General features: G+C 41.2%; 1 protein-coding gene across 4 annotated transcripts; it reads right to left on the bottom strand.

The window, feature by feature from the left end:
- Positions 1 to 5,106: 5,106 nt before the first annotated feature.
- On the bottom strand, positions 5,107 to 58,322 carry lmo3 (LIM domain only 3). 4 transcript variants are annotated; one of them, XM_038739122.1, is made up of 5 exons: positions 57,793 to 58,318; positions 55,605 to 55,853; positions 51,626 to 51,839; positions 17,615 to 17,740; positions 5,107 to 7,481 (listed from the first exon to the last, which is right to left on the bottom strand). In XM_038739122.1, the coding sequence occupies exons 3-5, from the start codon at positions 51,829 to 51,831 to the stop codon at positions 7,376 to 7,378; spliced, it is 438 nt and encodes a 145-aa protein (XP_038595050.1). In that variant the 5' UTR covers positions 51,832 to 51,839; positions 55,605 to 55,853; positions 57,793 to 58,318; the 3' UTR covers positions 5,107 to 7,375. The 4 variants fall into 4 exon arrangements, with proteins under 4 accessions (XP_038595050.1, XP_038595051.1, XP_038595049.1 ...); XM_038739123.1 differs by lacking the exon at positions 55,605 to 55,853 and having other exon boundaries at positions 57,793 to 58,322; XM_038739121.1 differs by lacking the exon at positions 57,793 to 58,318 and having other exon boundaries at positions 55,605 to 55,959.
- Positions 58,323 to 72,089: the final 13,767 nt, after the last annotated feature.

Raw genomic sequence — 72,089 nt, forward strand, 5'->3', positions numbered from 1 at the left:
ACACCCACTGAAAATGTGTTTGACTTTGTGCCAAGAATATGGACGCAGCTCTCACTTTAGTACCAAAGGTTTTAGTACAAAACCGGATGTCTCGTAGCAGTGGCCCCCATCAGGTTTCTCCATCATTGCCCACATGAGCGTTGAAGTCTCCCAGGAGAGCTATAGTGTCACCAGATGGAATCCCTTCCAGGACACCACCCAGAGACTTCAAGAATGGCGGGTACTTTGAGTTGCTGTTTGGTGCATATACACAATCAGAACCTTCCCCCAGCAGCTCGGAGTCGCATGGAGGCAACCCTCTCATTTTCCAGGGAGAACCCCAACACAGCAGTGCTCAACTGGGAGCTTGTGAGTTTAACTTTGACAGTTGAGATAAAGCAGCTGCATTCCTAATTCCACAGCGGTTATCTTTGCAGAACACTGTATGGTATTAGTTTACTGCTCCTTGATTTGGGAGGGGTCAAAATCGGATCAAGGCCCCTTTGACTGACCTGAATAGTTCCAAAGTGGGTCCTAGTGTTAATGGACACAAATATTAACACAAAGTACCAGAACAGATGGAACATCTACATAATTAGTGGTGAGATAGTTCTTTAACAACTTCAGAGAGCCATGACTTTGGTGCAAACAATTGGTACAATCATTATCCAGACATTTATATACTCATTTGATGTTTGTCTTTTTAAAGAGCAAATGTCATAAATTTGTATGTTGTCCTCTGATTGGTGAATCAGTAATGGTGACCTGAGTGTTGCGTATTGTTATTGAGGGCTGACTAATCTTTCAGAGAGTTGTACTCATTTGGGTAGTAGGCTATACTCAAATCAGACCAAAAATACAGAAGTCCATTATCTCTGCAATAAAGAGCTAATGACCCAACAACAGGAATATATTTGCCTGGGCGCCCATCTCCTTGAAAGGGCCAAAGGATAAGGAGTCATTAAAGCAGTGTTATCTGGTCCAGATAGCATTGGCATGTCTGTAAAGATCATTATTTTTGCCCCTGGAGCTGTTTAGCAAAGGAGAGCAGGGCTAACTGCACACCCGGCGCTAACTCCAGGGTCAGCTGTAACACAGGGATGAAGACGCTAACGATACGCAGCCTGGCAGCTAATGCTTTTTCTAAATGCCTATAATGACTGTGGACCCTAATGTGGGAGAGCTCCGGATCTCTGTTTTTCTTTGTGCTTCGTCAGCTCACTGTAGCTGAAAGGGACACGGCCAGGTTGTTGCTTTTTTCATTTTCTTTGCTTGATGAGTTGTGAGTGGCTGATATTGTAATAAAGACTCTTAAATAAAGTCTTACAGCATTGTGCCTCCCAGTTCAGCCTTCCCTTTGGTAAAGCTGAGTGTTTATGTGAAGGACTAAATTTGCATTTCTCTAAATTTCAGACAGATGCAAGGGAGCAAGAGGATGCTGAATTTAGTCATTTCCTCAAGTCAGCTACTATACTAATAATGTGATAATGTGGTAATGTGGTGATTTAAAAGTAAAAAAAAAACAAAAACCTATTAGTCAACTATTGTTTCTGTATGAGGAAAAACGGGGGATAGATAGAGTGCTAGAGTGAGAAAGATAAGGCAATTAGCTTTACATTTCAGTATAAGCTATAGTAGTATGAATAATGAAAACTCCTTAAGGAAAGCAAAGAATACTGCAGAGTGTCATAGTTGTTTACAGGAGCTACACGTTCTGCAACATGAAACCATAACGAGCTTTAAGACCATGTGATCTTGTCTTTTCAGAAACAATGTATGTAGTCATTTTAATTTGGGCTGTAGAAATTTAATTTTTTGTTTCCAAGCCATTGTTTTCCATTCATTTCAGTAAGGTAGATAAATCAACTTGACTAATCCATCAGAGAGAACTGTTAGCTTCAACCAACAGGGGACATTCAAATGTCTACTTGCAGGGGGCTAGATTACTCAGGACAAGGAATATAATGTTTATCTTCCTTTACTGTGGAGGATGGCAACATTTGTACAGTCTATAAAATTATCTAATGCAGACCAGTGTCTACCAGTCTAGTGCAGACCAGCATCAGAGCCAATGAGCAATCACAACAAAAATAACATGTACTTATCTGAACCAGAAAATGAACTTCTCCCTATGTAGTTCTGGTTGCAAGGTAACATAATCATAAGAAATGATAATTTACAGTAAAATGTAATTATCTCAACATGACTGACGTACTAAATAATATGGGGCAAAGGTACATAATAGTACCAGAGCTGTACTAAAGTTGTGTGGAAATGAGGTGTCATTAAATGTAAATAGGCTAAACCGTTTGACCCAACTGCATACTGTTGTTCATTCAGAGGTACCTTGATAATTATAATACTATGGATTTTGGTTTAGTTTTTTGGACTTAAGACATTTCATTCTTTGTAATTCTTGCATGGGCTCTGTTTATCTCAAGTCTCAGTGAAATTACTGGACATTCTGGTAAAAGATGCTCTCACCTCTGTTCACGTAGTGAAATGCCAGAGGAGAAGGAAATATGTGGACTTTGCACACAATCATTGGGAATATAATAATATTATAATACAGAGCCTGTGACATCCTACATAAGCTTCTTTGAGGACTGCTGTACACCAACACACACAAGGGTGAGTTATAGCAATGACAAACCCTGGATCACAACTAAACTCAAACAGCTACAGTTGCAAATGGAAGAAGTATTTAGGAGTGGGCACATGACCAAGAGAGTTCATTTACATATTTAGTTAGGCAGTGAGAAAAGCTGACTGTACTCTGATCGGTTGAGGCCGATGACAGCCCACCCTGAATCTAGGTTCTGCTCAAGGTTTCTACCTGCTGAAATGAAGTTTCCTCCAGATGGATCACCAACTACAAACCTAAAGCCCCCCACTCCATTTATGACCAGCCCAACTGATCTTGGACAGTCCTGACGCCATCTCCCATGACCCCATCTGCCTGCTCCAAGAGGCAGAACCCCTGGAAAGCAGCTGTGCCAGACTATAGCCCCTTTCATACAACCTGTTCAAACCGGGAATGTTGTCACGGTCCGGCAGAGACTTGGGGTTAGATTAATGTTTTCTTTGTGTTTTGGAGTTTTCTCTCCCTCTGTGTTGTGTGTGTTTTGTCTGTGTTTGTGGGTGTAGTTACTCTCGTGCAACTGGATCTTCTCCACACCTGCTGGCAATCACCTTATCAGCTGCCTGCTTTTAAACTCCAGCTTTCCAGACAGGCAATGCCTTATTGTTTTACCTTTACTGTGGTATAGTCATTGAGCCTTTAACTTCTGGAGCTTTCTGTGTATTTTTTGTGCCTTTTTGGATTGATTCTAACCTGTGTTTTTCCTTAGTCTTTAGAGCCTCTGGTGGCTTATCCTTCCTGCCACACCATGCCTTATTACAGCCATGCTCACCAGGATGCCAGGCACCTCAGCCATTATGCCTCCTGGATACTCAAGACAACTACAGCCACACTACTTCCCCCCCAATCTCAGTTTATTAATAAACTCGTTTGTTACAACTTTAAGATTGAGTCTGTGTCCTTACTTGGGTCAGTCCACACAAAAACATACCAGTTTGCCTCACCATTCAGAATAAAACGTACAAACACGGAAGCGGGGGGGGCATTGTTGTTCCACTGTTAAGTTGAGGTATTAACAGAGTGACACTGATCTTAAAGTTTAGATGGTTGTGGATTAAAGGAAGTACCCAGCCCCACCTGCCCCTATAGTGACTCCCCAGTCGACACTGTGGAGTCATTCCGTTTCCTGGGCGTGATCACCCAGGACCTCAAGTGGGAGCTGAACATTTGCTTTGTCTCCAAGAAGGTCCAGCAGAGAATGTACTTCCTGCAGCAGCTATGGAAGCTGCTAAAGATAATGGTGCACTTCTACACCGCCATCAATGAGTCCATCCTCAGCTCCTCCATCACCATCTGGTATGCTGCTGGTACTGACAAGGACAAGGGCAGGCTGCAGCACATCTGCAGTTTGCAGAGAAGGCAATATAGCATCTATTTTGCACATCCCTGCACAAAATAGTACAGCTTCTTAATTAAAACATTGTACATATCTCAGCCATCGCATTGTGTTGTATAATCCCTGTGACACCAGACAACATGGCAGTAATCATTACATTATCAGCATCAGCGTTTAACATCTGACTCCAGACAGGCTGATCCATAGTTACACATGACATATGTCTGCCACTGGTAAAAAATCTCCCTATGGTTGCCACACTTTCTCTTAATTTGACTAGGCTCTAATCTCCATCTACTCTGAGTGTTTTCATCTACTAAAGGTCTTTCAACAGCTTGAGCCTAATCAAAGAGTTTCTCTCTCTCCTTTGTGTCTCTGGATAAGGAAATTCAATTAGCTTAATTGGCCTGGATATTATGCTCTGTAATATTATGTAAGCATCAGTGTCGACAAACTTCACAGGGCAGTTTAGAGGCACCTCGCTAATTAGAGCAATAACTTTAATCCAAATGTTTTACCTCGACATTCCAGATTATTCTAAATTGAAATCCAGGTAATTAGTTGAAACAACCCACGGGGAGTTAGCTGGCCCCCTTCTTGAAAGCTGCTGACGGTAAAGTATAAATGTAACATTGGTTTTTCTCTTGTTCCATGTTTGACACAGGACAGTACCAAAATAGAAAATCCACTTTTCCCTTTGACAAGACGAATACTTGTGTTTTTAGGGTTGAACAAAAGATGGATTTGAAAATGCATGAAGATCCCATTTGAATGTTAAATTTTAACCCTGCAACCACTGTGGTGCGCTACCTTTCATCAGAAATAAACTAAAAATTGCATTTTACAAGCAGCAGAGACAACAAACTGAGGAAATGATTGCACTTTAGATCAATCATAAATCATTGGCTGCAATATGCTCCGCTGGTTAGGGTAATGGACAGGGAAAAGGCTCTTTCTGACGGCTGTTTTGCATCTAATACTTTGCCCTTGAACTAGATACTTAACCTTAGTTGCTTCACCAAACACAGTGACTTATGAATGGATATGTAAAGTATAAAAGTGTAAAACTTTCTTCAGATATAAATCATAGCCTGACAGCTATTGAACTAACAAGCAAATCTATAAGAATGAGAGAAAAAACACGCCACACTCACTGGTAACACAATAAAACTGTATTACATTTGTGCTTAAAATTATTACAATTATAGTATTTACAAGTGTTGGCCTAAAAATAAACATCTCATGCTGGATGACACATAAAAAGAAATCATTGTACAATAGCAAGCAAAAATGAATATTTATTTTATGTACACCCACAATTTACAAATTAAAGAAGGGTTTTTTATTTTCCAGCTAAGAAATTTTTCTTTGAGCTGTTGCACACGCTCAGATGCTGATATTTAATATACAAAGTTTTGTTTTTTTTCTCAGCAGAAAAGGACTTAACTCTTCTGCAGCAGGGAGCCATTGTAACCGAGATGACTGGATCTTAAGGTGACTGACCTGCTGCAGAGTGCAATTAACTGAACCCAAAGCTGTGTCGAAAATGAATCAATATAAGCCAAACAGTGATTGAGAAATCAATGATTGGATTCAAGTATCAGCATATCAAACAATGTCACATTTTGGACAACAGGTGATGCACCGAATGCTTATCAAATAAATAGTGCACAAAAAGTAACCATCCCCCACCAACCCCCACCATCCCCTACTGATCCCACTACAGCTGCTTCAACAACCTGCACACAAACATTTCCACAGATTTTAGTTGGACCAGTGTGAATGCATGGTTTTAATAAATAGAAAGACTGTCTCCAGCGAAAAATACACAGCCTTCCTTCACAAGAACAGAGCCTTGAGTCACAGTCCAAACTGGCTGCTGAAAGTAGCTCTGGAGGAATGCATTTCAGGAATAGAACTGACTTGTCACCCCATGAAAGATAGTCTCTCATACCCAGGTGTTTGTCAACAGGCATAAATCCTGGTCCATAAAGTTCAAAGCTGCTTTAATTGTTTTTGGCCACTTGGGGGCAGTAGAGCAAGCTCAAAACATAAAATCTGACATACTGTATTATCTCGGTATAAAGTTGTTGCCTAATGTGTTAGCAAACACTTGCCTTTTCACACATCTAGCAGACACAGCAACATTAGCATCTCATTAGACTCATGTTTGTGTCTACCTCTTGGATGGAAGACCACCAGAGTGTTTACTCTCCTTTTATCTCTGGTTTGGTTTCCACCAACTCACGTGAAAAATATCTGTCTCTTTAGCTGCTAGATGCTTAGTTGCTAACTTTGACTGCTGTTTGGTGCTGAACAGGCTAGAGGCTAAAAAGCTCAAAAGAGCTGAAAGTCAGGTGACAATTCTGTATTCATCCCTTCCAGAGACAACTTTCTCATTAAGTTTAGTAATTTTTTCCATTGTTTATATAAAAACAATTACTGTTTAGTGCAGCTCTAATGTATTCAAAAACGCTAACTTTGACCAACAAAGGTATTTTAGTAGACATTCAAAATAGCCAATTACACTTTTACTTGTTGATTCTGAAATGGTGCTACCAGAAAAAGGGTCATTGGTCCACAAGAGACATGGTGGTCAAATATATTTAGGTAGTGATTATGAGAAGTGATGAGAGATTTCTTCCATCCAGAGAAAAGCACTGATTCTTTCACAAACTCCTGAGTCTTTGCCTGATGGACAATGCAGGAGATTTGCAAGCATGGAGATACTGTAGTGATCAATTTTTCAATCATAAAGTTCTGAAAAGAACTATATGGATCAGACCAAGACTCAAGAGACTGAAGTCCTCAACACACACACACACACACACACACACACACACACAACAACATATCAGTCATCAGCATTATTTTTGCTGCTCTTCAGTTTACATTCGTGTTTTGAATCTGATATACAGTAAAAAGGTCTTTATCCCAAAATTGATTGACAATACCTTAGTGTATTTTAGATTCAAGTAGAAGTTGTTGGACTGTGCAGTCGGGTGGGACGCTGTCTGTCTTTGTCAGATAAGGTGAGGCAAGACTGATTTTGGGTTGGTTAATTTATTTTTTCCCAACCACCGGGATCAGCTGTTGGTTAGAAATTGCTCTGAGGCAGGTATTTGTTGTCAGGAAAGAGGCAACATCCGTAAGTCACAAACAAAGAAATGAACAAACAAATTTTTTCATACTTGAAGTTTGTTGTAGGCTTCCAGGGCCTTTCCCTGCCACACTGGCGTTTCTATGGCTATTCTGTACAGCAGTGTGTCCCCTCCCTGGGAGGCTTGCTTAGTTATGTACATGTGGGGGACCGGAGCTGGACAGGAGGCAATAGTGCTTTTTGTTGTGTGATTACAAGGTCTCCTGCAGTCTCTCTCTTTCTCTCACTCCCCCTCTTCCTCCTTGTTGGCATGCAAGGGTCAACGGACCTGGGGAGCGTAGCCCTCCTTCATCAGCCCGTCCTCGTAGTCTGTCTGGCAAAGGATCATGTTGTTCTTCAGGAAAAACTTGTCTCCCACACAAAACCTGCACCACACAAAGACACAGAGGAGGGAGGGGGGTTACATAAGCATCAAAGCAAGAATCTCATCATTAGCGCTGAGCTTTAGGCTAGCAGGCCTATCTTTCTGACTATAGTTCAAAATCTCTACTTTAGTTACCATAACCTTGGTGCCATGAACCACCCCCACCACCTAGCTGCAACACTGCCGTGTGCAGATGGGGAGTTCTCCTTTAGAAGACAGTCAACTCAATTACAAGGGGGAATATGTAGAGCTTAGGGGGAGGGGGTTGGTTTGAGTGGAGGGAAGGCTCTGGTGTATACGAATAGAATTAGATCAGTTTCAGGCCGGGGTTCCTTTCCACCTGCAGGTGTTACAGAAACTCCCACCAACCTCGGCAGCCCTGTCCTGCTCCAGCCACAGTTACGCTTGACCTTTCAGCACAGCAGCAAGTGGAGATTATGAGCAGTAACTCTCGTTGTATTGTCCTGAGGGCTGCTTATCTCTATCAGTGTGCAGGTTGGACAAGGTCGGCCAGCAGCGGTGCCAGTGTTTACCAGAGGGAGGAGGGGGAGGAGGGTGGGGGGGGGGGGGCAGTGAGCCTCATTTGACTTCCCTCAATGTTAAGTTTGCTGAGTTCAGTGCTGGGAGCTGCACATAGTGGATGGAGCTCAGATACCTGACGAGCATGGGCTGTTTGTAGCATTTGTTTCGGGCTACAGGGCAAATTGAGAGCATAATTTGTTGCATCGATTTGGGACCAATTAGCAGGATTCAAATAAACCGTAGGTACTGGCACAACATACCAAAAAGTGTGAGCATGGTGTGTTTCTGAAAATAAAGCCAAATGTTTGGCGAAAGAGCTGACACTTGTTTTGAATTAAATATCGTGTAAACCTGCACACTGTGTTTTTTAAATTCATGAACATTTCAGTGATGGACAGTAGGCACAGTAGGTGATTCCATGCAAATCTTGGGGATGCCATCCTGCCAAACTTCTCAGTACTGTCAGAAGTGCCCTTGTCGACTCTTCCTATTTTCAAGGAAACTGTAGAACCTCCTTTCAGCGAGAAATTTCCAAAGCTATGCCCATTAATGCCCGGACGTAAGAGACAGTAAAAGGCTGACTTTGCTCATAAAATCAGCTTTAACAAGCTAGTGTTTTTTAACAGCTGAATTTTCTCACATCCATCTTCATCCGCTTATCCGGGATCGGGTCGTGGGGGCAGCAGCTCCAGCAGGGGACCCCAAACATCTCTTTCCCGAGCCACATTAACCAGCTCTGACTGGAGGATCCCGAGGCGTTCCCAGGCCAGTGTGGAGATATTATCTCTCCACCTAGTCCTGGGTCTTCCCCGAGGCCTCCTCCCAGCTGGACGTACCTGGAACACCTCACCTCACACCTCACCAGATGCCCAAACCACCTCAACTGGCTCCTTTCGACGCAAAGGAGCAGCGGCTCTAGTCTGAGCTCCTTGCAGATTGCCGAACTTCTCACCCTATCTCTAAGGGAGACACCAGCCACCAGCCTGAGAAAAACCCATTTCGGCCGCTTGTACCCGTGATCTCGTTCTTTCAGTCAGGAACCAGCTTTCATGACAATAGGTGAGGGTAGGAATGAAAATTGACCGGTAGATCGAGAGCTTTGCCTTATGGCTCAGCTCTCTTTTCGTCACAACGGTGCGGTAAAGTGAGTGCAATACTGCCCCCACTGCTCTGATTCTCCGGCCAATCTCCTGCTACAATCTCCCCTCACTTGTGAACAAGACCCCGAGGTACTTGAACTACTTCACTTGGGGTAAGGACTCATTCCCTACCTGGAGTTGGCACTCCACCGGTTTCCTGCTGAGAACCATGGCCACAGATTTAGAGGTGCTAATCCTCATCCCAACCGCTTCACACTCTGCTGCGAACTGATCCAGTGAGAGCTGAAGGTCACGGACCGATGATGCCATCAGGACCACATCATCCGCAAAAAGCAGTGACGAGATCCCAAGCCGAACCGCAACCCCTTCACACCATGACTACGCCTCGATATCCTGCCCATGAATATCACAAACAGGACTGGTGACAAAGCGCAGCCATGGCGAAGGCCAACCCTCACCTGGAAAGAGTCCGACTTACTGCCAAGTACTCGGACACAGCTCTTGCTTTGGATGTACAGGGATTGGATAGCCCTGAGAAAGGCCCCCCTCACCCCATAATCCTCCCACAGTATCTCCCGGGGGACCCAGTCATGTGCGTTCTCCAGATCTACAAAGCACATGTAGACTGGATGGGCATATTCCCAAGCCCACTCCAGGATCGTTGTGAGAGTAAAGAGCTGGTCAGTTGTTTCACTGGGTCCAAGAGTCCCATCCTTACTGTACACAGCTTGGACAGTTCCCCGCCTCCCCCTCCTGAGGTGGCGGACAGTTCTCCAGAAGCACTTTGGTGCCGACTGAAAGTCCTTCTCCATGTCTTCTCCGAACTTCTCCCACACCCGCTGCTTTGCAACTGCCACAGCAGAGGCTGCAGCCCTTGGGCCTGTCGGTACCTTGCAACCGCCTCCAGACTCCTCCGAGACAATAAATCCCGGAAGGCCTCCTTCTTCAGTCGGACAGCTTCCTTGACCACCGGTGTCCACCACTGTGTTCGAGGGTTACCGCCCCCTGAGGCACCTAAGACCTTGAGACGACAGCTTCCCGCTGCGGCTTCAGCAATAGAAGCTTTGAACATTGCCCACTCATGTTCAGAACATATCTAATGTGGTTAATGGCAGGTTGCTCGCACACCTTTATTACCAAACTAACATAGACAACTCATTTCATTCATCTGGCAGAGCTGTGTTTCATGTAATGGTCTTATCCACTCTAATAAAATGTCCTGTTAAAATGACTCATTCTCTCCCAGAATCTATTAATGTCTGTCTTTACTGAACCCAAGCCCACTCCCACTTTAACTTTATCTCCCTTTATTCTTTTTACATCCTCTCTAGTAATACTGTCTCTTTCCCTCTTTGTCATCCTCTTTTTCCTCCTCACTCTCTTCTCACAGCTCCCCCTCCTCTCCATTTATTTCACATGGCCAAATTGTTTCTGCTCGGTGAAATGTCAACAGCATATGTGACATCTGTGCACCAATTATGTGGATTTTACACTGGGCCCATCACAGGCGTGTCTAATAAAGGACTTTGTGTTGCCCTAGTATTTCCACTTTCTTAAAAAAAATTACCTAGTACATCTTCTGTATCACTCTATTAGAGAATGCTGATTTATTGATTTGCTGCTACTGGACTTTAACTAAATATCTGAATAGCAGCTAATGTGTGTTGGTCATTGCTAATATAATAAATAAGGATACAATTTAGTTTTGTTAGCTTCAACAGGATAAGTCTATAAAACCTGCAATGAAGAGTGCTTTAGCCAGATTTGAGGAGCTTATCACCCACAGCCCGTTTTTCAGTGGAAAATTATATTGTTTTATGGTAGTTCAAAGGCCTTTCCACACTGACAGCAATATGTTTGAGGACCAAAACTGCCAAAATCGAAAGAAAATAAATAGATCACTCAACAAATAAAATAATACACGATTAAATGCATCAAAATAATCTAAAAAAATAAATGTAGGCATTAATTAATTTAAAAAGGACTTAAATTTATATTTGCCTAAATTTGCTTCTGTTTTTATTTACCCTTGTATTAATACCTCATTTATTTACTTTCTCCTTTCATTTTCCATTTTATTTACTCATTAACGTATTAATTTTTAAATGTATTATATTTATGGATTATTAACCTTTAGCCCATATTTATTTACCCAAACTTATTTATTTCTTTGTTTTCTTTATACATTTCATTATGCATTTCTGCTTCATTATGCAAATGAGGGGGGTCATTGAGGTCATTCAGGATGTGTCATGTAAGTGACATTTCATTCCTCACCTCTGATTTATACGAACTTTTTGGTAGATAGCTTATCTAAAGTTGTGTAAAGGTTGTTAATATCTCATTTCGTTTTTGAAATATTGACCAATGAACTTGCAAAGTGGAGTGGCTCAGAAGATTCTGTTTGGGAGAAGGTATTTTGTTTTGTTATGCCCTAATGACTCATTAGAAACTGACACTTTAATCCTGCTGACCCAATCTTAATTTTTATTACTTTTGTTACTTGTGTTTTACAATACAATAACCTACACATCTGAAAATCCGGTAATTCGGATTCAGATACATTTTTTCCAAACCTCTAGGTCTGAAAAGTGAAGCCAATGTGAAAGTGCCTTAAACCTGCATTCTTTCTAATGGCCAGCAGGGGTGACTCCAATGGTTGCAAAAATAAGTCTGATTGCACCTCTCACGTGATTTTCTTGCTCTCTAAAGACTTTCCTAATGAGTTTATGGTCTCAATTTTTAGTTTCAAGTCTTCTTCAATACAGCATGATGTTCATTTAGTAAATTGTGGTCCCATTTAGAAGAAACTAGCCCATAAAGCAGGGTGTGCTTTATGGTGTGGTTACCTTGTAATTGACAATATGCTACCATAGTGACCTGTCAATACATAGATAAAGTTGAATCGTATCCACTGTACTGTGCACGTTTAACTAGCCGAGAACTTGTTTTTGGGGTGCTGTCTGTGTTTTCATCTAGGAGCTTTGACCCTTTCACAGTGTGTTTCATTTTGGTCACCTAAAAATGTCTTATTCAGTGTTCGATTGTACTGAAAGATACTCTAAGGAGAGCGCTGTTCATGTTTTCTGGTATGTACATTTTGTTTTGAGCCTGTTTTTTCGTTTGCTAAAATTAGCATCTCAGCTAACATCACAGTGGTGTCAAGTGTGACTGTGTGGCAATGGCAAATGGTCTACATGGCCTCTGTAGAATTTAGGCCCCAGGGAGTTGCATACTGATTTGTGGTCCTACTAAATTTTTTGCTGGTGCCCCTCAAAATTTCAGTTGACAGTTGATAGTAGCCAGTCACCAGTGCTACTAGTGGAGAAAATTAGCCTGGAGTCGTGCTTTAGACGTTTTCAGATAACACATCAAAGGAACTTGTTCATTTGGAGCCCAGTCATGCCTCACTGTGCTGGTCCAAAATCTGAAATTGGTGTTCAGTTAGGTCGAGATCTGGTGACTGGTGACTGTCAAGGCCATAGCTAATGGTTCACATCTGTAAGACACTCATCAAACCATGCCCTGTTTGGAAACATCTGCTTTCATTTATTTGTTTCTCCACCTTCAGGTTTTTCCTTTGTTTTGTCACCTATCTGTACATGTAAATACATTTTACTGTGTGAGCTCAATACTCATAGGAGCTATCTATATTCATTAAAGGAGGCCTCCCATAACATCACATCTGTTACTACAAGTATAGTTACTATACAGTTGTATTCATGTTATTGTGTGCAATCATATCATGGTTTCTAACTTTACAGTCAGTCAGATTCTGCTCCCGCTGTCTTCCTCTTTCCCTGTACTGCCTTCACTTTCTTACCTCCATCTTCCTTCCTTTACTTAGAGGTGACTGTGACTAATGAGTCTTCAGAGACCTCTTGTTGTAGGAGGAAGAGAAAGAATGGCTTCCACAGGCACACATTTAAAAGATGCATTGTGATGCCAGCAATTTGCCTCGGAGGCCCGTGTTAACTAGAGTATTCACTTTCCACTCAAATGAAGAAACAGGGAGATTGTCAAAGAGAGAAAATAGTCTCAACTGCACCAAATCTAATTACTGTTAGGATGCACACAGGTTCGGAAACACTTGGCCCTATGACACTGATGCTTAATTGCAACAGCATGTTGTAAATCTTATATGGCAGATTGCTGCTGGGCAATCAGACAGCAGCAGCACAAGGACACGCTGAAGATGAGTTTTCTTAAGGGAATGTAATATAGAGAATATAATTTCACATCTGGAAAGGATGAGATTACATTTATTTGTCTCCACCTGTTCTGCAGTTTTGTTTTAAAATGCTCTGGTCTTCTATTCTCTCTGTTCAGCACTCACAGATGTCACATTTTTGTACCACTGACAAATCAATTGCTAATCAAACAACGCGGCCACAAACGGATGAAAAACTACAGATTCTCCCTTTTAAAATGTCACAGAAACACCTTCACAAACAGAGCACTCATATTCCAACCATCCAATTTAATATGACACACATAACTACTGCAAATATAAAATTTCAAATATCAATACAGCTGCAAGGATGTGGCCTCTGACATTACACAGTGAGGATCTTTAGAATGTTTAAAATGTATAAACTAGCTATTGGTTGAAACACTATTATGTCATCTCCATGAGCAGAGAAAAACTGGCATTTATTTGTAGAAAATGTGTTTTTTAACTTAACTTACTAAATTGTGATTCCCCCCCCTCCTCCAATAGGGCAGGAAGTGGTAGTTGAAATATGCTGGCTGCACAAGCTCTGAGTTCTCAACACCAATCATACACAATGTGACAACTGTGTCGCTTATAGGCTATTAGGCCCTTGTCTAACAAGCCTAACTCATGACATACAAGGCACCAGTGGCTGAGCTCAGTTGTGCTGCACCCAATTGTGTCAAGTCTCTCCATCCAATGCTCCAGTATGGAGCTTCTTCCCTTATCAGCACTGACCTTCCCCTGCACTGTCACCAATTCTGCTCTCCTCCGCTCCCCTCTACTCTAACCTTCCTCCAGCCTCCCTAGGCTGTGGCCTCCAGCTCATCAGGGGGAAATTGGGCCAGCACTGGCTAGATGATGAGGCTGGACGACAGCCCCATCGATTAGCTGTCCCCCAGGGCTGATCTGTGGCTAACTGCTTGCTGGATGGAGTCTCATATCTCTGCCCTTATTCCCAACACCTCCACCCTCACCAACACCCCCTCTCCTCATAACCAGCACCATATCCCTTCGGCTTTAAGACCACGGCACCACCTTCCCCCAGCTCAGGTAGGGAAAATAACAGGTCTGGCTGGTGGGAAGGTCACGACGGGTAGATTTATGTCCAGTTTAACAGAGTAAGGGTACAGACATGAGCAATCAGAGTCAATGTAGGATCCTATATTTTCACTGATAGACCAGAGACAGGAGCTATTCACTCCCCTCAGCTTGATACCATTTCAAAGTCATGCACAGAGCAAAGAAAGAGGGGGAAAAAGGCTTTTGCTCTCTGGCAGATACACAAGTAAGATAACTGGTGAGCCTTTTCCATTTATTTTATTCCTGAAGCAGGTTCAGCTCTCAGCGCTTCTTTCGTGGCAAGCAAGAGATTGCTGCCAATTTGATAGTGATGATGACAAAGAACAAGGAAGCGGTTGCAGGTCATGATCACAGTGACATGTCCACTCTCAGCTAACGGGCCAGTCTTTCTATCTCTGCCCTACACTAACTGGCCTATAACTTAAGCAAGGCCCTTAATAGCTTAGCATGGCAATGACCAGAGTCCTGCAGTGAGTCCCTGATAAAATCAGAATAATCACTGGCTTCAAGTTCCCTGTTCTTGCTCTGTGGGAAGTACCCACAAAGCAACTGATTCCGTGGATAGATGCATAAGCAAGTACATGTGTGTGTGGTGGGGGTGGCTGTATTCATACTTGATTATAGCAATTCAACCTTCAAACGGCAACATGGGCTGCGGCTGACCTGCAGGAGCGCTGGATAATTACACTGCGTGACCCCTGCTGACCTCGCAATTGCCTGCTCTGTTTATCAGATTTCACATTTTCTGACGATGTTCCGTAGAGAAATCTTTGGGCCATTTGTGAGATGGATTAGATTGCTATATTGAAGGGCCCGTGGGGGGAGGGGGTCGATGGGTGCTTTCATGTTTGTTTGAGATTGGGAAACAAGAGACAGAGCTGGTGTAGATGAACAAGGCGGCAGATCTGTATGCCAGACAAAGAAAAGGAGCCCACTTCCAGGCCAGCTGCAACAAGCCACTGAGAAACTATTCAGGGAATCTTGAGTGAAAATCTCCTGATAGATCTCAGACTGAGGCTTAGAAAATGTGTAAAAGGTCATTCCATTAATCTGGATATACATGCTGAGAAACAAACTTAGATTAGACTTATTTAGTAATGTTGTATTCATCACTGAAAAAGCATTAATTCAAAGATAAAATCTTACTGTGTCGGTAAACTCCAAAACAGATCGACAGCCAGCTAGTTGGCTGACTTGAATATAGTCTCATGTTTGCAGAGGGATCAGACAGAAAAAGGGAATAACAATGATAATTTGTGCATCAGGGTTTACATACCCATTGAAATATGTTGTCATTCTTTATTTCAATTACTTTTTGGACACTGCCTTTCCTAGGATGTGCACTAATGGCAAACAGAATAATCTTTTATATTTATAATCCTGCAAAGGCAAATATATCCCCCAACACGTCTTCCCCAACAGCTCTACCTAGAAACAAAAAAGAAAACAAAAGCCAGAGCTGAGGAACAGCTCCAATTAAAGCCAGTGCCACACCATAAATCTTGGCCAGGCCTCTGTGAAATTGTGATGGGCATCTGAACAGTGCTTGCAAGGCCACAGCGGACTGTGTGAAACACACTAACGACAATTTTATTCAATAGTTCATCAGCTGGCCTAATGTAAAAAGAAAGATTTTCTTGTGCTTAAATGAGCTTTAATGTAGGAGAGAAGAGTTGGCCTGCCTGGGCCTGGCTGATGAAGATTAGCTGAATTCTTCCATTAGAAGAGGCTGTCTGGTGCAGCCGGCTGGAGTGGCAAGACAATAACCTAGTGCTAATTGTGTGCAACCAGGTCCTTTTTCTTCAGCATGCGCAATGGGTCTGGTTTGTGTGTGTGTATTGCATGTGGGTGCTTGTGTCTATGCATTTGCAACAAAGCTGAGTTTGGGAAAATAGGTCAGAGAAATACAGGACCTAGCCAACACCTAACCTTCCTGATGTTCCCCAAAGGTTTTCTGTTTGATAGTGTTTTTGTAACCTTCAAAAAACCTTTGATAATATTCAAGAATGTTCCCAGAAAGTCTCCACAGTGTTCCATAATAGTAACATGACAATTGTTTGGGAACATGGATCTCCTCAATGTTCAGAGGATGTTCCTGCAAGGTTCTCATACTATAACTATCCTGGGGGGTGATTTTTGTATGTCAAGACAATAACAACATTCAACAAAGAATTTGTGGGCTCTGATATAGCATCTGAAACCCTCTTTCCGATTGACGTTTTAGGGGATGAGTTGTATCATGCACACAACTTCACACAACTAATAACCGACCGTCCACAGCAGGCCAGACGTCACTCCGCGATCTCCTGTCCCTGGTCCACCCCTCTCTCTCCGATGGGTTGTGTTGCTAGTATAACCGACGCGCTGTGAACGGTTTGTGATTGTTCCCTCTGGCTGGATGAATATCATGCATGATCCATGCACTACTGCAGCTGGGGGCTCCCTGCAGCGCCACGCAACTTTTTAAATTCTTTCCTCTCACTGAGATAAGAAAGGTCAGGTCGCAAAACACAGTCGCAGCAGTTGAGTGAAGCGTAATTGTAGCAAAATGGCTGTATATGATAATAATAATGGTAATAGCCTAATTATTATTATTATTATTATTATAATAATAATAATAATAATAATAAGACAAACATGCCTGATATGTTCACAGTCAGCCCCTGGCCTACATTCTTTCTGTGAAACTTCAGCACCAGTTCATATTGTTACTATAATACTCACTGCATGTATGTAAATGGGTGGACTAAACATTAGAAGCACTAATTATTACAGTTTAATCCACCACCACTAACTATGGACTGAAATACGTGAGAGAGACAGAACATATTGCAGAGCTGTTGTATTGGATTGCTATAAATTGTACCAGTGTACATAATAAACTCATTGGGTACCATAGAGGTTCAGTGAGGGTGAAACTGGCGTTTATTAAAGACGAGTTTTTCTTTCACTGAGTTCAATGCCTCCAAACCGCTCCCTCTCCTTTGATGCTGTGGTAAGCAGCATTGTCCTGAAAGCTCGGACCACATCCTGTCTACAGGATGCAGGTGGAGGCCCAGTAATGAAGACTGATGGGATGGACATATAACTGCACCTGTAACTCTACGCTACTATCAGCTGTCAACAACACTTTAAATTCACTATGCTGTAACTTGGCCAACAGTCTGTATAAACGCAGGTATGAGAGAGGAGTAGGAATGTGGTCCAATCACTCACCTCTGATTGCAGAGCTGGCATGCAAAGCAGTCCAGGTGGTAGACATTCTCCTTGGCCCTCATGACCATCTCGAAGGCTGGAATTAGCTTGCTGCAAGCTGCGCAGTTGCCCGTTACACCAAACAACCTGAGCCACCCACACACAAAGAAGATATGACGTAAGTCAGATATGATGTAATAGCTTTCAAGGACTGGAACCACGGGGAAACTGCTAACCTAGTCTGACTAAGGAATTCCTGGTAGTCAGTCCAGATTAGCAGGTTCCATGATCGGTTGGACCTGTGAAGAAAAACAAATGTAACAACCAAGAACCATCAGTAAAAAAGCTTTCTTGGAAGGAATTAGGCTAGCAGTTTCCCACTGCTTTCAGCCTTTGTGCTAAACTAGGCTCAACACCTCCCAGGCTTACTTGTGTACAGGAATGACTTTCTCACCTGACAGTAATCAATCTCATTTTTTTAATCATATATACAGCTGTCTTAAAATACTCCACCATCACAGTTTCAGTCTAATCAGACTAAAGTGACATTCCAAATTCCATAGTACTTTTTATTTTCATATTTTCATGTTTTAGTGTTTTAGTATTTTATTTTACTTATTTATTTACTTTAGATTTGCACGAGTTGGTCTTAGGGATCCTTTCCTGGGGGTACAGGTTTAATTGTTTTCTCACTGACTGTTGATTGCATGATATATCATTTAATAAGAAATGTCACTGCTGTCATACAGGATTTATCATTTGTCATGCATTAGTTTGAAATAAAACCAATAAAAATGATCATGACATAAGGTATCTTTTTCAGCGCTGCCTTTTTTCTTAAATATTTTAGGGACAACAATTAAACACCATTTCCTTTTCCAAGATACCATGCCGCAGTGGATGAAATGTAGTTATTTTATTATATTATTTTGGGTTTAGAATTTGTACACATTTGAACTTTTGAACAATTTTGACTCAACCCACAACTATCTCCACCCTTGCTCCCCATTATAACTGGAACTACACCAAACAGACTGACTGCTTCTGCTGCTTCTTGGTGACTCTGAGAATAAGAGTGACAGCTATCTAAGAGATTATGATAAACATAATAAGAGAAGCTGCTGAAACAGGGTCTCTGAATCAGTCACAAAAATAGGTTGCAGAGAGCCGGGCTACAGTAGCACAGTAAAAAATAGCAGGGCCGCAGCTTGTGCCATAGATATAGATGGGACATGGGTAGCACTACTGCCCCGGGAGGACCCTATTATTTCTTGCTCCGGGAACATTAATGTGAGTATTCATTAGGGATTCAGGGCTGCTACTACACAGAGACCAAGACTAGAGTAGCAAGGGAAAAAATATCTGATAACGAAATCATATAACAAAATAACCTATTAAGCAGACTTCTTGAGGCACTTTTAGCTGTCGTTGTTAAAATGATAAAACGGCATGCCACTCTCAGAGTCTGTAAGAGATCGCAATCTGATAAATGATCTCAGGGCTTGAGATATGCAGGGTTGTTTATTAACCTTCAGAAAGTATGTTTCCCAGAGGCAAAGGAAGCAGATAGATTGTGCCCTCATGAATACCTACAAAATTAAGATCCACTGTCAACACACCTTGAGACAATGAAGGATATCTCTTGCAACATGGTGGGTGGTTAAAAACAAAGAGGGACAATTCGATGGATTAGTGCTGAGTTAATTAAAAGAATTATCATTATTTTCCTTTGAGCAATCTAAATTTAGATACATTTGTGGTATCTCTTGTCCTTTCTCTTTTCTGCACAAATGTACATTTGCTGGAAGGCCTTCTGAGATTTCTCAAAGCTGAGTAATTTCTCTAAAAAAAAAAAAGATATTTAGTATGCGATAACAAGCATTTGAGCATAACAGTAGCACTTTGTATGGCATCTTATGACAAAGAGTCACAATGCCGCCACCTCTCACTGTGCAGGGGTGAATGTCCTTGTCTGTAACCTGAATCCGACTGCATGCACTCAAGGCTCTGGATTATAAATGGTGGAAGGTATTTGTGTAAAAAAGTGATGTTTTAAGCTTTGTGCCTGTCAGCTTGAATCAAAGCAGTGTTCTGTTTCACTGTTCGCCGTGTCTGTCCATGCTTTTCTCTCATCTCTTGCAAATTTAAGGTGGCCTGCGCTGTTGAAAAGGGCTGTCACACCACTTTGTGTGTGCCTCCCATCCAGTAGGCACTTGAATCAATAAATAAGACCACTACTTTCCTCCGAGGTTGAAGTGCTGAAGTGAAGTGACAACTTAAAAAGCCAGAATGAGACCACCAACAAAACTAGTAAAAGGTTTGCACACTGTGGAAACACACAGAATAAAGAAAACAATTGGGTAATGGTTTAACTTGCCCATATTTTTAGTCATGCTCCATGGCTAAAACAGCTAAACAATGTTAGTGCTGTGCAGAGGCCAGAAGAATAAGATAGATCTGGCACCAAGATATGTATTCTGATCTGGTGAGATAAATGTCAGCATGAGTTCCTAAGTAAAAATGTCAAAACAAAAAAGATAATAATGATACAGACATTACACAGAAATTAAATAATAATATGGATTAAAGATTTAAATTTGAATAACAGCAATGAATATATAAGTTATTACAGTGGACTAACAAGACGTCACCCTAACATGTAAGCATGGCATGTTTTCCCAGTATGGCAACAATTTGAAGTCATTCACTGTTAGCACAGGTATGTCAGAGTAGCTTTGCCTGTAGCAGCGATACTGTGTGTAGTTTTTGATCATGACAGGATCAGGAGTAAGAGTTACAGAGGCAGTTATATTAAGCAATGTTGTGGAAATGGAATCCATGTAAAAGATCCACTCAATAACATTTCATTTAAAAAAAAAAGTCTTGTACCTTCTGGTGCTTTAAATGATTAGAACACCACCTCCCAAGCAAACTTATGGGAACAATACATGCTGTACAATGCCTCCTCAAATCAAACAATCTTTTTAGTGTCTCTGACTAGCTGAGCTGAAGAAGTGGAGATGTTGATAACAGTCTTTAGAGATATACCCAAACTGCATCTGTGGCACTGCCAGCGTCTAGCTCGCTGGGTTCTTGTGTGGCAAACACTTTTGAAATCGGCTCACCCTGCGGGAAGGGAAGATGGATGGAGTGTACCTGCCACTCGTCTTTCACCGCTCCGCCAGTTTGATGCCACAGATACTAATGGCTCTCAAGGGAGGAGGCAAATTAAGCGTGGTTTGGTTATAATGAATTCAAAAGCACAAGCTTCAACACAATCAGAGGAGGTTTAGAGGTGTGTGCCTGGGACTTATAATTGGTAATAAATATATACATTTCTAATGCATCTCTCTCAGGATGACAATGGTACAGCTGTCTGCCATATCTAGAAAGCTGCTAACTGTGGGTCTGCTGACAAAAAAAAAAAAATACAGAATAACATAAGTGGAATAGCAGGCTTGACATACACTCACATCCATTGCTGACAAAATAGCATGTATATTTAAAGAGGATGAGGATACAACATGAAATTAAAATTCATGCTTTACTCAAATCTGAATTTGAAAGAGAAGAGAGGCAGTCGGTGCCCAGTACCTTGTTTCAGTCAAAAGGCATTCACTGTGCATTACAGCCTGGTACGGCTCAGTGGTACCCATTTGATGAGAGAAAAACAGACACCAATTAAATTATTCCACAAGGCTTTAGCCCAGTGGACCCCAAAACCCAATCTGAGTGTGGAGCCCCCGCCCCATTTAGAGAATACAGGAGTGGTGTCATGCCAGTTCTTTTTCTCAGCTTTGTCAAGCTAAATCCAAAATCCCCCCTATGGTGTAGAAAATAAATGCATTAACCAAGAATATACACATGAAGCCATAGATAATGTACAAAGCCAAAGACTTCTGATGCTGGAGTGATTTTCCAAAGCCTCATCTCTGAATATATATGCAATTTTATGTTATAATATAAATATTTAATATTTCAGACAACATACGGCTACAGACAAACCAAACTCAAGCATCTTTAAAAAGTAAGTAAGCACTGAATCACATCAGACAAAAAGTTGCTGTATCACCGCTTTGTTTTGTTTTTTTTGTTTTTTTTTCACCGCTTTGAAACTCACTCAAAAAATCACAGCTCAGTTGGTGAAGAAAAACAGACACATGCTCGTTCACAGCTGGAAGAAAATATCTAGGACATGTTTGGCCAGGTTAAGATCCATCCATCCATCCATCTTCATCCGCTTATCCGGGATCGGGTCGCGGGGCAGGTTAAGATGTTTGTTGATAATTTTATAGGCTTTAATCTTTTTTAATTATTTATATAGAAATATTGGTGGATTGATGATCCTTCGGTTGTAGCTGCCATATACTGTTGAATAATTCAAAATTACACGTTGAGGTGACACACTGTTTCTGGGCAATTTTCAATGCTGTGACCACCACAAACTGAAGTCCATTCGCCTACACTCTATTGAGGTAGAGGCAGAAATCTTAAGAGACAGATATCTCAACACCTGAACAGACAAAACCTGCCATCTGCATGAACAGATGCTACTAGAGTGAATAGACATTTTTATGTTATTTAGGTGAAACGTTCCTTTAAAACTAATTGCTAAAGGCTGCGTAATGAACAAACTTTGGTCAAGAGGATCAATCAACTCCCCCATCATTCACCTGACTAGATATCCAGCACCATCGAAGACAACAAATTAAGTTTTTTTGGGTTAATCCATTTTGGAGAGCAGAGGACAGTGACAGCACCAGGGCCTCGAGTCGGTGTTTGAAATTCCAGTGGCGGCTTTGCTCTCCTCTTCCCTCCTCCAACCCCCATCTCTTCCATCCCTCCCACCACTTCAATTGCTTCAGCCTCAGCATGCATTCATCAGCTGCCGGATTAGAATTTGTTTCCTCACAAACCATTGATCATTGGCCTATTACTAGGCAAATGACAGTTAATTACCCACTACATTAACCACCGGGACCCGGGGACTAACTCCCTGGGCCATCAGTCAACATGATGAATGTGGCAAGTTCAGTAATGCACGACCATTCCCTCGTCCGCCTGCCATGCTGAGAACAACCCCAGGATCTCACTTTCAGGCACCCAGGGAAAATCTATGGCAATCTACATAATTACAGGCTCAGGGTTAATAACAGACAAATGATTTGTTGCATCTCAACATAGGCTTTTTTAATGGGACTGTGCTTTGTCCATTTGATGATCCACACTGGTGTCCCACTTGGAATTTAATCACAGTGAGGAGAAGCTTGGAAGTGCAACCAAGAATCATTCCATAAAAGGGACAAGAGAGGAAAGAAATTGTTGATATGGTTTGCCTGTTAATGCTTCATCTCAAGAACATCTTGTCATGAGCAAGACAAGAGAAATGGAATAGAAAATCGGAGGAGTTGATGTACACTGTGGCAGTCAGGGTAGGGGAGACAATTAAGGGTGGCAGATGTAATTAGACTTGTGCATTCCTCAATTTTGCCACCCCCCTGCATGTATGGTTGTCAGTGATTAAACAACTCTAGGGGCAAAATTATTTCAATTACCACAGGCTTGACCTGGGAATTGTCCCTGGGATAAGATTTTCCTCCTTGAGTGCTCCGACTTGCCTGACTGCGGGCTCTATCAGTTCTCATCTGCACCTGGACTCTGATATCCTAATGATGAATTATGGCCTGCTTTGTGAAAGACTGCCGAACATACAGAGGAACATTCCCCTAAACTGTCAGCCTGAAGAGCAGCCACAGAGTGCTACCTAATTAGGTCCTATAAAAACTCCTTGAAAAGGTCGAATAACACTCACCATTCTACATCACACTTCTCTGAAACTGTGAGAAGAGATAAACTACTGGGGGCAATCATGTCCTACGCTAATATCATCAAATTGTAGCTTTATCCAAAGTGAGTGTGTTGACAAATCTTTTGAAATTAATTTTTTTTCAAAAGCAAACCCTGTCTTACACCTTATGTAAACCTTAACCCCTTCTCTCAAATCTACTCGTAACATCACATAATTCATGCTCAAGTTTTACCCAAGTTCCTTAAACAAGAAAACAAGTGTACTCAAAACAAAGTAAAAGGCTTTCAGCACAGTTTTTGGCAGTGCTGTATTTGGGTCCATTTTGAAGAGGGTGTAATGAAAGTTTTTGAGCCCTGCAGGAGCCAGATGTGCTGTTCGATAGGCACTTCTCTACGCCAACCCACCTGCAATCCCAAACTGGGTGCCAGGCTGTGGCACACTAGCCCTGTAATTATCTTCACCAAACATGCACAGTCCCACGAGTCATTGCTCTTCACAGCTAATTTAGCTAATTTCAACTGGAGGGGACGGTCCAAAAAATGTGTCCAGGCGACCGAACTGAAGCATTCTAGTTAAAATGAAAATACCTGTTTTTTGTCCCAAATGGAGACAAAATGGTCAGAAAAGCAAAAATGTGCAAGTGCAGAACATTTTCTTTAAAAATGTATTTTGAAACAAGAAAGAATTATACAGGGTTGCTGCACTTGAATCAAGAAAGTTTTGGAAAATATTGATAGAGAAAAGAACCTTCTTAAGAACAGCACACCTAAAACGAGGCATCAATACTATTACTATATAGATCAACAAAATCATCCAAATACCAAAACCAACAATGTGTTAGTTCGCTTCCCAATGCTTTCTGACTTCCATACCCTGTCTGTCTGTCTTTGGCCCTCAGCCCCAAGTCCATTATTCCTAGTGAAGATATTATTCTTTAAAAATTGCAAATACATAGTTTCATAGAAAACATCAATAATTTCAATAATATTGCATTAGTTGGGTGACCAATTTTAGTGGCCGATTAATCTACATTTAGCGCTCTAGTTAAGATATCTGCCAGAAGGACAGTGTACGTGGCGTATGCCAGTCACATTTTCCAGTTCTAATCAATTGGATTGACTTAACTATGTTATAGAATTGAATTGACATCATTAACATCTGCCTCACTTGAGTAACAAATTAACCCTACTGTAAGGAAGTACCATTTTACAGTCAGCTGTGATCAAATCTAAACTGCTAAATTACCTCTTCGATGGTCAGATTTCATTTCAATTATCTGTTCAGGATGGCTCAGTTGTATTCCATTTGGCTGTTAGCAAAGGGAACAACAATAACCTAGTTTAGTAATAGGGTAAAATAATGTTATGGGTCAGGCAGCAATTAAGGAACACTCCTGATTTGATTGCAATGCACATCCTGTTGCATTTATGATTATATATGGGCACCAAATCGTTTTAAGACAGATTTAACTTTGAAGACTTTACAGTGTTTTCAGTAAAAGTCATGTGAAACTCTTGATTAGCTTTTATCTCAACATACAGAAATTCATCTGCATAAATTTTATTAATGACAGAGTTGCTTTATTTTGTTATTAGAAATGACAAGATTACTAAGAGCTTTGTGTAATAGCTTTCTTCCCAAATCATACAGGCTGTACTTCAAATGCAGGCTAAATTATATTGTCATTGAAAGCCTGTAATTTTTCCCATCAATGGCATTCCTTCTGTGCTTTTGGGAAACAAAACAAAGGCACCCCACTCTTGACCTCTCCTTAAGGAAATGTAACCCCTCTCATCAGGACAATTAAGCGCTGGATAGAAACAGACTCTTCAGTATGTGTGACCCTCCTTCAGACTCAATCACTCATGATTATTGGCACTCTGTTTGACCTCTTAGCATTTTCAGATTACATGTGAAAGCCCAATTTAATTACAGGAACTTCAGAACACGTATTTGTGAGCTCTGGCATTATTGGCGATGTAATTGCTAGACGTGTGAAGTGAATTGTGGTGTTGGGAGGTTAATGGCAGCCAAGCTTTCGTAAGCACAACATAACAATTATAGGGTGCTTTTAGAGCTTTTAACATCCATGTGCCATCTCATTAAACCACAAACTGAGGTGTAGGCTGCAGAGGTAGACACACGCATTTCTTTGAATCAAATTTTCTGCCATTTGAACTTTTAAGAGACACAGAAAAACATAACAAATTGATTGAGAATTTATAAAAACAAGTGATATGTTCAGAAATATTAGACTTACTCCACTTTAGTGGAAGAACATGCAAAAAAACACAACAAGCAACTTCCTGTTTTGGTTTGTAGCTTGTAATGGTCAAATCAAATGTCTATTCAGGGTTCATTTTCAACAATTAATTTTCTCAAAAATATCTTTGACAGAAAGGGGATGCAGTGCAGCTGAACAATTTCACTCCGAAACACCAAGAGCTGAAGCATGTTATTACATCCTCAAATCAGCATCTGGAAGATGTGGCCATTACCCATGGCCCATCAGGTGAAATCTGATTGACACATTGTTGAAACACTGACATGGATAGGAATATTATAAATATTCCCACCTCTGCCTCCAAGCCAACTGTCACAAACTGTCAGCAGCAATATCTTTTCAGAATCAGAATCAGAAGGAGCTTTATAGTAGTGTTTTACACATACAAGGAATTTACTTTGGTGATAAGGTGCTACACGTAGACAAACATACAGTTGACATAAATAGATAGAAATAAATAAATCTGGAATAACAAATGCAAGTTATATAAGAATAATATAAGAATAGAGAAAAATAATACAACTATTTGCAGAGGAAGAACAATGTGACATATATTTACATGCATAACTATGGTTTGTGTTGTGCAGACGAGGATGTTGTGTACTTATTATCCTATCTGCTACGTATCAGAGAAAATCTCTGAACAATCTGCCATCAAAAAAGGCTTAATCTATCCTTCAAGAAAATTAGTGGAAAGTACAACAATATCTTAAAGGGACAATTCGGACAATTTTATGTGGATGTCCAATCAGTGTTTATGGTAAATGCAGTCGATTGGAGCAATAAATTAATCAGTGCATGCTATATTGAATGAAAAATCAGAGTTCGCCGAATAGTTCTTCCTGCATTCATTTGACAGTGGCACGGAAGAACGCAGGCTACCTCAGCTTTGATTTCTAGCTTTCTAGCCAGGGGGCATGCTTTAGATGCCACACTCTTCGCTAGTGTTGTTAGCTACATTTCCAATAGTGAAATTCGCATTCCAAGATATGACTGCAGAGGATATTATGGATGAGGATACATTTTACAGTGTTGACTCAGATCGTCAGCCATTTTTAATCGAGCCAGAGACAAAAAGGCAGCGGAGAGAGGCCAAGGCTGCCACTGCAGTCGCAGCCATACGGAGGAGATAGCCCCGGTGGGGAACCGGAGTCACAAAGACCAAACTCCAACTGGTGATGCCTTTGTGCCAATTGCCCTCTGATACCAGCAGAAATTGAATTATTCTGCTGCAGTAAATTTTAGCGTGGGCAGTTTTTGAAAGTATACTGACCTTCGAGAGAGCCAGTGCGTTACAATGCATTAGTTTGCACAAGTTTTACTCCAGATTTGGACAGAGGTGTGCTGGAGACCTTCTTCATGATTAACTGTAAAAAGACAACCAAAACCAACAGGGCTGAGAGGCAGATGACCATGATTTTTAGCATCTTGTGCTATGTTTTGGCCAACAAAGTAGTATAGTTTTTTCATGTTGCTTTTTGTGGACCTTTATACTGCAGTGCTAGCGGAGCTAACATTGCCATTGTTGGTAACTTACTCCCACAGGCTGGAACTTTATACTGTATACTATAATTTACCATCAATACTGACTCCACAAAGGAGAAAAAAATGTCTGCTCATCTACACACGGTCATGAAAATGAAAAATCCTTTGAGTGTACATTGTCAAATCTGCATATTGGAGTCTAGGCCTGAGACATCTACATGCAAATTATCAAATAGACTTATTACAACACCCACTGGCAACAGGATGTAGTCTGTGTGACAATCATCATGTGATTTACATTAAATTTTCACAGTGTGGTCCACACTTGATATACTGGAACATGACCTATAATTAGCAGCTGTTCAGTAGCACTACATAGTAGACGCAGGTAGTGACATTTAACTCTGTCATGCAGTGTCCAAAATGCATTAAAATTCAGTGCTCAGTCAGACCTCCGGCAATGATACCACAACAGCAGCAAGCCTCGACATGCGGGTAGCCATGTTTGATAAGAGTCCCGGCCTGAGGACATCTACATGCCAATTAGGAGTTATAGTCATTGCACTACCTACTGGCAACAGGAAGTGACCCATGCATGAAAATAATGATTTGAGGCTTTACAATATGTAAAGAATACAATGCCTTCTTCCAATAAGGAAAAAAACCCAAAACCCCATTTTAACAGGGAAAAATGGAAGAGCAACAGGATCCCTCTTGTAGGAAAAACAGACATGTAATAGATGTTGGTCATAAAATAGCCTATACAAATTAAGATCACAAAATGTAGACTGTAAAACATAAGTGAAGGGGATGGATCCAGGAGGACAATGTAGCATCTTCAGGTGTTGCCCACTAAGTAGGATCTGAGCCATACCACCTCTTCTCCACTATAAAGACCTGAAAGGAAGACAGGCCACACAAAAACACAAGAGGACAAGAGCATTTCCCCATAGAAGAGAAACAAACAAACACACAGAGTGAGAGAGAGGCATGATAACATGCAAACTAGGGAGAGGGAGAGAAGGGGAGAGGCTAAATCCAGATCGACTTGATTTCACTCCTTAGTGTAGTCTCATGTTCATGAAAACTTTGAGCCATGTCAATTGACGTGGGTGCAGCACGTCCCTGACGTCCCTGGCAGGTTCGAGGGCCCACTCATCACTCAGCTTTAATTTTATTTTAAAAAATCCAAGAAATCTAACAATCCATCTGCAAAAGCTGATCACATGATGATCAGTGCAGAAAGAAAATTAAGATCTTCTTTTGGGCCTGTGTGATGTGTCGTGAAGTGAGCTGACATAATGATTTCTGCTGCTCACCACCTTGGTGTGCAGGCTTGGCTCTCCCACCCATTGATCAGGCTTCTTAATGCAGCAGAGCTGCCTGAGAAATCACCAGACTGACATATGGCCGCTTCTCTGACTCTGATTTCAGATCGCTTTGATTGCATCTTTAGCATTTCACAGATTAAAAGTGTATGGAAAACTGGTGGAAGTTGCAATCAATGCAGCAGCAGCCCCTTTGCAGTCACTGTTATGTCCCCCAGCCTCTAACCACCATGTACATCAGATATACAAGAGGCAGGCATGACCTCAGCAACACATTGATTCTTTTATACCCCCAAAACCAATTACAGATTGGACGTCTTCTCAATAATGAGTCTTTGTATGGATTTGGCCTGACTGTTTACTTTCAGTTTTTGGATCCTGGCTTGAACAAACATCCTGGACAATGGGACAACATGAGATGATGCTTTAAAAACAGTTAAGCTAATACTGTTCTCAGGTTATTAAGTCTTAAGATGTATGTTTGGCACCTTCTGTAGAAGTTGATAGCTCTCGCATGAGCCAGCACAGACAAAGTGATGCAGGACTAGATTTGCCAACACTGTCAGGTCACTTAATTAAGTTGTTAATTCCTTTGCTAAGTGACATGTTTTTCAGTGTACCTTGGCCAAGGGCACAGCAGTATGTTGCATTATGTTGGGACCTCACATATGGGAAATAAAGATGCCTACTCCAACAAGGAGGCCTCAAGCATTAACAAAGAAACTGCACCAAAGCCCCTCTGATTCCATTAAATGACACCAGAGTGTGAGATTAACCTCTTTTCCTGGGCCCTATCCCCAGGTAAAAAATTCAATAACAGACCCATAAAATAACAAACTCAAAATGAATCAGGTACCTCCTCAACCATTAGGGTTAAATGCATATTTCTGGTGTCCACTGATAGTTCATTAGCCAAGGAATATGAATCCATTGCAAGTAAACCTATTTCTGTTACCAATCCAGAGTAAATTTTTCATGTTTGCCTAGTATGAAATTTCAAAGGCAATATCACCATTATAACCAAGACCCTGCTGATGTTAATCCAACTGAATGTCTTCTCTTACTTCTTGACTACAACTGTAACCTTTCCATATAGTTCCATATGTTACAAATAACATTGAAATTTTAATATACACAATAAATGTTTATCCATAATCATATGAGCGAAGAGCACGATGCTGTACAGGCAGATAAATGAGAGTAAAAGGCCCCACAGTGACGTATCTCAGTCAGGGCTAAAGAATGGTATAAGGCTCATTGGTGTCAGTACTATGAGTCAGCCAAAAGATGGAGATAAAGACGGTGTGATTGAATGGAAAATTGTGGTAACGCCTATTGCAGTACCGCATGTAATGCAAATGACCTTCATCGGACCAATAAAATAAGCAAAGGTAAGACACAATTAGTAGTTTTACATGTATAAACTTAAGTTTGTATTTATTGTTCTTTGACAGTTTTTTATTCTTACTATCAAGAGCAGTTTTGCTACACGCTCAGTCAGTTGTTTGGTGTTTGACTTTGTTTATGTAAAAATGGTTAGCATTGGCTATTAGCGTGCTTCATCCCGTTAAATGTGCAGCATGACTATGTTTAATAGGACACCCATTTAATGGGATGACATGCCTGTATATGGTTTTTGTGCTCAAAAGGCACTGTCTCACTCAAAGTTGAATCTAAATCCTGGATTCTTACTGAACAAGCCACATGCGAGTGCAGGAACCTCCTGTGGTGCAGTCATGATGCCACCAGACCAATAAGAGGGAGCGCATTCGTTTCTGCCTTTGCCTATCCACTACAACTTCAGTTGCTACAGAAGAAGACCTGCTTCAGCAATGACCTTTATTCTCTAGGTGAAGATGCTGGCCCCACACTAGAGGATAACTGAGCAGATTTAGGAATTCAATCACGGAGGTGTTCCGAATATCAAACATGTTTGAATGCTGTTTTCCTTTCCTGTGTGTTAAAGGGGCAATTACTGTTTCTTGAGGCGGTACTCAGGATCTTATGTACCTTGCTTTGTGTGACTTTTTCTGTCTCATTTCCTTTACTAACCTACACACAAACACACCAATACGCTTATGTGCATCCACACCCATTTACATCTAGTACCCACAGATAGCATGACGGCTGAACGCACTTGTGCTTCACACCATTTTGGTGAGGATAGTGACTACGTGTCCGTCCCTTTGTTTAAGCTTTGCGGGCTGGCACGCCATTTTGAATCATCACGTGATGAGCTACCCACGTGGTTGTGAAAAGCAAACCTGCCCTACCAAATCCCAACAATTAGCATTACTCTCTGGGGTTTCCTCATGAATAAATCAGGCTGTTAAAATTTGCCGCATTTACATCTCAGCAGAGCACAGCGACTACAACTATGATTGGTTATGCAAGCTGGTGTGTGTTATCACAGAGATTCAGGTTCGACCATCACAAAGCATCATACTCATTCTGTGGTAATCGTGAAGGAAAGCGCAACATCAAAAACATCACATTATGTTCACTTTTGTACAATAAAAACAACCTGATAAGTTCTCCCTTCAGTGCTCCCAAACATGATGGTTAACTAAAAGATTGTTTACAAAAGGATTCTATCATAGCATGTTCTCACCAAGTCAGCACAGAATAACTTGACCAGCAGTGATCACTGAAGAGATCTGATTGCCGTGTGGCAGCGTCTTGGGGGGGGGGGGGCACACAATAGTGTCTGGCAGTTCCGCTAGGCCGCCCACTAATTGAGAAGTCGCTCAGGGGTTCAGCGCAAGCCTCACAGCTCTGCCTATACCATCCAAATAACGCCTGTAAGTGGGGCTGACACCAACCAATCAGGATTTTGAAATCCTGTTTTCCACAGTGCTGCCCCTGCCCCTCCTCCACCCCTCACTTTTCTAACAGCTGCAGCCAGCTCCAGTCTCCCTGGCTAGCGATCTCCACGTCCTCCTCTCCTGCACCCCCACTTTATCTCCATAAAGGCCTCATTAACCAGGGGCGGCACAGAAAGCCTGGCTGAAGCCCACCACATACACTGCCACGTCCACAAACGCTGCCAGGTCCACACACACCACCACACTAATTGCTGGCGAGCTGAGCTGCATTTCAGGTTCAGGGTAACACATGCAGACTTGCTGCTTCCACGCTTTCATAATAGAGCTCGTCTCCATCTCACATTTATCCATTAACAATACAATGTGACTTCCTTAATGTGAAAAATCACCTCAGATCGACCGCTATGATAGACTTTCTGAATTTCCACACTGTTTTGGCAAAATTTTAACGTGCAGTTTTTCTGCCAGCAAAGTACAGCGGTGAAAGACAATTACTCAAAAGACAATTTTAACATATTCTAAAGGGTCTTGTTTTCTTACTTTTTTTAAAGGTTATTTTTTGGACTTTTGCCTTTATTTGAACAGTTATAATAGGAAATTTAGGGGTGGAACAGTGATCCAGTGGACAGCACTGTGGCCTCAGAGCAAGATGGTCGTGGGTTCAAACTCCGGTCTCCCCGACCTTTCTGTGTGCAGTTTGCATGTTCTCCCCGTGTCTGTGTGGGTTTCCCCTCCTGTTTCCCCCACCATCAAAAACATGTTTCTACAGTCAGTGCTTTGACATAAGATCTGAAGTTTGTCCCTGGGCACTGCACAGCACCTGCCCACTGCTCCCTTGAGGGATGGGTTAAATGCAGAGGATGAATATCGCAACATGTACGTGTGTGTGACAAATAAAGTACATTTGATGGGAAAGAGAGGGTGGATGGCATGCATCAAAGGGCCGCGGGCTGTATGGTGTGAAAGCTCTACCAGGTGTGAGAATTTCTTATTTTTGACCGTAATTTCTATCAGTAATGATAAGCACCAAGCTGATTGAAATCTTGCAACACAGTGACATCAAAGAAGTCCATTGGGTCAAAATGGTAAATGGACTGCACATAGTGCCTTTCTAGTCTTCTGACCATTCGAAGTGCTTTACACTACATGTCACATTCACCCCATGGCAGAAGCTACAGTGCAAGGTCAACAGAAAGAAACTAATCATCCACACACCCGCACACGTTCGTTCCTCTATTATCTTATTGACATAATACACTCCATAGCCCCTTACCCTAACCTTAACCCCAATGTAACCTCAACCCTAAAACCAATTCTTAACCGTCAAAAAGCAGTCTCTAACTGTGGGGACAAAATTTGAGGTCCCAACAATGACACCATTGGGTAGTATGTACAGCCATCGGGAGCAATTTGGTGTTCATTATCTTGTCCAAGGACGCTTTGACATACAGACTAGAAGAGCAAAGGATCGAGCTGCCGATCAACTGATTAGTAGACTCTACCTATTGAGCCCCTAATATGTGTTGATTCCCAGGAACCGAAAACTGTTAACCTGCTCATGTAGACAGAAAGTCTGATATTCAGAGAAAGACTGCGTGTGAAAACCTACGGTAAGTACAGCAGGTCAAAGTGCATGGGATTTTTGTCCCATCAGACTTGTTTTTAGTGCTGAGTGTTCCCAAATCTGTGTTGATATTATTATCGGATGAAGCAGGTAATGCACAATTTTGTTATTTGTCAAGAGCTGTTAAAGTGAAACAGGAGAATGATGCAGAGAACGCATGTTCCTTTGGTCTGACGTTTTAATCTCGACAGTCACAATCTTACCAGTGGAAAGGCTCATGTGGAGAGAGTCCTATTTGACACAGAAATAGCACTTTCAGATTTTCCACAATACTGTGGACTTGACCTCACAGATGTAAATTGACATGCACTCTCTTTTCTGTCTCTGGATGTTCAAACTAATCCAGGTCCTGTTGAGGACTCAGCCCCCAGTGATCACTGGAACATCCCATGTGAGTGTGTAGAGGCTGATACCTGACCCTGATGTCTGTGCTGCTCTCAGCCCTACAGCTAAATCTTGCTGAATCTTCTCTGAGCTAGTATTGTGTTAGTCATATACCTGCACACACACACACACACACACACACACACACACCCTGCAGAGGTTAAAAGTCATACTAGAGGGGCAGTGTTTGACTAAAAGGTGCTCTATCTCTATCTCTCTTTTTCCTGACCTCTCTGGATCACCGCCTCCAAAGCTCACTCCATCCTCTCGTCGTCGGGCGTCAACCCTTGTTTGGCTTCATCTGCTCCAGCAGGCCACATTAATCATGCAAAGCTGCATTTGATCATGCCCGCCAAGACATCTGCTTTTGTCACTTGGAGCAATTTAGCATCAATAGTTAAAAATAGAGAGGGGAGATTGTTGTCTTGCCTTTTGGGCATCTTCTGACTATGACAGTGTGATTGTATACAGGCTGAAAGCAGTGGATGATTCCCAAACACATAGCCCTGAAACAAAACAAAGCCAATGTGTGCCAAAGCCTGTGGGGCTGGGAGGGGAGGGGTGCTGCATATCACTGTGTGTCAACCAGCAGGGTTGTTATCATGCTCTCACATGCCTGCAGAAGAGAGATGGCAGCCAAATATGTGACAGCGCTGCAGCCAGCTGTGTGTTCCAGGTGAGGCATGGAGCCTGTGCTGCAGAGGCAGTGACCGCAGAGGGCGCTTTACATTAACACATCATTAAACATGACAACAAATCACTACACACTAGGACTGCTGCTGAATGTAGCAGAGTTCACCAGTCCTGGCCTGACCACCGTAAGGTTTCTCTGAGTTATCGTTGATCATGTTCTTTAATTGCCACATTGCACATCCTGTCTCAAAATTATGCTGAAAAACAGGTCCACACTTGCATTACTTCTACACTGAATTATTGCAATTCCTTATAATCAGGCTGCCTGAATAAGTGCCTTAATACTCCCATATTAGCTTCTCTGCATTGGCTCCCTGTAAAATCCAGAATGAAATTTAAACTCTTCTCACCTACAAAGCTCTTAATGGTCAGACCCCCTCATATCTTAAAGAGCTCATAGTACCTTACTACCCCACCAGAGCACTGCGCTCCCAGAATGCAGGGTTACTTGTGGTTCCTAGAGTCTCCAAAAGTAGACTAGGAGCCAGAGCGTTCAGCTATCAAGCTCCTCTCCTGTGGAACCAGGTTCCAGTTTGGGTTCAGGAGGCAGACACCATCTCCACATTTAAGAGTAGGCTTAAGACTTTCCTCTTTGATAAAGCTTATAGTTAGGGCTGGCTCAGGTGAGTCCTGAACCATCCCTTAGTTTTTCCTTGCACTGTCACCAAGTGCTTGCTGTTGGTGGGAACTGTTGGGTTTCTGTAAATATTCCAAAGAGTACAGGCCAGACTTGCTCTATATAAAATTCTGTTATGAATTGGCACTATATAAATACAACTGAATTAAGTTAAAACTAGCAGAGGCATGGGGCATATGTGCAGTATAACCACGAATTGTAGAATTGTAAATCTAAAGAGGAAACTGAAGGGGGAAATCATGGTTCAAGAGGTTAACCATGGCTATAGACAAAACACAATACAACCACCTTGACGATTTTAACTAAAGCTTAAACATTTTGCTTCTTTTCTATCAAAGAACTTTCCACATATAGCAGATTAAAAATGGGCAATACTTGAGACCGGAAACCTCTCCTTAATCTGTAAAGCCTTGTGGATCATTGCCTAAGAGGGAAAGGGAGGAGGGTGAGCCATTAATATATGCATGGAAATGACCTGCAGCACTCCCTATATAGAGGGGGCAGAAAAGGTCCAATCTCCTCCAAACTGCACTTAAGTTTAATTAAAAAGACAAAGAAGAACATCATTTTGGAGTGGACAGGCACTGTTTGGTGAGAAGGGGAACTGGGCTCATGCTATTTCAGCAAGCCTGTGTTCTCCTTCCCATAAGGCATAGTGCCTTCTTCCCATCCCTTTGATGTCAATGTAGGCCATTTATTAGGGTCATAAAGGTTAATCTGGATGGAGAGAGGATATCAAATAGTTGGCATGAGAAAAGAAGTCCACGTGAGCTACCACAGTGGAGGAAAGTTAAATTTAGCCTGAGTCTAGTCAGCAGGTTATGGAGTTACCAGTATCAACTTCTACACTGAAAATCCTGAAATTGAATGCTGACACTTTGACCAGAGTGGGCACAGTGGGTTTCAGACATTTAAAAGGCTTGATTTACTTCCATGAATTTAACTCAATCAAAGTCAGTATTCATTACAAAGATGTGTACTTTGTCATGGGGGGTTCATGACTTAGTGGATCACACACAAAGTATCAGGAGATGATGTGTTCAGAAAGTAACTGACTCAATACATTTTTCATTATCCTGGTTGACATGTTTAGGACACTGAATTAGACAAGCCCACTGATGAAACACAGAGCTGAAACTGTGGTCAGCTGGCTCAGGGTCGTGATGCTATACTGTCCATGTGTATAATTAATGTAATGCCCTACACTATAATGACTGATTGAAGGTTACATGGTATCACTAAAACATAGTCATTTTGAGAAATAGTGGCCCATTAGCCTCATGTCAACAATAAGGAATACAAATAAATAAGGACTATTTCCCCTGTTTCTACAGGAGGTAAAGAGAGTCGGCAACAGTATTCTTAAATTATATTTCTGGGTTTTTTTTACAACTTTTGTACTATTTTGGTTGCTTTGGTTATTGTACTTACCAAGTTGAAAGCAGAAATATGGGAACACGGTGACATTATTTAAAAGACATTACTAATGAAATAACAGACAAAGCTACAAATGTAAGACCCAAATTGATGTTCATTTTGTAAATTCTGGTCCCATTTAGAGTAAAACAGACAGTTAAACAGGGTATGCTTTAGGAGGTTGCTACTTTTTGATTGACAAGTCGCTACCACAGCTACATGGCAGGCATGGCAGCAATGCATATCCCCAGCACCACCCTCTCATCCAAATATGCTCACTTCTGTTTCCAAAAAACAAAACAAAATATCATGGTGACGGCCAAAATGCCAAACTCAAGGCTTCAAAACAAATGGGTCCACAAACCAATATGTAACATCACGGTGGCTACGCCCACTTCTTATAAAAGCCATTCTGTGGCTGTGCAACAAAATGCCTGCTGTAGGCCCTTCATGCTACATACAAAAACAACAAAACAGAAAACCATTATTTATGTGCGCGTGATAAATGGACTAGTCTCACAGCCTAAGGAAAGAAACTGCTCTGTAGTCAGGTGGTATGGCAAGTGGAGACTTCTTTGTCACTTCCCAGAAGGCAGCAGGGTGAACGGGCTGTGGCTGGGTGGGTACTGTCCTTTAGTATCCTTTAGGCTCTGCACAGACACCCCATCTCTCCGATATCACTGATGCTTGGAAGATGCGTATCTATGATGTTCTGGGCGGTTACCCGCTGCAGAGGCCTTCGGTTCTGAGCCGTGCACATTCCATGCCAGTTTGTAATGTTTCCAGGCTGGATGCTTTCTATTTCTCTTTAAACTTCAAAACAGAGTTCTGTCATTTATGGGCGTACGGCATGACTTGACTTTTACCAATGCATACATCATATTATAGAGTCAATACTGATGAATGATTTAAGCCCAAACTGTTCAGTGACTTGTATAAAAGCTATTGAGAATTGTTAGAATGACCACCTCATCTACAAAAGTATCATAAAACATGACATGAAAACGTGACAAGAAACTTCAGGGATTCAAATTAAACCATAAATTAGAGAGACTTTGAATTCTACTTTGACCTTTCCTCGATTTGTGTTATGCTACTGTCAGTGAAACACAGCCTTTCAGTATGTTAATCCCTTTCTTTGTTAAGCATTTAATGTAAAATCTGCAGAACAGGTTAGTGTCATTGAAGCTTAATGGCGCACAAAAAAATGGCATAGTAGAATATCCAGCTTCTTTGGGTATGTACATGTTTATTATTATCTGGAGGGAGAGCAGAGGTAAACACAATGGTTTTCAGGATTTCAGGCACACAAGTGGCTGCTTAAGGCCCTTTAGCCAACCAGTTTTGTATCGTTTTTGTACTATAAGAATAAAACTGCACTGCACAGATGTTAAGTTATACCAAGTTATTCTATTTTCTAACTTGTTGACTGTTTTTCTACAAGTATGCATTCCACAGTAACTGTATGAGGGTTTAAATTATGTATGGGCTATAACAAATTTGTATTCATCATATTCTTTCCCTGGGTCACATTTTGCCTACATGTATTGAAATTGCTTGGTATTTGTGCGTGGATTGTAAAATGTATATTTGTAATTATGCACAAATCATTGTATACATTTGTAAATCTTATTTATAGCGTAGTAGATCATGTTATACACATTTGTGACCATTTTGAGTCTAATTTCACTCCATATGTAACAGCCTGAACTCTCCTCTCTCCTCTTACTGACCGTGCGGGAGGAATCCCTGCAGGAGGAGACATCTCAGCTCCTTTCAGAACCCCAAAACAAATAGGAGGAAGTCATGCAGCAATTTTAGACCTTTATACAGAGGCATGAAAATACAAAGCTATAGGTCTGATAGCTGCGTGGGGAGAATTACCCCATTCTATTCCTCAGCACAGATCAGATCAAATCATAACATAGACCACACTGTGAACATTGACCCCACCAAAACCAATTTCGTTTGGAGAAATGGAGGGCTGAATTGTGCCGTAGTGTCAAGGACGTTAAAGCTAGATTTGTGACGTATGCAAACTGAGTGAGGCCTCAACAAAGCTCATGAAAAGGTCAGAGGGAAGAAATTGTAGTCACATACCTCCCTTGGTCAAAAGAAATTTGTAAAAGGAACAGGAACATGTGGGAATACAGATATACTACATTTTGGTATTAGCCATGCTGGAAAGCAATTTCAGGGTGAAAAACATTTCCCTGCTTTGGATAAAAAATAAAAAACAACCCATGTTGCCATGTATTTACTCATAAGGGGAGATGTTTCAAACCTTAAATCACAACCACTGTATTTTCACTGAACTTGTGCTGCACTGCTAAAACCACCATGAATCCCATTAACTAGAGATGTCCAGTCATTTGACTGGTGATTAGCGTTTGTCCCATTTTCATCTCTGCTCCTCACGGTGCACTCACCACCCAACTAAACTCAACTAATTATAATTTAACACTGCCATCAGAAGTTTAACGGCAAAGCAGGGGTGCAGAGAAAGAGACGGAGAAAAGTTATAACCCCGACCTATTCAAATTCTAATACCTTCAGCTCAGTGGTAAAGGTACACTTAAAAGCGCCAGGTGGTGACATCTTAATTTTTCACGGCCGAAATATGTGGCTGCGCGGCTCTCCCCTCTCTCCCCTATGCATTATTCTTGCTTTAAGCAGTGTGTCTCCTCAGGGAGAAGGTGGGTATTGTTTTACAACACACCCAGCTGCGACCTACTTGCCTCACCCGGGGTTCTTTTCAAGGAGTTGTCTTGGGTGACCCCGCTCTCTGGCAGTCATTAATAATAACACGTGCCGGGGAATAGTTCACCTTGTAGCGCTGATGCCGCCTCACTGCTGCATGTATGTCTAGCATCATACAGAGGAGTCTCTGGGGAAGGGGGGTGGGTCGGTGGGGGTATTGCTATAGGAAGCCAGAGGGAGAAACACACAATAGACATCAAACAAAGTGTCCCCCTTGTATGTAATTAGAATCAGGTAATCATCGATGGCCCCTCTAAAGTGATGGAGAGCCTGATTAGCAGCATCAAAGAAGGCCAAGAGAATTGAGACTTAAGAGGAAGATGGAGAGGTAAGCTGTGTGTGTGTTTGAGAAAGATGAAGGAATAAGAAGGTAAAGTGGCAAGGCTGACAGACTGAGTGCTGCATTCTCCAGCTATAAGTCCCATTAAAAGCTTCAGCAGGAGAGGTCCTTTGTGCATGCTGAGTGCTCTATTGTAATAACAAGCAGCGGAGACAGGACTCAATCTGGAGCCTGAATGAACCAACGCATTCCAGGCAAATTCTACCCCTCAAGTGCTCAAGGGATTCAAAAAAGACTGCTTCTTTTTGTGGCCTCAAAAATCATTTTGTCCAAAGAGGAATCTATCTTTGAGTTAAAGATGAAGACCTCTGTATAACAGTTTTAAGATTTAACCTTAGGGTAAGTTTGTGCCAATTAACATACCCTAATAAAGGATAATGCCTTAAATAAATGGGAAATGCACTTAATTTGAGAAATCAAATCAGCTCATCCATTAAAAAGTGGAGGAGCTGAAGCCTGTTGGTCTGTCATGTGACTGACTAGAATTTTATATTTCAAACTGCAGCCATTAACAGAATGTGTTCTGCTGCTGTTGCGCCAAAGAAAAACAAAAATGTGGCAAGGCACAAGGACAGAGTAAGTAATGATGGTGGCATTCACTGGCACAGCAGGCGCTGTAACCTTTTAGACAACCACATCTTTCAAAAAAAACTAAACCCTCCCCTTTCTCCTCCAAAAAAGAAAAAGAGAAAGAAAGAAAATAAGAAAGAAAGACAGAAAGAAAGAAAGAAACATCCTCACTAAAGTTGACCTTACAGCCTTTAAACAAGGGAGTGAAGAGGACACATTAAGCTAAACAGGTCCATCAGCCAGCTACCATTAATCAGTTCTCCTTGATTTACAGAGCACTTCTCCTGCGGCCTTCCATTCTTGGTTTCTTATTATAAATCAAAAACTGGTTATCTACTTCTGTTTTGTTTCTTGCCTAAATCAAGGTAGTTTAATTTTACTTCCTGAACACCCGTGGCTTTTTAGCAGTCAAGTCCAGCCTAGACATAATTCTTTATCTCTCACTTTGTCTCATGGCTGTTTTGACATGTAACTTGCACTTTTCTGTGTTTAGACTCAGACTTGACCTCATTTCACTCAAAAACGGTCTAGTCTCAGACTCAACTTAAGTGGTCCCAAAAGCAGTAAAAATTATCTGAGCATGTAAAAGCATGTAAAAGGGTGGGTGACAAAAATGAATTATTTCTCAAACTCAGAATTCTACACAAACCAGAGTTTTGAACCAAACCCTCACTTATATACAGTTTGTCCTGCACTGAGCCAATGCACCCCTCAAAGAGGACCATTTACAAATCACACTTATTTTACACACATTACTGCCTATCATTTTCCAGGGTGCCTAGTAATTCAGATATTTAAAATCATTTTACCACATACTTTCCACACAGCCACTGATTTCTGTCTATTTGTATAAAGCATATGAATTAACTTTGAGACTTCCAGTATACATGTGCTTGAGTATGATCATGGCTGCTATTCTTTTATGACAGACTGAAGTTATCGTTGTGCGGTAATGCAGGACACAATTTAAAAAATAACCTGCACCTATAACTGGATTGCCACACACTGATAATGGAAAAAGCAAACATGACATTTACCAGTGACCCTATTGACAGACAGAACAAATCAATGTTCAATGGCATTGTTTATAAGATTTTTTTATTTGTACAATATCTGCACAAAACAGTTATAGTATGTTTAGGGGAAAGATCCTGACTGTGGTGGCACAATAACTATGGTTAAGGACATGCAATAAATCAGGTGGTTACAGGTGCCGAGTCTCTTACATAAACGTTGCTACCCATCTACCTCCCTTTCTGCATAACTGTAAGAAAAACACAAACAAATACAACACAACTGCATGCTTTAGAAATGATCAGCAGAATTGACTAAAAGCACTGCAAAGGTTCAACTCTCTAAGTGACTCTACACTGAGCAGCTGAAGAAAAGTAAGCCCTTGTGTCATCGACCAGCGGCCTGGCTAAGGTTGTCCTTGTGCCCTTCAGTGTTAGTTGGAGAACAGCTGAGCATCTGAGCTAGTCAAAGAGGAGCTGGCCTGAATCTTTCAGCCTGCAGAGAATCTTGGCGGAGAAAGCTGATGACAAACTACACCAGGCTTCCTGCAAATCTCCCTGGAGCATGGCTATCGTCAAGTGAGCAGTGTTGTGCAGTGGCTACTCTAAAATCACGGGCTTCCAACTCTCTGTGGAGCTGTTTATCATCCATCGACGCCTTAATAATGAGTGATCTAGCTTGTTCTCAAGTCTAATCTAGAATGAGGCTGTGTGTAATTTGGGCAGATCTAAGCTGTGTCTTTAGCCTGATATTCATGCTGAATCACCATTTAATTGACAGTGACTACTCTCTTGCTTCTTTCTATCTCTTTTGTGGGGGGAGATTTTATTTTTCATAACCAGCCACTATTGGTGTATCCAGTTGCTCTGACATCACTTAAGCTCCATTAGTCAGTGTACAGTTAGTGTAGCATTCCTGGAGGCCTAAAAGGACAGCGTTCAAAGCTTGCGGTTTAGTCCTTCATAGTGGCATTCAGTTTGGATTGATGTCAATTACAAGTGACTCCAATAATTAGTTATGCCTTCCTTCTATATGCTATGTATGTTCCAAAAAGTTTATAATGTTATCTTGTATGTTACTTTGCTATGGCAACTGGCAGCGCTTGTAGAAGCAGCAGCCGGCTGCTCCTTCAAACTTCGCTACACTTAAGCTTTTTATCAGCTTTTTTTCCGGCTTTATTGCCAAAACACGTGTTACCTCTGACATAAATACAGTCATTGGAACATGAAGGCGGGGTTTTTGGATTAAAGAGCAGCAGACCACGGTCCACCCGGCCCAAACAACAGGACCAGGCACCACAGCGGGTGCGGTGATCGCTCAGAGGAGAGGAAAGACAGCCAGGAGAGGAGCCATGCTGGACTGAATTCTGCTCCTAAAGAGCCGGTCTGGACAAAATGGGGTATATTGATCATGTTGACCAGACAACGGAATTCACAGACTGTTGTGACCACATCCTTATAGAGTCCTGCCCCATCAACATCCCAGATCAAGCACTCGGCAGATGGTCCACGTTCCGAGCTGTCAGAGCAAGACTCCGGCAAGATGAGAGGAAGTGGATGTGTTTTACATCGATGATGCTTGGTGCACAAACGCAGTCAAGATGGACTCTGTTTCCCAAAAGTCAGACTGTTTATTGTAAAGATGAAACTTTGATATTATCATCTGGTTGCTGCTGTTTACTTTCACCCCAGATGCAAATTCAGAAAATACACTGTGGAATGTTTGGGGTGTATACATGTATGCATATATGTATATAAATAACTGTATATATTGTTTTTATTTAATTTTATATTATATGTTACCATATTTTAATTTAGGCCTACACTTGATTATATGTTGTGTGTGTAGCATGAAGGAACTCCAAATTTTGTTTTGTTGTGCAGCCTTGTAATGACTAATAAACTACCTTGTACCTTGAAAAAATATATGTTACTTCTATGCCATGCTATTGCTCTCCTCACAACTCCACAGCTAGCTTTAGCCATGTTGTGGTCTAACTGTGGGTGTGTGGAACATAATGAGCATACTGAGCCGTAATGAGCTGTACGAGTGGTTTTAAAGGCATTTTCATACCTACTTACATCCCTATTCTGCTGTGATAGCTTTGTATTGGACATGAATTCAAGATGACCACAACCGCCACCTTCAAAGTGTACAGGGATTGAGTACAAATTCGAATTTATATCAGACAAACAGAAACTCCCCGAACTGCCCAAATGTCAAATAATTGCAGCAAAATATATCTCCTCATACCACAAACTGAAGACAACCAGTGGGAATAGACTCCTAAATATAATAATTGTCAATCTCACATTTCATTCTGATTTTTTTCTCTATTAATATACACACACTCACACACATGTTTACAGTTTTATTGATTTATTTTATTTTAATATTTTAAATTTTTTCAACACACACACACACACACACACACACACACACACACACACACACACACACACACTTTAACTGTTTTATTTACTTTATTTTTAATATACTATTATTTTTTTTATAGTGATTAATGAACTGTATAAAATGAATTGTTCTTTTGTCATTTATTTGTAGCTTTGGCAATATTGTTGTTTTACATTCATGCCAATAAAGCTAGATTGAATTGAATTGAGTATCTGATACCTACTTCTGGCTGTGTCACTTTAAAGGAGTGTTCAGACTGAATATGAACCTAATTTTAGAGATAATACTAATACTAATATTACTACTACTACTACTGATGATCATTATGCAAGTGGATGTGAATTTGCAGCACAAGCTGAGGCAAAGATGCATCCACTGCAAAAAAATGTGTGCTTATCTTGATGCTTATTGACTCCAAATCATTCAAGTACATAGAGAAGAAGAAAGGAAAAGGGTGTGGAGCAAAATAACATTTTGAATTTAGATTGAATTGGAGTTCTGAGATCAGTCAGATGGTTAGCGGTTATACAAAGACACACAAACAAACTCTACACATACAGCTGGTGTACATTGCTAGCTAGCTGTAGCTCTACATATGGGAAACTGGCTTGGGGTTATATGAACTGCAAAGTCCAGTTGTCAAATTCACACTACATTATTTTAGCCTCACTGTTAACATGAATGCAGGTCTGTTTAACATTTAAAAAGAGACATCATGTTAATGTCACTTTAAGCTTACAGTGAAGGTGTACGTAACATATTGAAAATATGCCATCAATTAAAGGCAGAAAATTAAGAAATGTGGCAGAGATGAATGTTGCCACAATGTAAACACCTCCCCACCCCAAACAAACAGACTCTATTCCATTCTTATGTACTGAGAAACTGGTTCTCAAGCACATAAAGAACAACATCCCAGTCATCATGAACTCTCAACTACATCTCCAACAGACACAAGACAGTTGGGATTGCACCTCCTCCACTCAGCCCCCCAGTGCTGTGTGCTCAGCCCCCTCCTGTTCACGCAGTACACCCGCAACTACATCCCCTGAGATGGAGAGAACTCACATAGGAAGTTTGCAGATGACGCTACCATTATCAGCTGGATGACAAACAACAATGAGTATTCATATCAGGAGGAAATCGACAATCTTGCAGAGTGGTGCACACTGTTACAGCCTACTGCTCAACGTCAGCAAAACCAAGGAGCTGATCATTGATTTTAGGAAGAAGACAAAGACACACACTCCTGTCTACATCAGTGGAGCTGAGGTGGAGCAGGTAGGCAGTTTTAGGTTCCTGGGAATCAGCATCACAGAGAACCTGACATGGTTATCACATAGATTAGGGACTCAGGAGGTAAAGCGGGTTGTCCACTAATCAGAAGGTTGGTGGCTTGATACCCGGCTCCACCTTTCTGCTTGTTCAAGTGTCCTAAAGGACCTTGCATGGCAGCCACTGCCATCAGTGTCTGAATGTGTATAAATGGGAGAAAGTAAGGCTCTGCAGTGGGTGATTAAAACTGCACAGAAGATCATCGGTACCCATCTCCTGAGCATCAGTGATAGCGGTGAGGTGAGGAGCCTTCAGAGCCCAAAGGATACTAAAGGACAGTACCCACCCAGCCACAGCCTGTTCACCCTGCTGCCTTCTGGGAAGAGGTACAGAAAGAATTACTGTTCTACCACCAGACTCCAAAGCAGCTTCTTTTTCTCAGGTGAGACTCCTCACTCCACCTCATGTTCTGTTACCACTTTTGAGCCACTGCCTAATATCAAAGCAGTTCTTTGTGTTTTAACAGCGTGTTGAAACCCAAAGATCTAAAAGCCAGCTATGTATTTCTTAGCTGTTTAGCGGCTAGCTACCTAGATGATGGTTAGTTAACATTACCCAAGTAAGCATAGCTACTAATTCCACATTGGTGGAAAGTGTCGATGTGTGGAGCGTGAAGGGGCTACAACTTTAATTTTCCAGTCTTAGTCTTGTGTTGCAGAATGACAAATAAATATACATTTAATAATTTGTATTATATATTATTTATGTAATTTGGATGCACAATAGGTCTAGACAACCAGTGGAAAAAAGATTCAACGCGTAGCAACATGTAGCAGGAAAACTGCAGATCAGGCAACTCTAATAAAAATACATATGTACTCCATAGTTACTTAGGAACTATGGAGTTTGCCTATCCTTATTTTGCTATTCCCCTCCAGTGTAGGAAAGTAGAATATAATGATTTTTTAATATCCTTAATCTCAGTAGATTAATAAAAGGCTGCGTAGAACTGCCCCATCTTCCGTTCAAGCTTTGTTCCTCAGTAACAGTCACACTGTTTTCTGTGATAACAGAGTGGGCATCTGTTTAAAAATACATACTGTATAAATTCTTATATAGTACCCCACATTATTCACTTGTACCTACATGTGTTTATCAGTATGTACTCTACTGGTACACCATTAGCGCAAGACACAATTTGGGAAGAATTACGCTGTTTGATCTTAAAACAGTGAACAATTTAAAATCTGGATCATGGCCAGTTCCTTGGACCTTGTGTGTAACAGCTAAGAAAACTTTATTTTGCTACATGTTCAGAAGGAAAAAGGTAGCTAAATGAGATTTCTATAAAGAAAAGTCTCAAGCAGCCTGAGCCTTTTCTTTTCACTCCCCGCCAGTCCCTGGAGATAAAGCTTGACTTGATGTCACAGTCACGCCAACATACAAACTGACAATGACCAAAAGCCTGATGCCAGATGAAAAAAGATACATTTTTCATTTAAATTTACATACATGGTTATACAAGGTGGCTGTGGACTACAAAGTTGATTCTGAAGGAGGAAAAAATGTAAGTTATTACACTGAACCATGCTCTACATGTTGGTTATCTCTCACTGATAGCCAGCTTTCCAAACGTTAATAAATCCAGTCATGTTGACGGCTCTGTGAGTTTGCTTGCATTTACAATCTTAGTAAAACCACTGTAGAGGAAAATTGAAGTTGGATTAAAAAAATGAATGAATAGATAAATAAATAAGTGTTCTTCTGGTGCTGTCTTTAAAATGGATGCCTGGAATTTACAGTTTTCCATTAACTGATGCCCAACAGCTTTTTTACGCCAGCACCCGGCCTTGGAGCCAGCACAGGCGTTGTGTGTGCGGTGGCACTCAGCAGGCTACCCTGCCGCAGTCTTCATTTTCTGTGTTTTTTAACTTAAATGTGTCAGTCTGTCTGCTCTCCTCCCTCCTCTGGGCTTTCAAACATTTTTACTGTGTACTGTGAAAATCACACATCAGCATAAACAGTGGTGTCACGCTATTACCAGTATCATCAATGGAAGCTTTGGTTTCAAAGGGATCATTTGTTGATAAAATGTTCTCCACTGCATTTCTCCATATTCAGAGAGAGCAAAGCACAAATCAAGCTCTAGGAGATAACACCTGTAATTATGTTTGCAGGCGCAGGTTTATGATGGGATTGCTTGGTTACACACACACACACAAATTCCTTTCTGTACATCATATTTGATCACACAGGGAAGTTTTTTCTCCCCGTATTTGTTTTTTTCCTTCAGTTTTTTGTGTGCAAGTGTTGCGATAGATTATTATTTCTCTGGTGGTGGCCATATCGCTCATGGTTGTATTCCCCTGAAGAATTCTATTAACCCTGGTTATGTCAGGCCTAATAACATGCCACCCTGCTAAGCAGAAAATGATTGACTTGGAGAAGGAGGTGGAGGTGTATAATGAAGGCCCAAATCATTTATTTTTAAAGCCAATGGAATATAAAAATGGACTAAATGTGAAGTCATCTTATTTTTCAACCTGGGCTGACAGACTGAGATAAACATAAGTAGAAATAATATATTTGAGGTTGCTTTTTGATTAAGGGAGCGTGTGTGTGTGTGTATGTGGGTGTAAATTGTTTTGCTTTGTGATCTTGCAGCCATTGATTGCCTCAGTGATGGAGCCTGACTTTCTTTGTTGCTCTGCAGATCAGATGTGGAGTGCTGCGGTTTGCTATATTTGCCATTCATTAGCCAGCAGTGAGGAGATGTCAGGGCGCATTCGCAGGCAGGCCACTCGCGTGATAGCGAGCTTCAAATCAATTCAGTCACCTTGAACTTTGAAGATGAAAGAATAACATGTTGGAATTGGTCTGCCTCTTAGCCTGCACACCTGTTAAGAAATGCTCACCCGGACTCACGGCTACTACTGTATGCATTGGTGTTGAGTAAACAATGTCCACATGAACTGATTCACTGATGACACACACAGCTTTTGCTCTCAAGGTCTGCTACACAGCAGCCACCAGCCACTAGATGGACAATTTTCAGTGGACATCACAATAAGACACTAACCTATCATATCCATGGACTGCACTAAAGGATAAGTCTGGCCCCATTCTGTATTTTGTTACTCAAACAGGAGGAAATAGTGCATTTTTAGGGACTATTTCCAATGGTGGTTTAATCCACATGTGGTGCTCTGTGAGTATTTGGGCCAGCAGGACAGTGTACGTGGGACTGAGTCAAAATAAACTACAGTGTGTGTTCACGGTGATGGAGAAACAGTAGTTTTAAGATGATCACTGGAACTAGGTAAATATTTGGTCTGTCTACAAGTGTGAAGAACAAAAAGAGAGCGAGAGCGTACTAGGATGATTCACATCAGTAAGATTTCAAATTCCCCTAAACAGTAGTTAAACTGAACGCTGCAAACAAAACATTAAACACATGAAGCTTCTGTACAGGCCAAAAAGTCCTGGGAAGGAATTTAATGTAACCCCCTTGATGTTTGGCTTGTGGAAAGGAAAACTGACACAATTAAATATAATCTAAAAATATTATAGGACTCTATACCTCAAACATTATCATAAACCACAAAAGGAAATCTTAAAGCAAAGTTACTCTGCAGTCAAACATTTAAGGTGCTTTACTAATTTTATCATAGGCTTACTGTAGCCAAAGTATGCACAGTGAGCTGTGTGGAAAAAATGAACTAAACCGGATATGAATAAATATTAGATTGCACTGGGAATGGGAAGATGCAGAACTATTATTCAACAATATTCAACAACATAGATCTTCTTGTCACTTCAAACTGCCCGGGGGCCGGTGCCTGGTAGGTCCATCCAGTAATTCATCCATGCATCATTAAGAGAGCACCTGTTACTGTGGCACATCATGCTTTCATCAGCTTTTCTTTTTTTTGCTTTCCACCCAATATAGTTTTTGGTAGACACTTTATCCTTGGGGAACTTACATTTTCCCCCTAACATACACACACTGGGAGCAATTTGGGTTTCTGTGTTTTGCTCAAGGACAATTTAACATGTGGACAGGGGTAGCCAGGTATCAAAACACCAACCTTCTGATTAATGGATGACCCTCACTACCCAGAGCTCCAGCTGCTGTCACATTACTAGATTTGTTTTCATGTTTTGTGATGTTTTTCTGTGTGAAAATGTGCATCAAAACCAGTAGATTGAGGCCAATACTTGAAAAGTGTTTCAAATGGTCCATCAACACCTGACTGCATGCTCAGCTAGTGTGAGAGTTGGAGTCAAGTCAGTGAGTAGGTTGATAATCCAGCTAACAACTAGCATGCCAAAGAAACGTTTCTTCCTTTATGGACTAGTAACGTACTTGTGCATAGCTTCACGTAGCTTGACAGGGATCCATTACTTGACTAAGCACAGGACTGTTTAGCTTTTGATCAGTCCACATAGCCTATACTGATGTGTTTTTCACTGAGTTTTATCATTGTGATCATTTCATAGTAAACATGATGTTATTATTGTAACTGTCCTCAGCCAATGTTAATGTAAGTAATGTTATGCTCCACACAGACCGAGCTCTTGCATCTAACCCCTTTTAACTTGGCACTATTATCCAACACGGATGACATGCACATACTTCTAATTTGGCCTTTAACACAACCACACCCGCAGAGAAGGACCTTTAAAGCTGCCGCTTCATGTGCGTTCTTTGTCTGCTACACATGTGTTCATGCTTGTGGATGCTGAACATACAGTGCAGATCACAGAAACTGATGCATGTTCTTTTAGGCGCACACACACACACACACACACACACCTTAGTTTAGTGCATTTCAGTTAGGTTTCATCTTGTGTCCTTTAGTTTATCTTCTAAATAAATGCCTGTGTATATACATGCTGCTTTCTTTTATGTTGCATAATAATATTTCTCCAACCTCTTCTATCTAACCTCTTTGGTTATAGTTATTAATTTAATTATGGTAACTTTAACACTTTGTTAAACTATATTAGGAATTACAAAATAATAGTTACAATTAATAATATAAATAATATAAATCTTTATAAATAAAGACATCATTTATACCCTAATTCTCAACACCTACATAAACTAAAAATGAATTTCTTATGTAAACAACTTTATGCAAGCAATAGCCAACAGCTATTTGTCTCTCAGCAGTCCTCAGTGTGACCACCACAACACTGGCAGCTCTGAGGAGAAAAGTGATCTTGTACTTATAGACAGAAAATAATCTTAACCAGCTTTGTTTAAAAAAACAACAACTTATTGTGCTTTCAAAAATATGTAATAATGACGTGTCAATGAGGAGACATGATTTCTGTGATAATGTTTAAGAAATAAGTGTCAGTAAAAACAGGATATGAAAGCTAAATCGGGGTTTGTTGAATGACGGTAATTTTAGAAAACAATAGTTACGGATGCAAAGTAAAGTAGTAGTTTAGTGTTGGTATGAAATGACCTATTTACTATTAAAAGACCTGTCAATCAAATGAGTTTTAATCTTGTAATTTAATATACAGAAGTGAGGCTACCCTTTAGAATTTGTTTAGATAATAAACTAACGATCACGGTACAATATAGGATCTAAACATTTACTTTAATATCAACTTGCTAACTGATAATGACAGTGATAAACCGTAATGCCGGTCTATAAAACACACTGTACTCCTGCAAATAAACAGGATGTTTAATGTATACATTCTGTTCCAGGCAATCACTAAGTGAGTGAACTCTATTCCAGCAAGTAATATCAATTCAGTGTAGGTAAAACAAAGGTAAAATGCAAAAGCTCTAACTCAGTTGATTTAAAGTTGGGGTATAGGCAACACTGGAGGACTAGCAAGAGACAGCTAGATTTTAAAGTGTCCAACTGAAAAAATCCCACCCCCTCCCTTCAAGCCTCCCTAAAAAGCCACTCGACCAAACATGTTCATGCACAGTGAGTGCATGGGCAGAGTGCGCATAGACAGGCAGGTAGACAGGCAGGTCTCATTTTATTCAGACTGAATGAAATGACCTTTGACTACCAAATTCTAATCAGTTCATCCCTGAGTACAAATGGATGTTTCAAACGTGCCAAATTTAAAGACATTCCCTCACGGCGTTCCTGAGATACTACGTTTACGAGAATGGGACGGAGGGATGGATGGACAAAACCTAAAAACATAATACTTTGCCAATAATTAATTAATCCTATCAGGCCCAATAAAATGATGATATTCTAGTCACTGTAACAAAGGGTTATGCAAAATCAATTAACTGGCCAAAGTGCTGTTCCTGTGTGTGGGAGTTATCTTGATGACGACTCCTTGCATTTTGCTAGTGGAACATCAAGTTTGGTCTCCTGAAACAGGAAAGAGGCTAAAAAGAGTTTGTTTTCGCTACTGTAAATTGAAAGAGTTCCCTATGTTATTTATTGCTTGTGGTGCTTTCTTTTGAGAATCAATCACATTCTTGATGTGACCCCTGACACATGGCATGGCTTGACTGGAATGAAAACTGAGGAAAGTGGGTAAATGTTCAGATTTTCAGATGATCAATTTTTGCCTTTTTTATTAGTAAAAGTATTATTACTTACACTAATACTGTTTTAAGTACATAGTTGGATTTTTCAAAACAAACCTATGCTATTTACAACAAATGTTTCTTCATTTTCAAACAGCCCTGGTGGTCCTGAAAAAGGGTGCCATAACAACCGTGTTTGAAGCTAATTAGAGATTTTTGAAGGCAGATAAATGGAAACAGTACAAAAATGCAATTTATGGAAATGGTGTTCCATGAGACTCCACAGACAGTTACAGTGATTTTTGCTAATTAAACAAAAAAAAACAAGAATGAAAAGATAACAACAAAATGTACACAAATGTAACTAATTAAAAACTGGAAATAGTAAACTAATTCTATACCATAATTTACATCTTAAATTTCTCACTTTCTGATTGCTGGGTTGTGGCAAAATCAGAGGCCTTAAATAAGGTCCCAGGCCAAAACCAAATGAAATCCTTCTTGTTAAAAATAAATCACACTGTGTGCCATTCCACAAAATAAAAGGGAGCTTTTAATGTGTGTAAAGTGGATTTCACCCCTGTACACACTGTGACCAGCCTGGTTTGTAGAGCGTCACACAGACGCTATGAAGATGTCGGCTGTCTTACCGTAGGTAGTCTCTTCGGCACAGGATGAGGTTGGCTTTGGTGTAGAGCGTGGAGCCCACCTCGCCCAACCGGCAGTCACAGCAGGCACACTTGAGGCAGTCTTCATGCCAGTACTTATCGAGGGCCTTCAGCAGGTAGCGGTCCTTGATCTTCCGGTTGCAGCCGGCACAGCCTTTCGGCTTGGTGTCCGGCTGGACGGAGAGCATTTGTATACCTGGGAGAAGCAGAGAGAGAGGCTTCAAACACTCATTGAACACAGGCACACTGACTGAGGAGGAAGAAAACGTTCTGTTTGGCTGACTAGAAAACTGAAATGATGGATAAATGGGCAGATAGGCCTACACATCAGCTTCATTGTCAAGGACAGCAAAATACAGTTTCTCACTTGTTTTCATTGCACTCCTCCATCTTTAATCAGTAGTGGTGGAATAAGCACAGTATTTGTGTATTTAACAAAAAATTTAAATAACACTCACATGAAATAAGACACAAGTGAAAATAAACTTCCTATATTTCTAAATTGAGAATTTAACCAAATGCAAATTAGGTATTATTCAATCTTTGTAGGCATTTTCAGCATGTTAAGAGTGAAAATAAATTGGTACAAAAATATGGATTAAAATCTTAACTGAGGGTCTCAAACCATGATACATTAATGACCATGAGTATGCAGAGCTGTCTCCCAATTCCAGACTACACATGCTCTGAATGTTTTGAGTATGTAGAGGGTTCACACTGGAAAAGGGACAAAATTAGGTGTACTCAAAATGTCAGTAGGCCGTTCTAAAAAACAAATGTGTAAGTAATGAGACAGCTTAGGAAACAAACTCAAAAACTACTTTTTAAAACATTTTGGCTGTTGGAGGTGGTTGTGAGTTTGTACTGTGCTCACACTTGTGATGTAATGTAACAAAATGAAGTGTAGCAAGAAAATGTCAGTATGCACACTAGAAATCACTAGGTGTTTAATGGTGATGGAAATACAAAGACTGAAACAGCGGATTTCACAGTTTAGCACGTTACTCAGAAAGGAGAATGTAGTCTTTGGTCTGTAAAGAAACAAAACACACTAATTGCATGCTACTTTGTATGGATAAATAGTTTGAGGAGAGAGAGCTCTGCATCGATCTGGCCTTAACAAAAATGTTTGACCTATATGTTGTCATATTTAAATAATAAAAACGAAAGCAGATGTGACGGTAATGCTATTGTTAAATGAAGAAAACATACAGCAATAGTACTGTTATGGGAAATAACCCCAATAAATATTAATGTTACAGTAACCATTTAAAGTAACATTTAAGCAATAGTTCATTTAACAGCAATAGGCTGATTGTGACAAAGAAGAAGAAGAGAAAGCAGGCTGTTCAGTGATCAGCAGACAACAGTAACAGCAGTCACTGTTTAAATGTTGTGAGCCCAACAAGCTGCCCACAAAGACACAAAGCCACAGTTTCACGTTTCTTCCTGGACATTTTTTTTTTCGTTGACCTCCTCTGTGCTTAAAGGGGCGTGGCTACAGGCGAGGGGCTTTGCAGCGGGCCGTATTGTTTGGCCTGCGCTGACTAGAGAAAGCCTTTGTTGGCCCACTGGTGGAGAGAAGAGGGGGACAATGTGGCCTCGCACCAGGCTGGAATTAGTATTCTCCAACCATTCCCCGAGGAGAGGCACACCCCCACTCCCCTTTGTCCCCCATTCACCACACGCAGGCACACACACACGCTCAGTAATTCTTAAGTTATAGTTGTAGCTTTTGTCATTTTTAAATAGGCTACTGAAACTTTTTTTTAACCATTTTACATCAAAAATGTTAGTAGGCAAATTCATTTAGGCTACTGATCCTTCTCAGTCTGCAGCCTTTCCAGAACAGTGTTTGATGTTTAGCCCGTTAGCTGCTAATCTAATCATAGCTGACCATTTGGAGAATGGTGTTGCAGTGTTTTACTTTTTTGGATGTTTTTTTTTTCTTCCTTCCTGGAAGGCAGTGGTTTCATTTCACTGAACTTAACTGCAGAAACTTTACCGCTGATCCATCTCAGCAGCACTTTTTTTAAATTTATTTTTTACTTTTATTTATTCAGGGGAGCTTCACTGAGAAGCCTCTCTTTTGCTAGAAGGCTCTGATCACATTCACCTATTATTATTGCTATGTGTGAATGCAGTTGTAAGCACAGACTGATCTGAACAGACCAAACAACACGAACTCGAACCTGATGTTCACCGGGACAGAATAACAACCTCAAGAAGGATTTACGTTTCTGCAGGTTACAAATTCATGTTGTAAATTAATAAACTGGTAATAAACTCTCACGTTAGGAATAATCTAAGTTTCAGTAACAGTGAGGAAAATACATGAGCTGTATTAAATGGGTTTTAACACATGCACACTGGTACGATCCTTTAACTCAAACATTTGTCACAACACAGACTGAAATACAGTCTATATAACCGAATACATTTTCAGTAAGAACTCGTTTGCAGAGACAGTATCAAACAAGTTGCGGTGGGCAGCTCAGCTCGTGCGTTGGGGCTGTTGGTTTGTTAATTGGCTGGATTTAGAGAGCGGGGCGCGCGGCTGCTTTCCGCTGCACTGATCCATCCAGCCTCGTTAACACTACAAAGTGCCCGGTACTCATTACCAAGCCAAAAGAGGTAAGAGTTTCGACTCCCCTTTTACTGTGCAATCAACTGGGGGGAGGGTGGGCTGAACAAAAGCTTCATTTTCAATAATGGAAAGGAAATCACAGCTGCTCGGAGCCCTAATGATATCTGTTTTGTTTGCGCGCTGGCTCGTATCCTCCCTTTCCTCATTTCCACTCTTTTCCCTCTATCCCCCCCCCCCCCCCCCCCCATCTCCCTCTCTCTCCCTCTCTCTCTCTGGGCTGCTGCCGCTGCGCGTCCCCCGCAACATGTATCATCATCTAAGCTCAGAGCGGATGGAGGATGACGGAGGGCTGGAGCGGAGAATAGCCTGCTATTTCAGTCCCAGCTGTTCGGCAGCGCGATGCTGACATTTCACCAAATCAGTTTAATTACTGTTGCCATGGTAGCGGAGTGCTGGTAAAGGCCAATAACTGATTTAATACAGAGACTCAATTTGCCATGCAGCTTTCACAGGCACAGAGACTGGAGCCGTTATGCACCCACAGCAGCTGTGTGGTCGCTAACATAACGTTAAAGCTTATGTCTTTAATGTATTAGTGAAAGGTTATCAGGTTAACGGGTGGAATAATGGATCAGGTAAGAGCAGCAGCAGGTCAGATCTGGTCGCCATCGACGCAGAGATGCTGTAACTTGTCGTCGCAGAGCACACTAAACACACACACCGTGCCGTTCATACAAGCCAAAGCGCAAAGTAAGCATCTTACCGAAACTTTTCTCCCTTTTCTGCATTTGTTGAACCGCTGAAGCAGCCGAAGCACCACCATGCAACCCGGAGCCGCCTGGTCCAGAGAGCAGCTGTCTGCAGGCAGGCTGGGATCGGGCTTTGTTAAAGGGGAACAATCCACCACGGCAACCAGAGAGGAATGAAAAGAAGGGGGGAACACCGGCCAACAAAACGCAGGCGGAGGAGCTAGAGCGAGATGTTCGCTGCCGTCGGGCGTCACACGGCGTGTGTGAGAGAGCACGTTTATCTATGACTAGAGCTGCATGTGCAGAGAGGTGCAGGCAGCGAATGACAGGACGACGAGATGCTTCCCCTCCGCGGCGCAGCGACCATCTAATCCTACTGGTCACCTAACGCAGCGGCTCCTGCTGCACGCTGCTTCGCTAATCAGCGTTTTGACGTGCCACCAGGCATTGTGCACACAGAAGGAAGGTCTCCCAGCAGCACCACAGGAACAATTAACCTGCTCTTCCATAACTCCCAGTGTTCACTCACACATACGCTATTTTTCAAATTGCACTCGAAATTTAAATTAATTTCAGCCTTTCAGCAAAAATGCCAAGTAACATTACTTGTCTCCAGCTCACTCACCTTTCTCAGCAAGTTAAGCAGAACCTGAACTCCAGCAGTGGGTTCTAGCTACAGATCCCCTTTGAGCAGAAAAAGTTCACCAAACCGAAATCATGGCACCGCACTGATCTTCAGGATGGAAATAATGAGCTCCACATGGATCCGAGCAAACAGTTTGTAGGATACCACCCAGCTACAGGTGTCCATCCGCCGGCCGTGGAGCATGCAGGGAGAGTGCGGGATCAGGCCGGCGTCCCCATGCGTCAGCGACTGAGTGGCGAGAGACAGGAGAAGTCAAGCTTTATTATCTCCAAACCCCCAATCCCTCACCGATGAGGCATTACACCGCCACGATAAGGTCATTCACTTATTACCAGCCGCTCCACTATAACGGAGAGCATGCACCACGTGCGCGCCCCCGCAACACCCACTTTGTCCAACGTCCTCTAGTCTTTGAGCCGCGGGTGCGTGCAGATGCACGGTGCTCATTAGGGTACATTGTAGACAGAAATACAGCTGGGTTCGTTTAGAGGTGCAGAACAGTTTGGTCGTCAGGATAAGTGGTTTCTGACATTTCTTTAATTTAAGGTGTAGACCTACATTATTACACGGGCAATACGCGTTCCCTTTGACACCTGACTGACATCTGGCCTCCACAAATGGCACCAGAGATTATTCAGAACAACAGCAGTGTCCAAAGAGTTATTGTTAAATGGAAATACAGTCAAGTCCGTTTGAACAGGAGCACAGTGGAGAGGTGACTTCAGGCCAAACACCAGTCAAAACAAAGACTAATGAGAAGCAATCACCGCATTATGACATGATGTAAATCATGAATTTATTGCAGTCAGACAAATAGTTTCATGTTTTAGATTTAAGATTACTCAAAGAGTACTGTCAAGTTTATTGGGCGGGCCAGTGAATGCACCTGCAAAGGAGCACAAAGAGTGTCTGTTGACCGTCTGCTCATTCAGCCTGTATTTTTAGTCACCATGGTGTTTTTCGTTCATATCAATGACAGACTAGTCTGAGAAAATAAAAATAGAGTGCAATTAAAGAGGAAGCATATCTAATATGAGCAATTAAATCAGTCTTCGCCGAGGTCACTGTTCTCCGGCTTTCTGTCTCCACGCGCGCACACACACAAACGTCACGCGAGCTCCCTGTGGTCGCCCGGACTGATTATCGCCTCTCGTCGTAGTATTCATTTAAATCATTCCTGTAATTAAACGATGGAAATATTCTTCACCTTGTCATTGCTTCAGTCCGCAAGAATTAGCGGCAAGTTTGGAACGGATGCGGCCATGATGAGGCCCACACGTTAGGGCATGGTGCCCCACACATCAGCCTTCCCTCTACTTCGGGCCTCCATATTGCATACACACCTCACAGTGTTCCAACGCACAGCCTGACAAATGCAAGTTATTCCCTTAAATATTCTGATAGGGGGATGGGGGAGGGGGGGAGGGGGGGAGGGGGGGAGGAGACGCAAGTCAATAGTTGGCATGCTGCTCCAGCCCAAAATGCAGCGATAATGAGATGGGTCATAAAATGCTCTCTGCGCCATTATGAGTGATGAGATGCATTAAAGCTGACAGGGTATTACCTGCCAGTAATTAAGTTTTGTCATGGATTGAATTATTTCAAGGCGGCCTATCTTGGTAATCATGCAATTTGCTGCAGAGTGTGTGTAGTGTGCGGGGCTGCCACCTCTCCCCCGGTGCCCTTCCACCCTCCTTTCACTCACTGCGTTCCGCCAGTTATTCATCCTCCGTATGAATGGAAGACGGAGACAGAAGGCAACGGTGCACCGCTGAGGAAAGGAGGAGAACGTTACACGCCGCGGATCAAGCCTCTTCATCCAGCGGAAACACGCAACCCCATACATCTGCTATATAAACGTACAGAGGAGAAGCTTGTTATGTTTGTACCTGACCCCAACCCTCCGCCTGCGTCTCTAATTAAGACAGAAAATGACAGCGGGGACCTGCATCAAAATCCGACAGCACATCCTCAACACCGGCGGCGGCTTCGTTTAACCACTACTCTGTCTGATGAGCAGAAGGAAGCCAAATGCATGGTGATGTTATGTCCTCAGCAGCTATATGCTGGCTGTGTTTATATCTTCTCGCGGAGCTCGCCCGACACTTTACGCGCAGCCCTCGCTCTGCGGAAAGCGTTAAATTCACAACCCAGAACACACACATACCTTGAAGTACAGCCAGAGGTGCCCAAAACAAATGCCCACGGTCGGTGTGGCGGTGTTTATCTTCTCTGTTCTCTTGACTTTGAATCAAAGTGTCCACGCGGCAACTTTCTCAGAGCTTGTTCAACTCCAGATTGTCTAAAGAAACCTGGCAACATGAGTTAGAGAACAGTTGGCTCTCCGCTCAAGTTGTTGGGATGTCGGATCACCCCTAAAACTCTGCTCCCTCTGCGGCTCTGAGCGTCCCGGACCAGGCTCACATGGGCAACCCAGTTGCTGCTTCCTCACCTTCTCCCTCCCCTGTCTGTCTGTGTGTCTCTGGTTCTCTGGCAGGCAAGAGCAGCGGAGAGTCGTGCCTCCTCTCCTATTTAAGCCTCTCCACCAGGTCCCCAGTCAGCAGCACACTCCAGCATATCCAAGAAGCTGACAAGCACCGTTAGGGAAGGCAGCGCATGTTGCTCTAATGGACCTCATTAAGCTCTACTTACAGATGTTCTCTTAACATAATTGATCTGCAGCGAGTTGAGAGGACGGCAACCTATTCCCCAGCCCCCAATTATGGCCCGGTAATTAGATCCCCAACCTCCAGTTCTCCACATTCACCCTTCTAACATTCCGAAATATCAAAGTATCTCTTTCTCTCAAAGCGACCACCCCCCCCCCCCACCTCCCTCCACCACCTCACCTCCATGTCTCCTCCCTCCTCCTCCTCCTCCCACCCACAAGACACTATTGACAGTCAGATCTGCTAACCTTTGTAGTGTAGCCAGACTTAGCAGTGCACTCACTCCAATTGACAGAGCTCACTCTCTCTTCCATTCCTCCTTTCTCTCCCCTTGCCTTTCTCTATCCGCTGGGAGACCGAGAAAGAGAGACAGAATGAGTGGCACAGATGAAGAAAGAAAGAGAGAGGAAGGGAAAAAAGTAAGTTAGCACTTTCCATAAATGGTTGTAATGATAATATCTGTCAGGGGAGAATATTTTTCCATAGTGTCTTTTATCTTAAATAATTCCTCAGATGGCAGCTTTGAAGGGGGGGGGGGCAGAGAGGAGTGATAGTGCAGCTTTTATAATGCCAATCAGTGCCACTCCTATCACCCATCTAATTAGCCAGTGCTAAAACAGAAAGCACTTGGGGAGATGGTAATGTCACGCTTTTGCACTTTAAAAAGAAGGCAATTTTCACACAGGCGTATAAAAAACTATTTATGATGGGGCGTAATCAAGTATTTTCTGAGAAAGCAGCTTTGGATAAAATGTTCTCACATCTTTATGTTGTCACATATGTACTGCACATCGTTTTTCTGGATGTCTGGATACATGACCCAGATTGAAATGCTCCTTTGTGTGTGTGTTTCCATCAGCGCACATCAGCATGGGACACCGTAGTAGTATCTATCAGCACAGGTGTATCAGTTGTTTTAAAGTGTTCTTCTGTCCTTGAAGTCCAGTTTAAAGCCTTTTAAATCCAGCTATATATTTTATGTTTTACTTACTGTGAACAAACAATGAATATATCCCCTTAAGAAGTAACGTAAGTATATATGTCTGTGTGTGTGTGTGTGTGTGTGTGTGTGTATCTAGAGCCTGATATTATTCCTCTGCACCATAGAGCTCCATTGTTGTCCAAAGACTATTTAAAACATATTAATAAACCACACTGCTGCATTGGGTGACTCCTTAATTATCATGAACACACACTGTAGTTTATTCTGACTCAGTTCCACATACTGTCATGTGTGGGTTTTGCAGGACAACAGGAATTGGACAAAAACACAGATAGAACAGGCAGATTGGTACAGTTGAATGATTTATTAGGTGCTTAGCTTACAGGCAGGCAGGTAACAAGTAGATACTAGCATGCAAAAAAAACAACAACAAGGCAACAAGTGAAGTGAACTGGTATATATGGTACAGTGGCTGATGAGGGAATGAGCAGCAGGTGAGGAGTGGGCCGAGTGGGCCAGGTAACTTTAGATGAGGGAAGTGAGAACAGGTGTGTAGTTAGCATGGCAGTCAGGTGAAGAAGAAAGGAAAGTCCAAGGGCATCTGGTGGGCAGCTTGAGGACGGCAGGTCTGAAGAGTTAGAGACAGGGACAGAGACGGCTACCCTAATAAAATTGGTGACCACCCCTCTGATGAATGGCATGTGCATAAAATGCTACTGCATATATCATGTAACCCCTGGTTTGAGTTAAAAGGTGCACAGCAGCATGTAAGTGTTGTAATATTAAGCTCTGAGACCTTTCCATAGTTTGTTCGAAATTTACATCAATTAACCTTTTGGTGTAACAGACTATCATGTTTATTGTAATTGGCCTCTTACTACTTTTGTGATTGGTTAAGGGGCGGGACTAACAGGCAGAGTAGGTCAGAGTTACACCGGTCAGCCTGCTGCAGCGAGTGTGTGTTTTTCTTTCAAGGTAGCGACCAGGATTATACTGCAATATTTTGTTCAGTATGAATGAGCGAATGTGAGGTATTGGTGGACATTCTTTCTGTGTTCATTGCAGGAGCTCTGTGTAAAAGCGGCTATAGAATGGGTCGGTATCCCTATAAAGGTGTCTGTGAGCGTTGTGGCCTTCAGTGGTGTTAAGCTCACTGCTGTTGACACATATGGTCCTGTAGGCTCTTTGTTCTGAGCTTGGTTGTGTCAGCTTAAATATTGCATTCTTAATTTGGGTTTGTGACAGTGGTACTGTAACTTATGTAATTGCGCTCCTCTCATTCTCCCTCTCTCACACACACAAATACACACTCACCCTGGTAGAAGCAAGCCCCTCTGTCTTTGAAGGTTCAGTGTGTAATATTTCTGAGGATCTATTGACAGAAATGCAACATAAGTATGTTTTCAGTGTTGAGTAAAGACCTTTTCATAATAAACCATTATGTTTTATTACCTTATAATGAGCCATTTATATCTACATATGGACCCCCCTCATGGACGTCGCCACGTTGCATCGTCATGTTTCTACAGTAGCTGAAAACGCACAAACAGCGCCACAGAGAGCGTTTTGCTACTTTTGTCTTGTTCTAGAATTCAGACAGTGCAGACATTCAACACTATGTTGAATATGTACATTAGACGTACGTTAGAAGAAGAAGAAGTAGTAATAATAATATACTGCAGGGGTCTGCAAATAAGTTTTGCATCGGAGCAATATTTTCAATCATTAGATGGTGGATGAGAATATCAGGCATAATATTAACTTACATCAACATGTTTGGTTAGTTTGGTTGGTAAAGTGCAGGACTTACAATCCAAAGGTTGAGGGTTTGATCCCACCTTGGGGCAACTTTTTTTTCCTGTCTCTTCAACAAATGGATTCTGCAGCGAATGTTTCTCACATTACACTGTTTTTGTTTTCGGTGTTTGATCACCATCCATCAACCTACGGACGCTTTTGCATTTCCCCAGTATCTCTAGACAGAGGACATTCAGGGGAATCACATTTCTGACGGCTCTTTCAGAGGTGTGTCAAGCAGGCCACAGACTCTTTTAATGTCGTTATATTGATTTGTCTATTATTGAATGACGAAACTCAGAATTGAGGACAACAATTTATTAAATATAAGATAGTGGAAACTAAAATGCAGTTGTGTTCTTTCATTAAGGACTATTTATGTTTTGCCTAATTTGTGAGTATTAAGTGTCAGATAAAATATTCTACAACTTATAGTGAGAAATTATACATTGTATGTATTAATTAGGCTGAGAACTATGTTATGCAAATGGAAGTCAAGAGGAGTTCAGCTCACTTATTGCAACCTTGACAACTAGAGTGGCAATACAAAATTGTCTGTCTGAATTTATGTGTATGAATGTATATATGTGTTTTAATTTAGTTGTTTAGTAAAAGCTCAGTTCAATTCCAACTACAGCATTACAGTAAACAAGCTTCTCATGCTTTTATTTTATTCGTAAAACATCTAAAGAGGAAGTGATTATGTGAGTAACTGTTGCTATCATGACTGAGATCTATTTCAGCATCGCTATCGCGCTATTTATTTATATTTTTTGCTGCTATCAAAGCACCATCTGGCAGAGGTCCAGATATTATTGAAGTTTTGGCGAGGGTACATAATCACAGAGAGAATTAATGTGTATCCATTTCAATGTTTGTATAAACTTTATTTAATGTGTGGTTTGTAATGGACTGTGGTGCAGTGATAATGTTTCACACTCTTGGCTCACATTTTCCATGTTATCTGTCAGTGGCCAAGTCACAATAACACATGGTTTTACTGAATGATTAAGTAAATATAATTTCTTAATATATCTACCCAATGAAACCTCACTTCTTGACTGGCTACTCTCTGCTGTCTCAGAAGAGACACTTTTGTGCTGTGTCAGCCACCGTAACTGTCCTCTGCTCTTTGAAATGGTAGACTGGACAGATGTTTGCAATTCACAACCCTCACCACTAGATGCCACTAAATCTTACACACCGAACCTATAAGTGTTATGTGGAGCCATGCTGATTGTTGACAATGTTAAAAAACCCAGTAGCTAGAGAGAGTGTTGTAGGTTTACTGGTATGTAGCTTATGTTTTAAAATGGCTGGTGTCCCACCAATTTTTACATATAAATACAACACTGGTCAAATCTGTCGTTAAAAAGTGGGATATTTCAAGAATAACTATCCTAGTTGTTTGTAACAAGAATCACACTAAACTAATGAAATAGTATGGTTAATAAATACTTACACAACTCTATACAGACACATATTGTATATTCAGTTAAATTGTTATTATATAGACTAATATGAAACAAAAGGCAATTTGGGTCCGATCCTACCTATCCTTCCCCCCAGACGATCCCACCATCTCGGCACGGATCACGGACTGTCTCTCGGACATATCTGCATGGATGAAGGCTTGCCACCTTCAACTAAACCTCTCTAAGACTGAACTCTTGGTCATTCCAGCCAAGCAATCTATCCACCATAACATCACACTACAAATTGACTCCGCAACCATCACTCCATCCAAGGTGGCGAGAAACTTGGGTGTCATGATTGATGACCAGCTGTCCTTTTCAGACCATGTTGCTGCTGTCTCTTGGTTGTGCCGCTTTTCTCTATACAACATAAGAAAAATCAGGCCCAACCTCACTCAGTATGCCACCCAGCTTCTGGTACAGGCCATGGTAATATCTCGCCTCAACTATTGCAATTCCCTCCTAGTGGGTCTTCAAGCTTGTGCTGTAAAACCCCTACAAATGATTCAGAACGCAGCAGAGCGTCTGGTTTTTGATCAGCCCAAAAGGACTCATGTCACTCCATTACTCAGTGACCTCCACTGGCTCCCCGTGGCCTCCAGAATCAAATTCAAGTCACTAATGCTTGCATACAGAGTGACTACTGGGTCTGCACCTATCTACCTTTAGTCCATAATACAAGCTTGCGTTCCTTCTCGGTCACTGCACTCCTCCAACGAACGCCGCATGTACTTCTTTCCCTAGGTATTTACCCCATTGATGCCATACGTGCTATTAGCTCTTACTAGTATATTTTGCTGCCCTTACTAGTGTGTATTGTCAGTTGTAGATCTCCAGCTGTATTGATGCTTTCATGTTGTTCCTCAAGTGTAAGTCACTTTGGATAAAAGCGTCTGCCAAATGAATAAATGTAAATGTAAATGGAAGAACAATTAATTGTCTAACACATGCAGATACATAACACATTAAAACAGTATTTTGGAATTCAAAATGTTAACTGAACTGGTTTTAGACAATAAAGCCCAGCAGTTTGTGAACAGTACATAAAATGCACAGCAATGTAAGTACAAAGCTATTATGGATTATGGCAAAGATGAGCCTAATTCTACCATGGCATAGTTTTTTTAAAGGTTACATCTACCTCAATTAATCACTGATTGAATGAACCATGCTAAGTTACCCAAACCTTAAATGGGGTGTGTGAGGCCTTCCCGCTGTTTGTGACAATCTCTGTCATAGCTGTGACTGCCAAGCGCTCATCCAAACCTTTTGGATATGAGGAGTGCAGTGGGACAGATAGGCTGAGAAGACTAGTTATGTTGTGCATTGAGCATTAATCAGCAGAGAAGTAGACCCGCCTGAGGAGGACTAAGCTACATGGTGCACAAGACTCACACAAATCCGTTCAGATACTTACTTACTGATGGATGTTAACTCTCTTCAGATGAGAACCAACAACCACTCAGTGCAGCGTTGTGCGTGTGCTTCATGGTGTGGATAAACTGCAGGTCCTCTTTTTCTTTACTGTGTTTCTGTGAACTGCAGCTGCTGTTGAGTTCATATTGTCTCTACATCTGTGTTGGCTGCTGATGCTTTACTCTTCTGTTGAAATCTATGTGATTAAAACAGTCAAAATAGAGCCATGTTTCATATTTTTTTGTTACTTCGGCCCTGCGTCTATTGTTTTTCCGTCATATATGGACACATGGTCAAGACCTGTTGGGTCGCACTGGGGATCCCCACAGCGTCATAGTGTAACCCTGTAGCGTCAGTTTTGAAACCGGACTTTCAACCAGGAAACAAGTTTTAGTTTCCGTGTAAAACAAAAAGTCAACATTAAATGTTTTTATTTAAGTTACGTAGGTTACTTAACTTAATGGAACCTAAATTACTTAAGATAACTGTAATGTAGTTATTTTAAACCATAACATGATCTTTTCCTAAACCTAACCAAGTACATTTGGTGCCTAAACCTAAACAAACTGCAATGTTTCACAATGTTAGCAACATGCAGTTTCAAAATGGTTGCAAAAGTGTTTTTCAACATTAACAAGTACTTTTATTTTGAAAGTCTAACCGCACTTTACATATTTGTTGTTGCTAACTTGACCACGCAGTTCTAAACGTTGAAAAACAACACAAAAGGGGTACCCATGTTAAAAAGCGACACCAATGAGTCTTGACCAAACATCCATATGTGACGAGTTTGGCATGAGAATGAGTTGGTTTTTAGCTTGGAAATTGGGGCACTGATTTTGATGTTTTTTATGAACTCTGTTAATTAGAGTGTTGAGAATCAGGAAATATCAATTCTGATGAGTTAACAGTTTCAGTCAAGCATAATGGCTGTAAAACATGAAGCCAGTGTGCAAACTATGCCATGGCTTTCAGGGGAGCTAACCTTTGTGGTGCTCATACTGCGGATTGTGAGCTATAGTTCCCATGGTAAACACACCAACCTCTTTGGTGGTTATGGTCCCTCCACACAAACGGCACTTCTTTGCTTTGTTTTCCAACGAACTGGACCCGGACCTAGCCCATGGCTAGTACCTGCCGGCGGCATCACTGGTACAATGCGCTGGCTGTTTGTTTTGCAAATGTACAAATGTTACTAATACTCCGACGTCATGTCCGGTTGCAGAGAGTGAGCACGTGGAACGCCAAGGACGCTGAACTCCTAAAACAATTAAAACAATTAAGATTCCAAAGTTTCCTCCCGATTAAGAACTATCGATGTAAAGGAAAATCAGTTCAAGTAAAGACAAGGAAAAGATCACTGAATGCCGAGGGAAAAAGCATCGCAGGTTATCTCCTACCCTATTGTTACATCACCTGTTCCAGCTGGGAGAGGATCAGCTGAGAGTGAAATGGAAAGCGACGCTGCGCAGGTGAATAAAGCTGAATTAGCTGCCTTGATCCGTGCAATAATAAAGGAAATTACATATACCTGTTCAAGTGATGCCAGACTTAATGTATTCTGGTACAGGTTGCTGTTATAGACCTCCAAATGCGAATAGTGAATATTTGGACAAAATATGTGATATGTTAGATCATGCTAGTAGTATGAATTTGCAAACTTACTTAATGGGTGATTTCAACATAGATTGGAATTCTTCTGACTGTCCTAGGAAAATCAAATTAATGAGCACAGCATGTGGATTATCACAGATAATTAATAAACTGGCTAGAATATGTATTAAAAAGGATGGCACTCGATCAGCTTCCTGTATTGACCACATGTTTATAAATAGACTACAAGTTTGCTAATCTGTGCCAGTCAGTTTTAGTGACCACAATCTTATTGCAATTGTAAGAAAAACAAAAGTTCTTAAATCAGGTCCAAAAATAATAATGAAAAGGTCATTTAGAAGATTTAATCATTTACAATATGAAGATGATGTTAGAAATACAAACTGGTCAGGGGTAATTCTACAAAAGGATCCAGAAAAACGCATTTCAGCTTTTTGATCAAACTTTAATGAGAATTGTAGAAAACCATGCACCAATAAAAAAGTTTACTGTTCAAAATGTAAACACCCCGTGGTTGGATCAAGAATTAAAAGATCTCATGAAAGAGAGAGATCTAGCTAAACAAGCAGCAATTATATCTAAATTCAAATCGGACTGGCAAGTATATTGTAAACTTAGCATAGAGCAAAATTCTTTTGATCAAAGAGAAGAGGCTAAACTTTTGGGAGTGATTATTGATAATAGATTGTGTTGAGACAGACATGTTCAGAAATTGTTAACTAAAATGGGTAATACTTTGTCTGTTATCAAAAGGTGTGCAAAACATTTTACACCACAGATTGTTAAACAAGTACTTCATGCTTTGTTTTTTTCACACCTTGATTATTGCTCTGTGGTTTGGTCAAATACTTCATCAATTAATATAAAAAAACTACAAGTAATTCAGAATAAAGCTGCAGGTGTCGCTCTCTCATGTGGGTTTAGATCAAATGTTGACAAAATGCATGAAAGATTTTATGGTTTAAAGTTAAAAATAGATTGGTGTATTCACTAATGGTATTTTTATACAATGTTATAACAAATAAAACACCTTTCACTTTATATACAAAACTATCCCTTAGTATTGATACACATCATTATCCAACGAGGCATGCAGTTGGAGGTAGTTTTATTTTACCTAGAGTTAAAATCATCAATTCAACGTTCAGTTAGGTACAGAGCAATGTGTGAATGGAACTCACTCCCAAATACTATCAAACAACAAAACACTCTGTATGGTTTTAAAACTTCATTTAAGAAATATTACCTTCAAAGAAATTTAGATAGTTAATATTAATTTAAATTAAGGAGATACTGTTGTAGGGTTCTTAGTTAGCTTATTCTTTAATATAGATCTATTTGGAGGAGCGACATTTAATTTTAATTGTGTTTTATTATTTTTTATTATTTTGGTGATCAATGGCTAATTATGATTAATTGTACAATATATATTTAAATGTTGTGTAATGTCCTGTGTGTATAGTGTGTAATGTGATGTAATAAATTGTATTGTCACATGGAAGATTGGAGGACCCCAGGAAGAATATCTTTTAGCTTATGCTGAAGCTAATGGGGCTCCAAATAAAACAAACAAATAAAAGATGGGGAATTGTAAGATGGGAAAATGATGAAACATGACTCTGTATTCAGATCATGACTGTTTTAATCAAACTGGCTTTGAAGCAAATTAAGTAGTAATGTTATCTTAAAATAATGTTTGCACGCACAACGGACCCGAGTCTATGACAATCACTCTACCTTACATAACCAGGTACCTACAAACGACAAGAAACACAAAGTTCACCACAGTGTATGATACTGTCAGTGCTCAATATAAACCCACAGTTCAACCACCAATGAATGAGTCCTTATGTCAGTCTACATCTCAACAAAAACCTTCTCTTCTGGATTACAGCAAGCAAACTAAAAAATACTCAGTTTCAATACAGTGTAAATGGGACCTCAGTCTAGAATATTGGTATCAAGCAGTCATGACCACCAGATGGACATGGTTTGTTCCATCAGTAACATTTCAGATCTTTGTCCTTCTAAGAGAATCTCCTCTCTGAGGGCTTTGATATTAACTAGAGGACACTCCAGTCCCTCACTGCTATCATTCTCCTCCTATAATAGAGTCCTCACAGGCCATCCAGAAGCTTAAGGATATGATACAGCGCTCTGGTCCTCCAGCCCCTCACACACACATACACCCACTTCTCCCCCAGGTTGATAAGCCATGGGGCTGTCTACACTGACGACAAGCAAAGCCTCTCCTTAAAGACATATTCAGTAATTTCTGCCAGTATACGACCTTCAAATGGGGTCAAGGGATACGTAATTTTAATGACAACTTTCTCTCACCCCTGCAGGCCAATTTTGTCTTTCGGCAAAGAAAGAGAAGTGGCAGAACTAAGTTCCGAAGCCACCTCTCCTTTACCTTCAGTAATAGGTCAGAAGAGAGCCCTCCAAATCTAAAGAATAGCTGGGACAAAGAGTATTGACCCTTCTTATTACTCTACTGAGAGTTAATGGAGATTACCTCATTCAAGCGCCTATTCGTTTAGGCAGAATATAAAACGAGAACAGCAGCAGTCAAAGAGCTGGGACTATAGTAATAGGCTGTCTCCTCTCTGACTCTGAACAGGAAATAAAAGACAGTGGCCGATGGCAAGTGGAAGATGGAAACAGCAATCAAACAAAGCTACACACCTTTACCTATTGGAAACAATAAACATTCATAAATGATTTGTGTAACTTAATTGAAACATACCATTTATCCAACCAAACCATTGTCTACAACAGCCTATCCTTTGCAGGCTTGTGGGGAGGGTGGGGGGGAACCTGGAGCAGAATCCTGCAAACATTGGGTGAGAGTCTGGCTACACCCTGGACAGGTTGTCAGTTGATCACAGGGCTGAATCAGTAAATGTAATGTAACATTGTGATTCAAAGAGCCATCTTGATTTAAATGAAATGACTTAAACCAAACACTTGAAAAGTCCTGTGCTGGATATTGTGGAAGTCTATTCAAAAAGGTAAGTTACCGTAGCTAAACACCCCACATAGCACCTTAACCCTTTCTTTTTCCACATACAAGAAAAACAATTTTTACCATTCTCCCCATGTAGAGATGAGGCTAAATCACAATTTTTCATTCATGTCTGATGTTATGTGTAAAATGTCTTAAAATGTCTTAAACACTAAACATGTTAACTATACATGTTGGTTTGTTTTTACTCAAAAATTAATGCTGTATTTTAAAATAAAACTATCATAGAAGTCAGATGAACCTTTTAGGAGACACCTGGGGGGCACTATTGGCTGCTCTTGTGCCACCCTTTCTGCTTTGTGTATACCCTGACACCTCTAGGTTTCTATCACATGCAGCGCAAACAAAGACAATTTCATTTAACACCACTTTTTTTTAGGAAAATGCACCATTTGAGGATATAATACAGAACTTAAGATGGAGCTCAGTTTTTGTGACCTGAGCGGTGCGCTCACAGTCCAGTGCGCTTATGCTGGCGCACCTGTAGTACACTAGGATAGAATATTTTAGAGGCTGTGACAATCTTGGCCAGTCACAATTGTTATTTTAATGTCCTTTAAACACAGGTCGCTCCCCTGTCATGACCCAGTTACTGTGGACAGTTTCCTCAAAGGAAACTTATTATTGTCTAGAACCTACAAAGTTTCAAATATAAATATGTCTAAATAAACATCAACTCAAATATACTGAAATTTCCTTGCCACTGCTGCCAAGTGCTGATCATGGTTGGAATTGTTGGGTCTTTAATGTTAATATTATTATAAATAATATTACAAAATGTACGGTCCAGACCTGCTCCACATGATAAGTGGAATGAGAAAACTTCTGTTGTAAACATGTTGAATTGAATTTGATTTTGGATAGATTTGGAAGACTGTCCCCGACTATGGATTTACATAGTCGAATCAGAATCATTAAGTCTTGCCTATAGTCGACTGATAGTCGAATCATGTGTGTTTTTGTGCACGGCAGTTGCCAGCGCGGTGGACATGCTAGCTCTGCTTTAATCTTGAGAAGCTGCAGAGCTGCAGTCTCTATTCATTCAACTTACACTGTAAATTTCCAGCTAAACTGAGGCATTTTCAAGACCCTTTTCTCTCTTTCTCTCTCTCTCTCTCTCTCTCTCTCTCTAGCCTGCCATTCACTGGTCTTGTGCAGAGTTTTGCATACATGCCATGCGGCCAACAACTGCACGCACATCACGGTTCCTCGCGGGTCTATTTCAAGTAGCCGGCTATTTAAAAACGCTAAAATATTCTTTGTGTGGTTCATCAACGGTGATGCAAAAGTCCCACAAGGTGCGGACAACTTGGCACAACACCAGTGAAGCCGGTCCTCTTTGGCCACTACCCACATACACACTACAGCTACACATGCGCACTGACAACCCAGGGTTAGGGTTTCAATTTTGGATTTATTTACGCACTTTAAAAACATTTATTGAAAGTTTTTTTCTTTTTACACGTTTATTTACATCAGTGGTTCTCAACCTTTTTTGGGCCAGCACCCCCTATCCATTATCCAGGTCCCTTACCGCCCCCCATCAAAAAAGATGTTTGCTATTTGCCCTGAATATTGTTGATTTTTTTTATTGTTACTATTGTAACAAAAAAGCCATGTGAAAAGTAATTATATTTAACTAATAAGTGAATGTTCCTCCCAGAAACTGTGTGTGAAGCCAGATACTGTTTTCTTGGATGGGGCACTTAATCCAAGTGGGGGGTATGGGGGCCCTCCACCAGAAGATTTTGAGCATTAAACACTTAATTTCCTGCATTCTGGTGAAAATTTCTCCTCCAATTTCTGCCTTTTCAGCACCAATTTATGGTGGAAATGTCTAAAAATTCAGGTGGCAGGTGACAATTCAAAATATATAATTATAATAGAATATAATGTAGTGAGGCTCTCAGACATTCTTATTGCTTTTAAATATTTTTCTCCTGTAGAGAAAATTATTTAATATCATCCCTGCTGAGTCAACACACATGATTGAGTCTTACCACCTCTTTAGTGGGGAAGTAACCTATTTAAATGTGTTTGTGGCCCCTTTTCATCTCAGTAATAAATTAATACATTTTAATTCAGTTATTGACTGGACTTTATTAGCTCATCTTTTGATAACTTTTTAACTCAGTGTTTCCCACAGAATGAAAGTGTAACTGTGGCGCAGACACAGCATGCTAGCCTCGAAAACCCAGCTGTATTTTAACATTAACTTAGCTCTCCTTATTAGCTAGGCTCCTTACATGCTTGCTAATAACTTTTAACAGCTGGGTCTCCGACATTGACTGCGTTGTGTTGGACAGATTTGTGCAGCTGTGTTAACGAGGGAGAAAGAGCGAGAGATCGAGGGACGGATGAGAGAGACGAGCGAGAGGATGTGCTGCGTGAATACGCGCTGCCTGCAGCTCAAATACGATTTTAAATAGGCCTAGTAAAAAAAATCGAAAATCAATATGTGGCGGTCAGCGTTAATATTGTGGCAGGCCACCACATATAAATGAACGTATGGGAAACACTGTAACTTATCTGCTCATGTTCAAAACTTTCTGCACATTCAGAATCTCTCCCACATATCTGAGTTCTCTGACATGTAAATGTAAAAAAAGTCGTAATGGGAGACTAACGTCATTAGCCTATTTAAGGAGAATTCATAATATTTTACTACATGCCTTGTACTGCATTATGATACTGATTCAACAGAATCAGTAAAAAACAGACAAAACTGAATGAGATGAGGAGGTGCTCATGCCAGGGGAAAACAAAACTAACCGACAACACCTAGCTGTGATCAGACAGCTCACGAATAATTCCACACACATTAACTTCAGCACCTCTGATAATCCCCAACAGAGCAAGACAGGGCTTCAGTTTTTAACGTTACATTTTTATAGCCTATTGAAACTACAGTATATGTCCGCTTTGGCACAAACTGTCTGCAACTCACAGCGCTAGGCGGGTCCACGTCACTCGCTGGTGTCAGCAGCGAAGTTGCTTTCAGTTTGAGTCCGACAGCAGAATATCCCTCTTGTAAATGTGTACCGCCCCCATTGAGAAAAACTAATTTACAACATTAAACATTGAAATGTATATTGTAACAGGCTGTATATTAACTTATTGGGAGAAAACTGGCAGTTCTATGTAAAATCAGACGTTGAGCACCCCCATATCGCCAAAATGGCATGATCCTCGTTTCGCTGCGAAGCTTCGATTGTGAGATTGACAGTTGAATCAGGCTCTGCCCATCGAAGAATCAAATCTTCAACTATTCGGGGTCAGCCCTAGAAGATACACACACAATACACAATATTATATGTTGTGATGGCCACAGGTTGATCAGACCAGCTTTGACACATAGGGGGAAACTAACAATAACACTACTACATAAATTACAAATAACTGCAAAACCAACAAAACACTTATTCCAAAAGAAATGCAATTTTACTCAACATTAACCAAACAAAAATATGAAATAATAATATGAATCAACCCCCAAAATATCTAGGGAAAGAATGAAACTCC

This window comes from Micropterus salmoides, unplaced genomic scaffold, assembly GCF_014851395.1.
Source record: "Micropterus salmoides isolate LMB-PRFRI ecotype aquatic unplaced genomic scaffold, ASM1485139v1 Ms_hic_scaffold_23, whole genome shotgun sequence".
In the NCBI taxonomy this organism is placed as follows: Eukaryota; Metazoa; Chordata; class Actinopteri; order Centrarchiformes; family Centrarchidae; genus Micropterus; species Micropterus salmoides.

Excerpts from the sequence above, each read along its gene's own strand:
- lmo3 (XM_038739124.1), bottom strand. The coding sequence starts at position 55,018 with ATGCAGAAAAGGGAGAAAAGTTTCG. Across the intron at positions 51,840-54,993 it reads GAAAAGGGAGAAAAGTTTCG|GTATACAAATGCTCTCCGTC; the intron begins GTAAGATGCTTA and ends TGCTTCTCCCAG. Across the intron at positions 7,482-17,614 it reads TGCCAGCTCTGCAATCAGAG|GTTTTGTGTGGGAGACAAGT; the intron begins GTGAGTGATTGG and ends TGTGTGGTGCAG.